Below are 72089 nucleotides of genomic sequence, written 5' to 3'. Positions count from 1 at the left end.
CTTAGTGAACCAGCATTAATGTATTCAATGTTAGAGATTTAAGCACTTATGTACGTTGCTCTGGATAAGGGCGTCTGCCAAATGCTGTAAATGTAAATGTAAATGTCAATTTCTAGCACTTGATGAAACAACATTAACTTTGTCACTCCGCATCAAGCAACACAATACATTCATAGTGTATAACCGAAATAGATGTCTGTTTTATTCAAAATCTAAGCAAGTAATTACATATTAATACATTGAGGATTAGGATTTCAAGGAGAAAGACTGGAAAAAGGCTATGATTTTTGTTATTGATCTACATTCATAAAGCTAATTAAAGATGCAAAATCTTGTTTGTGGTTAAACAGGCTTAATTTAGTCTTTATAATTGATATTTTTTTGTTGTAGTTTAATCCTGTGGCAGCCATAACTAAAGACAATCCAAAATACAAAAAGGAGCCAACTTTGAGTGATGAAGTTCACTGTCTGGTCTGTATTCTGCCTGCGGACTCCGTTTCAAGATTGGAAGATGACATCTTTACAAAAATGAAGGATGTCAGAGAACATGCTAGTGATCTGGGTAAAATAAATGGTTTTATATTTGTTTGGGATTTTCCAGATTAATCTTTGCCCTGAACGTGTTATTGTTTATTTAAACCTGTCTGTGTAATTTTTTTATCTGTGCTGGAAACTAGAGACAGTGCAGACCAGTAAAGCCAGATGGAAACTGATTTAGAGCAGTAATCAACAGATATTTTTAGCAGTGCTTTCTTCCCCAGATACAATTCAACATAATAATAATTAGACATCATACATCAGTTTAACATATTTCGCATATTCTTGCACATATGAAAGCTCAATACACAAGAGACCCAAGTGCAGAACAGATAGGGGGCGTAAACTTGTTAAACTCTTAGAACAGTAGGAGGAGAAACATCACCATATCAAACATTGCACACATCTAGTAATCCATTTACAAAATGATGTGACAAATCCAATTATAATATTTTGTAGTCTTTATGCATTTATTGTTACACTTACTATTGTGAAGCCTCTATAAACAAAGTTCTTGTTGTAAATGATATAGAAGTTAAAATCAGTTGTTTTCTAACCAATGTTCAGCTTTCTCATCAAGTTTTTAGAGTTTAGTTTTTGCAGAAAATACAAGAAACCAAGCTTGATCATTATTTATTAAAGAATTAAATTTTGATTTTGTAGAAATCCCTCAGGTTATTGTCATGACAAAGGTGGATAAAGCGTGTGAGCTGGTTAAAGAGGATTTAAAGGAAATCTACTACAGCAAGAAGATCAAAGAGAAGGTAATATGTGTGTGTGTGTGTGTGTGTGTGTGTGTGTGTGTGTGTGTGTGTGTGTGTGTGTGTGTGTGTGTGTGTGTGTGTGTGTGTGTGTTTTACCACAACAGTGCTCCTTTTCCACCAAGGCAGTTTGAGTGCTGGTTCAGAGCCTATCTTTGATCAAGAAAAAGTGGTTCTTAAGTAGCACCAAAACGTTGCTCGTCTAGACTTAAGAACTGCTTGTGTGAGGAGCTGGGGGTGGGGGTGGGGTTATTGTTAGTGCCTTTGATAATGTACCTTAAGTGTACCAATGTTAATACACTTTTACTTTACCGCAATATTATCAATTACCAGCACACATGACAGCAGGTAGCTTCATGCTCAGGCTAATTTTTTTTCTGTATTAATGATAAAATATTGTCATGTACTTTTTGTTATTCTTGATTACAACCTCCGTTTATACAAATTGCATGAAGTTGCACATACATGTTGGATTCGCCACGTTTGGATGACAATGTGGGTTCACAAAGCCATGAGCATTAACAGTAACCGCAACATCCACCATTGTTGATGTTGTGTTTGTGTTTGCCGCTGCTGCGCTAAGGTTGCTGGGAAAGATGACACGTATACAGTGACGTCTGACTTGGCTCTACGATGGCTCTCTAGCCCATGGAAATGCAAACCGATTCTTAGAAAGATCGCCAGTTGAACCAACTTTGAACCAGCAATAGCGCTGAACCAGCACCCGGTTCTTTCTGGTGGAAAAGGGTCACAATAGCCCCACATGCATATAGCAGTATTTGATACTTGACCATTTGTCGGGTCTCCACAAAGTTCAGTTTAGTGTTAAGTGACCACATTTTAATGATCTCATTACCAACACAGACTCAAGTTGAGTCTCCAGAAGTCTTCTGTATTCCACCATATAACACATGCTGATCCGTATTTCCTCAGGTAGTGGAGTGCAGTAATAATGTGGGCATCCCACTAAATGCCATCTACCCTGTAAAGAACTACGCTGAATCCATCACCCAAGATCCAGACACTGACGTGCTCATCCTCACGGCACTGAGAGATATTCTAAATTTTGCAGAGGACTATGTGGAACGAGAGATGGAGAAAGAAAAGCCATGAGAGATACAGAATGTGTTTGCTGTATTTTTTTAAAGGGTCTTAAGCTACAAATGAATGTTTATGCGTAACATGTAATATTCCATGATAATATTCCATCTGATAATGATTTTTTTTTACCACTAATTAATCTATACCTAAAGAGGGTGATGCGGCAGCACTTTAGCCTTTTTGTTTATCCAGCTCTCTCACCTACTGTAAACAATGCTCCAACAAATCAGCTTCCAAAAGCTTCACCTTTCAAAGTCACTGTTTATCTCCTAATATATGCAGGAAATATGATATTATGAAGTAAAATATATCAGCTAATGAACTCAATCAGCTGTTAATAGCCTTAAAAGACCAATTTAACAGTGGATTGGAAGTGGACGAATTCTTTTGAGGACAGAATACATCCAGCTCTAATTCATTATCAGAAGCTATTACACAAAGACTTACACGTATTACAAAAAAGCCTGGTGTGTGTACGAGGAAATTTATAGCAAAACACTGAGACATGATCACCATGCTACTTTGTGGTGAAGGAATTGTCTACAACTGAAGCTTTGGCAACATAAAAACAAGTTTTTATCATTTTCACTTGGTTTATGTTTTTTGGTTTATGATGGTCTTAAATAATCTTGTATCTCAAAGCAATTGTAGTTAAACCATAAATAATTATCAAATAATTAATTTGAGTCATTTTTCATATTTCAATACTTGTATTGGCTTCTTAAGAAAATGTTTCACTTAGTTTCACTTTTAGTTTACATAGAAGTGTATCTTTAAAGGACTCTATAGACATAATAGACAAAATACTAATGGATCTGGTTGGGTAATGAATTTAAATTTTCTTTGACCATGCTGTGAATTACACTGTTAACACTTAATTTAAATTAATAACACATTTAATGAAAATGGAAGAGCATCAGCTTACTTATTATTTATTATATAATTATTATTTTACAGTTTTTTTATTCTACCCAGACCTGTCATGATAAGTTTTTCGACATATCAATAATTTTTGCTTGCAAATTTATAAGAATGAATTTCACCAAAATTTTGCTTAAAGCATTCTGTAGATATAAAACAATGCAGTAAAGATGCTTTATGAAGGAAATAATCTAGAAAGAATTGTTCTACCGTCTCAAATAATCCAGATTGGATTATTATCGCCGCTTGCTTAAGTAGACCGGAGTTCGTGGATGATCTGCACTAGGAGGGAGTGAGTTGAATTGTGTTTCAGAGTTGAGAGAGCTAAGGTAAGCTAAAGTTACCACTGCCGTGTTTGTTAATTACCTCAGGAGAGCCAAGGACTGAGCTGAGAAAGCAAAGCTAAGCTAAGATAAAGTTAACACTGCCAAGTATGTGTTAATTACCTCAGGAGAGCCAAGGACAGAGCTGAGAGAGCTGAGCTAAGATAAAGTTAACACGGCCGAGTCTGTGTTAATTGCCTCAGGAGACACGAGGATGGAGCTGAGAGAGCTTAGCTAAGCTAAAGTTAGCACTGCTGTGTCTGCGGTAATTACCTCAGGAGAGCTGAGGACTGAGCTGAGAGAGCTAAGCTAAGCTATAGTTAGCACTGCCTAGTCTTACCTCAGGAGAGCCGAGGACGGAGCTGACAGAGCTAAGCTATGCTAAATTTAACACTGCTGAGTCTGTGTTAATTACCTTAGGAAAGCCCAGGACACAGCTGAGAGAGCTAAGCTAAGCTACAATAAATCGTGAGGTCAGAGGCCATTTGGTGTGATTATGTGTCCCATGTAGGTCACAGTGTGGACTTTGAACTGAATCTTATCGCCATTAAATCTCATATTGGCCGCTTTTGCTCTCTCCATCACCTTATCAAGGATTTCATCATGCTCCTGCTTTGTTGATGCAGTGATGATCATGCCATCAGTGATGATGTGTACTTGTTGTATGTCACCAAAAGTTTCGCAGTTCTTCTGTTGGAACATCTCACTTGCCGAATGGGAGTCTAAGAAAACAATATCTGCCCCATGGTGAGTTAAAAGTGCATAGTTCTGAGGAAGGTTCATCCAACTTGATCTGCCAGTAACCATCTTTTTCATCAAGAATAGTGAAAACGGACTTTCCCGCCAGGTTACTGCACACATCTTCTGGAGTGGGAATGGAATAGTGCAGGCACAGGTGTAACTGTCGGGTCAACATGTATATGATGGACTCCTGGGAACTCACCCAACCCTGTGAAGACTGATGGATGCATCTTGATCAGCTCTTCTTTGGTTGACGCTGACGTTTTTGCAAGCAGCTCAATCCTCTTAACAAGTTGCAGCTCCTCACATGCTGCTCTACCCAGAATCGGCATGTCAGATTGATCGGACACATAAAACGAGACTAATTATGAAAAAAGCTGCAGCAGTTTTTCAGAACAAGATAACAGTAGAAATGTTGTATATTTAGAGTGTAATTGTTAGAAACATATCAATAGAAAAGTTGAAAAAGGGCTTAAGATTCGTTTCTGATTAGTTTGTGGAAGAGATGTTGTTATTTCATTCTTTATTTCAAAGAACTCAGTGTTTTTGGTTTCCTGCTGATGGTATATCATATATATGAACAGTGTGTGATGGTGTCACAGAGTGACTTTTTCCTGGAGTGAATTCAGCACCCTAAACATATTTTCATTCCTTAGATACAGATAAGAGTATACAATACACTGGAAAGGTTGAGCAAAACAAAATTTAAAACTACCCAGGGAGCAGATATTTTCCCCTTTCAGTCAGAAGAGTAAATTATTTCTCCTTTTCTTCTATTCTTTTCTTTCTGTGGAATGAAACAGACTTGGAAGGACACAACAACAAAAAAGCGGAATAATGACTTTTTCCTGAACTATGGTTAAGGAAAATATTGTTTATTCATACCAAACAGGCCTGATTGTATTGTATCTATATTCCATTGATTGTATGTTTGAAATTTGATCTCATTTACTGACATTATGAACGCATGGTGTAGTAGCATGATTGCTGTCTCGAATCCTCCTTCCTAGTCTAGATGTTCAAAAATCATAATTTGATAATTAAACTTCTTCAGCTGACGAAGGAAGTACAACCTCTGCTGAGCCTTTTTCACAATGGAGTCAATGTGAATGTCCCACTTCAGGTCCTGAGAGATTGTGGTTCCCAGGAATCTGAATGACTCCACTACTGTGACAATGCTGTCCATGATGGTTAGTGGGGGAAGAGCAGGGGGGTTTCTCCTGAAGTCCACTATCAACTCCACTGTCTTGAGCGTGTTCAGCCTGCACCAGACAGCCAGCCGCTCAACCTCCAGTCTGTAAGCAGACTCGTTACCGTCCTGGATGAGGCCGATCAGTGTGGTGTCGTCTGCAAACTTCAGGACTTTGACAGATGGGTCATTACAGGTGCAGTCATTCGTGTACAGGGAGAAGAGTAGTGGGGAGAGAACACAGCCCTGGGGGGCGCCAGTGCTGACGGTGCGGGTGCTTGATTTGAGTTTCGCACTAGCTGCTGCCTGCCTGTCAGAAAGCTGGTGATCCACTGGCAGACAGAGGAGGGCATGGAGAGCTGGGTTAATTTGGGCTGTAGGAGTGATGGGATGATGGTGTTAAAGGCACAAACAGGATCCTCACATAAGTCCCTGGTCTGTCTACATGCTGCAGAACATAATGCAGTCCCATATTGACTGCATCATTCACAGACCTGTTTGCTCTGTAGGCAAACTGTAGAGGGTCCAGTAAGGGTCCCGTGATGTCCTTCAGATAGGCCAGAACCAGTCTTTCAAATGATTTCATGACCACAGATGTTAGAGCCACAGGTCTGTAGTCATTAAGTCCGGTGATTTTGGGTTTCTTTGGGACGGGGATGATGGTGGAGCTTTTGAAGCATGAGGGTACTTCACACAGCTCCAGTGACGTGTTGAATATCCGCGTGAAAATGGGGGCCAGCTGATCAGCACAGGCTTTCAGACAGGCTGGTGAAACGCTGTCTGGGCCTGGAGCCTTTCTTCTCTTGGTCTTCCTGAAGACCTGACACACATCATCTTCACTGAACTGAATTGAAGGTGTGACTGATTCGGGGGTTACAGAAGGTGAGAATTGGGCTTTTTCAAACCTACAGTAGAACTCATTCAGGTCATCTGCCAGTTGTTGATTCACCACAGTGCTGGGGGTTGGTGTCATGTAGTTGGTGATGGCTTTCAGACCTTTCCACACTGAAGCTGAGTCATTGGAGGAAAATTGAATCCGTAATTTTTCGGAATAATTACCCTAACCCAATTGTATTTTATTCTAACAACATTTTAATCATTTTGATAATAAATAATTATTAGAATTATGTTAACTGGCAGAAATAATTTTGTTTAATGTGTGGGTGTAGGTGTACTGTTGCACCCAGTGTAACCCGTTGTTTTATTTTGAGATTCACTAGCTAAACTCTCTCTTGGAACAGGCAGTATTTAAAAAAAGTATTTAATGACTAAAAATAAAAGTGAATATGAAATAAATCATATTAGTGTGCTGTAACACAAATTATCATCCATAAACACATTCTAACTTACTTCAATAATCAGGTATATCATGTCTAATATTACTATTAAACAGAAAATTACTCATATTGCCACTCAAAAGGGCTTCAAACTATAGGATGACTTTAGAGGGAGAGAGAAACACCCCACCATCTGCTTGTTGCTGTTCAAAAGCACTTATTCTTCTCTAGCCACATAGTAGCTAAACTACTACTATAACTATAGAACTAACGCCCTATAGAGGACTGGAAAAACAACAATATATAAATAGCTCCACTACAGTAGGAGTGCATGATGCTCACTAATATTTATGTACCAATCCCTATGGTTTAGTTTGTTGTACTTTGAAAGGTTGTACCTCAAAGCTCCTATTACTTCTTGCACTTGCCTCTGCTCGACCGCTCTCACCATCTCTCAGAATACAAGGTATGTATCATTGAGACTCTTCTGTTCTGACAAATAAGGTATGTGGCAGAATGAACTTCAACTGGGTGTCAGACATCACTGTCTTTAAATTTTGGGAGAAAACCTAATTGTACCTAATATTTAAACTAGCCATTATTTTTTGTCTTGGAGATCAGAAGAGTGTAGAGAAGACTTAATAAATTATGCTGACTGGTGGTTTTAAAAATATAAAGCACACAGTCTGTGTATATGTATATATTTTAAGACTTACACACACACACACACACACACACACATACATACATATATATATATATATATATATATATATATATATATATATATATATATATATATATATATATATATATATATATATATATATATATATATAAAACACTGTATGGCAAAAATGCCTCCAGAATGTAACATATCAACATTAAATAATACTTTGATGGAACAGCCATTTGCTTTCATTCTGTTACACTTCTCTCGTGTTTAGGGGTAGGGAGTAAAAAAAAACATCCAGAAACCATCATAAAAAAACAAAAAAGAATGAGACAGTCTATGCTAAGTATATAATATTAAGCACAGCTTAGAAGAACAGACAAAACTGGTTTCACAGGATACAGTTTCCTAGAAAACAGTTTACTTACTTACTTGAACCGCACAAACAATATTTAATATTTAAACTAGCCATAATTTTTGTTTAAAGGAAATGTGTGCTATATTTCCTCCCAGCTTTTATACTCATTATGTCCTGAATCTGTGAACTATTCATTGATAGAGACTTCAAAGCACTTTTGTATGTCTCTCTGGATAAGGGCATCTGCCAAATGTCACAAATGTAAATATAGAAAGTGAAACTATTAAACAATAGATATTTGTGCGTCATCTGCCCAAATAAAATACCATGTAGTTAACACCAGTACATACACACCTCAGTCCAGCACAGCATTAAGGCAAGTCTATTTATTTTTGTTTTATTTATTTATTTTTATTACTTGTAGACTTTACAGTAGATAACTCATATTGATCCTGACAACACATGAATATTTAGCCGTGTGAGAATTTGTCAGATGGTTGAAAAAATAAAGGGAAAAACCTGTCACCTGTGTTATGGCATAGGGGACATTTAATTTCCAGGCATAACTGAAGAGATTTTGTTTTGTTGTGTTAAGTAGTGATCTCCAGCACTTTCACTCTCAGCCACCATCACCATTCAATAAGAAAATGGAATTATTTATTTCCGCTCTAACTGCAACTCAAACTCCAGCTCTTCCTCCTTCTACTCCAGGTGAGTTATTTTTTTGTAAAATGTATTTTTGAAAATAAAATTAATCTGAAAGAACAACGAAGTACAATAGTGTAATGCAAACTAAATTGTATTATTACACCATTAAGACAAACAAATTTATTAGTAGCAGCCGTGTTTTTACTTTCACATTTTGTTTTATTATCACACCCTGTAACACAAGCCTTGGCTGTGCAGGTTAGAATGTGGTTATCAGGACAATAAAGCATCTTTGTTCTTGATTAAGGTTCTTTATCCACCGCAGTGTTAATCAAAAGTTACTGCCATTCAGGGGCGGGTCTACCTACACCTTTTTTAGGGTGGCTCCAGCCCCCCTGTCTGAGATCTCAGCCACCCTAAAACCATAAGTATAATTTTTCCTTACAAAAATTAGAAAAAGTAAATTACGTTAAAATGCAGGACATTATGTAGATGGGAAAGAAAATTATTTATCAGTCTGATCCAAGAACGAATTGTTTTACATTGCTTTTACGCGCGTGCGTTGTACTGTAGTCTTTCAAAAGTGCATCATCAGCTGTCTTCTTTATCGAACGGAGAAGCACAGGAACGCACAGCGTGCATGCGCAGTCAGAGCTGAAGGCATTTATCTATGTTAATCGGCGGAAAGCCGCAAAGACGGTTATAGAAAGTATTTTGTAAATGTTTTTACCTTGTTAGCCTGCCATGCAACAGTGCAAAGTCTACCAAAATTAATTTTAGTTAATCATATACAGAAGTTCATAATCAGAATTTTCACAAATCCAAGAAATTTGGCACTCATGAGGTTGTACAATGTTATGCTATTTGTGTTCATATTGTTTGCAAGGTTGTGTTTTGTGTCTGTTACTCCCACAAAAGCATGTTTTTCAAATGAAAACATATTTCTATGAGCCCACCATAGTAGTTTTTATTATTTAATTGGAGACACATACAATAAAATGCATGTATTGTGAGGATGTATTTTATATCATCCCACAAGTAAAAGCTTGTTGGAGGTACAGTTATAAAAAGTTGTACTACTACAGCATGTTTCTGCTATAGTAGTGAACTTAATGTACACAGATTTGTGTGTGGCTGTAGTATACATACACAGTACTGTGTTGACATAAAAACAAGTTATATCATACCAGTAAAATTTCACTATTCTTATTAGCAGAGTTGTAGCACAAACAAAATATTAATGCAAACAATCCATTTAATACTAAATAAAAATAATGTTAATTGATTTGGTCTTTGTATTGTGAATATTTTTTATTAATGACTGCATATTCTCACTGAGGGCTAAGCCATCCTAAAGGTAAAATCCTAGAACCACCCCTGCTGTCAATTAAATGTGAAAAAGAGAAAAAAAAAGAATCAAAACTGACAAATTAGAAAATATTTTTGGTAGAAACTTACAGAGTGAGTATTTTGTTTAAATCTGACATTAATTTTTACTTGCTTTTACTCCTATTTTATTCTTTTTAACATATTTTAAACTGTTTTTATTAAAATCACATTTATTTTCTTTAATTGTTATTTGTTTTTGTTATGATTTTATCGTGTGTTTCTTATTTTTCATATCTTTTTTTTCTTTTATAAACTGTTTTCTAATTTCTATGTAAAGCACTTTGAATGACCTCTGTGTATGAAATGTGCTATACAAATAAACCTGCCTTGCCTTGCCTTGCCTTGCCTAATTTATCTTCTTGCATTTAGAATTCAAGAGGCCATGGAGATCAGGAGTGGAGTGGAAGTAAGACTTAATAAATTATGCTGACTGATGGTTTTAAAAATATAAAGCACAGAGTTTGTGTATATGTATTTATTTTAAGATTTATATATATATATATATATATATATATATATATATATATATATATATATATATATATATATATATATATATATATATATATATATATATGGGATATACATATGACTGTATGGGAAAGATGCCTCCAGAATATAACATATAAACATTAAATAATACCAAACAATAAACATTCATTCATTCATTTTCTACCGCTTATCCGAACTACCTCGGGTCACGGGGATCTCAGGCGTCATCAGGCATCAAGGAAGGATACACCCTGGACAGAGTGCCAACCCATCGCAGGGCACACACACTTTCATTCATAAAAAGAAATAAAATAAACAAAGGTGATATTTGATGGAACAGCCATTTGCTTTCATTCCGTTACAATTCTTTCGCAAATATAGCTCACAGACATTTTGCCATGATTCTTCCTCCAGTTACTGTGTGTGTGTGTGTGTGTGTGTGTGTGTGTGTGTGTGTGTGTGTGTGTGTGTGTGTGTGTGTGTGTGTGTGTGTGTGTGAAATATAGTATGTAATATATTGCTTTCTTTACGAGCATAAAAAAATGTTATTTTGGACTAAAAAAGATGTCTTTTAGACTTGTGAGAATCACGGATTTCACCCAGCTGACTTGTCTCTGGCCTTGAGGTTCATGAGAAAATGCACAGTACTTTTCCATATATCAAGCAAGCATTTCTATAAAAAAAATAAAATTGGTCTGAAGTTATGGAATTTCTATAAAAGCCCCTCTGACAGGCCGTAAGCTCTCCCGTGCCTGTCGTGGCGGCAATCCCCGAACCCGGTGGTGGACCCAGGATGTAAAGGATGCCGTCAAGCTGAAGAAGGAGTCCTATCAAGCTGGTTGGTTCGGGGAACTCTGGAGGCAGCTGATAGGTACCAGTGGGCCAAGCAAGCTTCAGCCTGGGTGGTTGCGGAGGGTCTGGGAGGAGTTCGGTGAGGCCATGGAGAAGGACTCGGTCAGCATCAAAGAAATTCTGGCAAGCCATCAGGCGCCTCAGGAGGGGGAAGCAGTGCCCTGCTAACACTGTTTACAGTGAGAGTGGGAATCTGCTGACTTTGACTGGGGACTTCGAGGTTCTCCTCAACCCCACCGACATGTCTTCCACTGAGGAAGCAGAGGCCGAGGGCTCAGTTGTGGACTCGTCGACCCCCCAAGCTGAGGTCACTGAGGTAGTTGAGAAGCTCCTCTGTGGCAAGTCACCGGGGGTGGATGAGATCCGCCCTGAGTACCTCAAGTCTCTGGATGTTGTGGGGCTGTCTTGGTTGACACGCCTCTGCAACATCGCGTGGCAGTTGGGGACAGTGCCTCTGGACTGGCAGACTGCGGTGGTGGTCCCTCTGTTTAAGAAGGGTGGCTGGAGGGTGTGTTCCAACTACAGGGGGATCACACTCCTAAGCCTCCCCGGAAAAGTCTATGCCGGGGTACTGGAGAGGAGAATTCGGCCGATAGTTGAACCTCAGATGCAGGAGGAACAATGCAGGTTTTCGTTGTGGAACACTGGACCATCTCTTTACCCTTGCCAGGGTGTTGGAGGGTTCATGGGAGCTTGCCCAACCAGTCCACATGTGCTTTATGGATTTGGAGAAGGCATTCGACTGTGTCCCTCATGGTGACCTGTGGGGGGTGCTCTGGGAGTATGGCCCTCTGCTAAAGGCTGTCTGGTCCCTATATGACCGGAGCAGGAGTTTGGATTGCATTGCCAGCAGTAAGTCAGACATTTTCCTGGTACATGTTGGACTCCGGCAGGGCTGCTCTTTGTCACCGGTCCTGTTCATTATTTATATGGACAGGATTTCTAGGCACAGTCGGGGGCCGGAGGGAGTCTAGTTTGGGGACCACAGGATTTTGTCTTTACTTTTTGCACATGATGTCCTGTTAGCTTCCTCAAATCAGGACCTCCAGCGTGCACTGGGACGGTTTGCAGCCAAGTGTGAGGCGGCAGGGATGAGAATCAGCACCTCCAAGTCCGAGGCCATGGTTTTCATCTGGAAAAGGGTGGCTTGTCCTCTTCAGGTTGGTGGAGAGCTCCTTCCTCAAGTGGAGGTGTTTAAGTATCTTGGGGTCTTGCTCACGAGTGAGGGAAGGATGGAGCGGGGGATTGACAGGCGGATCGGTGTATCTTCTTCAGTGATGCGGTCGATATACCGGTCTGTTGTGGTGAAGAAAGAGCTGAGCCGCAAGGCAAAACTCTCTATTTACCAGTCGATCTACGTTCCTACCCTCACCTATGGTCATGAGCTTTGGGTTATGACCAAAAGGACAAGATCCCGGTGGCCGAAATGAGTTTCCTCCGCAGGGTGGCTGTGTGCTCCCTTAGAGATAGGGTGAGGAGCTTGGTCACTCGGGAGGAGCTCAGAGTAGAGCCGCTGCTCCTACACATTGAGAGGAGTCAGCTGAGGTGGCTCGGGCATCTGTTCCGGATGCCTCCTGGACACCTCCCTGAGGAGGTGTTCCTGGCATGTCCAACTGGGAGGAGGGGAAGCCCTAGGACATGATGGAGGGACTATGTCTTTCGGCTGGCCTGGGAACGCCTTGGTATTCCCCCGGAAAAGCTGGAGGAAGTGACTGGGGAGAGGGAAGTCTGGGCATCCCTGCTTAGACTGCTGCCCCCACGACCTGGCCCCGGATAAGCAGTAGAAAATGGATGGATGTATGATTGGATGGATGGAAAAGCTAAGATATAAAGTTTTCTGTGCCCATTGAGTCCAAATAGACATTAGCATGCATAGTGAATCATGTTAATGGCATACAAAAAGACCTGTACCAGAAGAGAAAAGACATGTCAGGGAGGCAGGGACAAAAGCGGACCCAAACACAGGGATAACACATAAAAATAAATGCATTAACAAAGAAACAGACAGGGAAACTAAATACACGATCATTAGAAACAAGAACTGAAACACAAAAGACAAGTACTCTGCGAAGCTAAACACAAAGTGGGGGAAATAAAAAGACATAATAGCCCTAATGTTACGGCATGTCCAAGCAAAAGTTCTGACAGTACCCCCCTTGAGGTGCAGCTCCCCATGCTCCAATGTCGCATCATGCCAGAATGTCCGGGGGAACCATGATTCTGGCAAGATCCAGGATTGGGAAATTGAGGCTCACAGCTGGGCAGGTGGGGGAGAGGGGCACACAGCTGGGCAGGTCGGGGAGCGAGGCACATGGTTGGGCAGGTGGGGAGAGCAAGGCACACGCTGGCATAAGCGGTCAAGAAGCGAGGTGGTGTCCCCTGTGGGAAATCAGGAAGTGGAGCGGTGTCCCCCACAGGAACAAGGTGAGGTCATAGGTGCCAAATAAAAAGGGAAAACAAATAGAGAAGAAAAAAAAAGTTCACTCCCAAAGCCGTCACGTAAGCTTGGAGTGATCCCACTGGGTCTGTAAGTCCTAATGTCAGGGAGGTGGGGATAAAAGCAGACCCAAATGCAGGGATAACAAATAAAAAAAAGCAAAAAGCAAAAGTCCTGACAAAACAATAGAGACATTAGAGACATAAGGGGCAACAGCAGAGAACAACAGTAAAAACTTCACAAAAGATGGTGTTAGGCACCACCAGTCATGTGGCCAGTCAGAGTTTCACTGATCATTTCAATGTGTGGAGAGGAAGAATACAACAATAAAGTGTAGCATTATATTCACTGATGAAAGAATGATTGACTCTTTATAAAACTCTTTCTGCTGATTCCTAGGAGAAAAGATGAACTACTGACTTATGTGAAAGATTTCAATCCCAGCACTGAGGTCCTCAGGATTTTGTTGTATGGACCAGTTGGTGCTGGGAAATCATCCTTCATCAACTCAGTCCAGAGGCTCTTCTTAGGCCGTAATGTCATAAGTGCTCTGGAAAGCTCTGCATTTACAGGAGCAAGTTTCACAAAAAAAGTAAGTAGTAACCGATTGCAAGGTACAGAAATGTACACAAGATACTATTTCAAATAATTGAATTAAGAGTAGTTTGTTAAATCAAAAACATATCTTTACATTGTTACATCTTCTCACATTTTCAAAATGGTGATAAATTATTTAAACTATGCAATATAAATTAACTTCCCCAGAACCTCCCTCAATATTCCTTCTTGTCCAGATATGTCTGGAAACATTTCTAATTTATTCAATTCACATTTATTTGTATAACACTTTTAACATCTTCACAAAACAGCATTATGACTTTATCAGAGTCATAATCAGCATTGTACTGAATCTGTATGCAAGGGCTGAACACAGACACCAGAAACCACTAGTTTTTGGATAAAATGTACAGGTTTATTCACAGCTGCAGTGAGGAATGTCTTTGAGCATTGGAAAAGGCAGTGAAAACTAATATTTTTATCTTTTCAAGTTCAAGTTCGAGTTCTCTTTATTGTCAACTCTTCCACATGTACAGTACATATATAGAGAATTGAAATTGTATTTCTCTCAGTCCCAAGGTGCAAAATATTATCAAAGGAATTTAAATAAAGCAGTGCAAGGCATATGCAGATAAAGTGAAAAATGAGCAGTCCAATGCTGCACAAAGTGACTTGTGCATGTTGTCATATGTTAGTGGGAGGGGGGAGTGGAAGGACCTGGGGATGTGGGATCTGGAGGGGTGTGTTGGGTTCATAGACCTGTGGTGCCTGGGGCAGAAAAGAGAAGTGGAGGCAAGTTCGAGAGCGTGTTCAGCTTCCTGACAGCCTGATGAATGAAGCTGTCCTTCAATCTGTAGGTCCTGTCCCGGAGACTCTGCAGTCTGCTCCCTGATGGCAGCAGACTGAAGAAGCTGTGTTATGGGTGGGTGTGATCGACTGCAATGCAGAGGGCATTGTGGGTGAGACGGGTCTCGTAAATGTCCTGGAGGGAGGGGAGAGAGACACCAATAATCTTCTCAGCTGCTCTCACTATATGCTGTAGCATCTTTCAGCAGGATGTGTTGCAAGCACCGTACTACACAGTGATGCAGCTCGATAGTATGCTCTGTAGTATGGTGCCTCTGAAGAAGGTGTGCATGATGGGTGGCGTGTCTCTGGCTCTTATCAGTTTGCGGAGGAAGTAGAGACACTGCTGTGATTTCTTGGCCAGTGCTGCTCTATTTTCAGTCCAGGAGAGGTCCTCTGTGATGTGCACACCCAAGAACTTGATGCTACTCTCTCTCTCCACAGTCGCACCATTGATGGTCAGAGGAGCATGCTGAGTGTGCGCTCTCCTGAAGTCGACAACAATCTCCTTCATCTTCTCCACGTTCAGAGAGACATTGTTGTCAGTGCACCACCCGGCCAGGTGTCTCACCTTGTTCCTGTAGTTTGTCTAATTTTTGTTGCTAATGAGACCCACTACAGTCGTGTCATCCGCAAACTTGATAAAGAGGTTGGAGTTGTGTGATGGTGTGCAGTCGTGGGTCATCAGGGTGAAGTGAAGGGGTCTCAGCACACATCCTTAGGGGGCCCCAGTGTTCAGAGTGATAGTGCTGGTTGTGTTGCTGCCGACCTATACTGCCTGAGGTCTTCCAGTCAGAAAGTCCAATAGCCAGTTGCACAGTGAAGTGCTGAGCCCTAGCTGAAGTAGTTTGTTACTGAGCTGTTGAGGGATGATAGTGTTGAATGCTGAACTAAAGTCTATGAACAGCATTCTAACTTAGGAGTCCTTTTTGTCCACATGAGTGAGTGCTGAATGGAGGGCAGTTGAGATGGCATCATCAGTCGAGCGGTTGGGCCGATATGCAAACTGGAAGGGGTCCAGAGAGGGGGGTAGGGCAGACTTGATATTGTGCATGACTAGCTGTTTAAAGCACTTCATGATGATAGGAGTAAGAGCAACAGGACGGTAATTATTGAAGCATGATGGAGACCACTTTTTCGGGACTGGGATGATGGTGGAAGCTTTGAAGCATATGGGAACAACAGCTTGACTGATGCCTCTTTTCCACCAGAAAGAACCGGGTGCTGGTTCAGAGCTAGCGCTAGTGCTGGTTTAAAGTTGGTTCCACTGGCGAACCTTCTAAGAACCGGTTTGCCTTTCCACCGGCTAGAGAGCCATCACAGCGCCGAGTGTGACGTCACTGTATACGTGTCACGTGTCCCAGCAACGTTAGAGCAGCAGCAGCAAACACAAACACAACAACAATGGCGGATGTTGCTTTACTGTTAATGCTCATGGCTTTGCGAAACTACATTGGCATCCAAACGCGGCGAATAAAACGTGTACGTGCAGCTCCATGTAATCTGTATAAACGGAGGTTGTAATTGATAAAGTACATAACGTTATTTTATCGTTAACACAGAAAAAAAGTTAGCCTTAGCATGTAGCTACCTACTATAATGTGTGCTGATAATGTATCATATTGCGGTATAGTAAAAGTGTATTAAACATTAGTATACTTAAGGTGCATTATCAAATGTACTAAAAGTAGCCACGCCCACAGCCCCTAACTCAAGTGGTTCTTAAGTCCAGATCAGCAACGTTTTGGTGCTACTTAAGAACCACTTTTCCTGGTTCGGAGCCAGTGCTTTGGCTGTCGAAACAGAAAGAACTGGTTCTAAATTAGGCTCAGGCTCTGAACCAGCACTCAAACTGCCTTGGTGGAAAAGGGGCATTAATGAGATGTTAAAAATGTCTGTGAAGACATCAATGAGTTCCACTGTCTCTCAGTACACGCCCAGGAATGTTGTCAAGACCCGGAGTTTAGCCCCCCTTCTAGATCCTAGCTTACTACTGCCGGATGTTTGGCCCTCATGGTGTGTGATTATAACAAGCCGTCTGCATTTCTGTGTTATGTCTTTGGTCTGTATTGGTTCTGGAACAAGAAGTACTGCAGCAACAAAAATTCACCCTAGCATTAATATCTTTGGCTTTAGATATCCATTGCAGAAGGGCATGGTCAGTCAATAAAGTAAAGGGCCAGCCTTTTAGGTGGTACCTTAGATCCCCTACGGCCTATTTGATCATGAGTGCCTCTCTCCATGGAAGCATAGAGTGTCTCAGTGGGGCTCAGTTTTTGGCTCAGGTATAGGACTGGGTGCTCCTCCCCTTAGGAGACTTGGGAGAGGACAGTGCCATAGAGTGGCAAGTCCTGTGTCCAATGTGTTCGTTTGTACCATGAAGTGGAGATTGAAGACAGGGTTCCAAAGCACTGGTTCACAGATGAGGGCCTCCTTCAGTTGCTGGAACACCCACTCCTTCATGGGCACCACCATGCAGCCCAAATGGGAGAACTCTGTACTGTCACTGGTGACTGATACTGCTGAAGGCTGTCTTCTCTGTGGTATCTGGAGCCAGGATCCCTTAGTGAAGTCTAGGGTGGATATGAAGGTCAACTACTCAGGGAAGATGATAGCTGTCACATCTTTTTAGACCTCTTGAAGTCATTGCACAGGCAAAGGTTCCCATTTAGCTTTGGCACAACCACAATAGGGATCGACCAGGGGGCTGGAGGACTCCTCAGTGATTTCATTCTGCATCATTCAGCTCAATTCTGCCTTAATAGCTTGATGGTGGGCTTTGTGTACCCTATAAGGCTGCTGTTTTACCATCACTAGGACAGGGGTGTATATATCATAGTGGACCACATGGGTGAGGCCCAGGGTCAAAAAGATGATGTCTGCATTTGTAAGATCAGCTCTTCTCTGAACCAAGGCATGCTCCATGCAATCTGGGAGGAAACAGCAAAAGCAGACATCACAGGAGCAGGTTCCCTCCACTTTTCAAGCAGGTTAACATAGTATAGCTGTGTGTCTGCATGGTTACCCGGCTGTTGCAGGTGGTAGTTAACATTGACTGACTCTCTTGAGGATGGTATACGAGCCCTGCCACTGTGCCAGGAGTTTTCAACTGGCTTTGGGAACAAGGACTTTGTCAGTGTGTTCTTGCATTGACTGTACATAGTTGATGAGGGGAGGGGTGCTCCTCCCACCCATTCTTGTGCCATGTATTAAGTACAGCCAGTAGTCACTTGGTTGATGCCAGTTCCTCCCCTCCTTGTCTACCACCGCCAATGCATCCTCTTCAGTGTTTGAATCATTCAGCCAGGCTATCAGTCTGGGGGCAGTTGACAAATGACCTCAGATGACACAGATCAACCATGAGAAAACGAAAGACATACCTTGGTCAGTTAAGTTGTCTTAATGTATTCCCACTCGGCTAAATAGGAGCATCAGCTCTTGAGTGATGTTTCCATAGTGGTGACTTTCCATAGTGGGACCACTTCAAGTTAACAGGTGGTGTAGTTGGTAATGACGAGAATGTACTGTCAACCCCAGGCTGACTTTGACAGAGGCCCGATGAGGTCCATACCAATTCACTCAAAGGGGCTTCTTATGATAGGCAGTGGAATGAGTGTTGAAGGCTTTTGTGGGGATGTTTGCTGGCACTGGAAGCACATCCTGGTAGAATGCATCCATTCCACTCAATAAAAAGTGGTCTTTCAGCTTCACCAGTGTATTGTAGCCCCCCAGATGGCTGCCAAGAGTCCATTTGATGTATCAGTTCAGATGTTGCCAGATTTGGTTTATTAAAGTGCCTGACAAAACCATACAGAATTTTCTTATTGCCATTCATGTTTATAAAGGTTTTCTCTTTATTATATGTTTAAATGTTGATCAGTGTTTTTGGTAGATTAGAATCACACACACTTGCATCCCGGTCATCAATCCTAATTAATACAGCAGTTAAAAGTTAAAGACAATATATAACCAGGTCTACTGTATATGTAATTTAGTTGAACATTCACAAGCTGAAGAAGGGCAGAGGTGAGCGTTATCCTCTGGAGATTGTTGACATCATGGGGATTGAATCATCAGGAGGGATAAAAACTGAAGACATCAAGAAGGCGTTCAAGGGACACATTTTAGATAATTACACAGTAAGTACAAATACATGCTGGACATTTTATAATGCAATAAAGTACTTTTATTAAATATAGTATGTTATTTCTAGCATTTGATGAAACAACATTAAGTTTGTCACTCCGCATCAAGCAACACAATACATTCATAGTGTATAACCGTAAGAGATGTCTGTTTTATACAAAATCTAAGCAAGTAATTACATATTACTACATTGAGGATTAGGATTTCATGGAGAAAGACTAAAAAAAGGCTATGATTTTTGTTATTGATCTACATTCATAAAGCTAATTAAAGATGCAAAATCTTGCTTGTGGTTAAACAGATTTAAATTAGTCTTTATAATTGATTGCTAACCTTTTTTTGTTGTAGTTTAATCCTGTGGCAGCCATAACTAAAGACAATCCAAAATACAAAAAGGAGCCAACTTTGAGTGATAAAGTTCACTGTCTGGTCTGTATTCTGCCTGCGGACTCTGTTTCAAGAATGGAAGATGACATCTTTAAACAAATAAAGGATGTCAGAGACTATGCTAGTGATCTGGGTAAAATAAATGGTTTTATATTTGTTTGGGATTTTCCAGCTTAATCTTTGCCCTGAACTTGTTATTGTTTATTTAAACCTGTCTGTGTTATTATTTTATCTGTGCTGGAAACTGGAAACTTCATCTCAAGTTTCATCTCTGGCAAAGAACTGAAATTGGAGACTTCTTTCATGAATGTTAAATATTTTGAGTTATCTGGATTCTCACACAACAGTGGGTTTAGAACGCATGGCTCAGTATATGAGAGCTTAATATTCAAGTAATCCATTTACAAAATGATGTGACAATTCCAATTATAATAATTTGTAGTCTTTATTCATTATTACACTTACTATTGTGAAGCCTCTATAAACAAAGTTCTTGTTGTAAATTATATAGAAGGTAAAATCAGTTGTTTTTTAACCAATGTTCAGTTTTCTCATCGAGCGTTTGCAGAAAATACAAGAAACCAAGCTTGATAATTATTTCAATGTTAAAGAATTCAATTTTGATTTTGTAGAAATCCCTCAGGTTATTGTCATGACGAAGGTGGATAAAGCATGTGAGCTGGTTAAAGAGGATTTAAAGAAAATCTACTACAGCAAGAAGATCAGAGACAAGGTAATGTGTGTGTGTGTGTGTGTGTGTGTGTGTGTGTGTGTGTGTGTGTGTGTGTGTGTGTGTATGTGTGTGTGTGTGTGTGTGTGTGTGTGTGTGTGTGTGTGTGTGTGTGTGTGTGTGTGCATGTGTGTGTGTGTTTTACCACAACAATAGCCCCACATGCATATAGCAGTATTTGACACTTGACTATTTGTCGGGTCTACACAAAGTTCTAGTTAGTGTTAAGTGACCACATCTTAATGATCTTATTCCCATTCCTAAAGTCGAGTCTCCAGAAGTCTTCTGTATTTCACCATATAACACATGCTGATCCTTTTTTACTCAGGTAGCGGAGTGCAGTAATAATGTGGGCATCCCATTAAATGCCATCTACCCTGTAAAGAACTACGCTGAATCCATCACCCAAGATCCAGACACTGACGTGCTCATCCTCACGGCACTGAGAGATATTCTACATTTTGCAGATGACTGTGTGGGACGAGAGATGGAGAAAGAAAAGTATTGAGAGATATATATGTGTTTGCTGTATTTTTTTAAAGGGTCTTAAGCTACAAATGAATATTTATACGTAACATTTATATACAATTATATATTCATGCCTAAAAAATACATTCACAAAAAGTATTTAATGACTAAAAATCAGTCAATATAAAATAAATCATATTACTGTGCTGTAACACATTAACACAAATTAGCATCCACATTATTCTAACTTACTTCAATAATCAGGTATATCATGTCTAATATTACTATTAAACACAGAAAATTACTCATATTGCCACTCAAAAGGCCTTGCTGTTCAAAAGCACTTATTATTCTCTTACCATATAGTAGCTAAACTATTACTATAACTATAGAACTAATGCCCTATAGAGGACTGGAAAAACAACAATATATAAATAGCTCCACTACAGTAGGAGCACATGATGCTCACACTTCCGATAAAAAAAACTTCTCGTGCGGCCCCCCTATAATTTTGCACCTTTGTCGCCTTTGCCATGAACAGGCCATGGTGCTGAGAGCCTGGGTTAAAGTTATGTCCATTAAAAATAAATTCACTTTGTTTGGAGCCATTTGTTCAAACAGCATTGTTAGGTTTCTATTCATTCATTGCACCCTCTTGCGGACAACATATTTACTCTAGTTTCCCTGGTATTGTCCCTGTATTTAGAATTTTAGAAATATTCAAATAAATAGAGATCTGTTCTGTGTGTTGAAGTTGAGGATCAGGCAGCTGCTGAAGAGCTCTAGTGTGAGAACATTTTGGTTTTAAGCTTAAAGAGTTAGAGGAGAGCCCACTAACATTTATGTGCCAATTCCTATTGTTTACTTTCTTTTACTTTGAAAGGTTATAGATTTTACAGTAGCTATTCATAATGATCCTGACAACACATGAATATTTAGCAGTGTGAGAATTTGTCAGATGGTTGAAAAAATAAAGGGAAAAACCTGTCACCTGTGTTATGGCATAGGAGCATTTAATTTCCAGGCATAATTTAAGAGATTTTGTTTTGTTGTGTTATGCAGTGATCTCCAGCACTTTCACTCTCATCCACCATCACCATTAAATAATTCCACTCCAACCCCAACTCCAGATCTTCCTCCTTCTACTCCAGGTAAGTTATTTTTTTGCAAAATGTATTTTTGAAAATAAAATTAATCTGAAAGAACAACGAAGTACAATAGTGTAATGCAAACTAAATTGTATTATTATGCCATTAAGAAAAACAAACTTATTAGTAGCAGTTTTACTTTCACATTTTGTTTTATCATCACACCCTGTAACACAAGCCTTGGCTGTGCAGGTTAGATTGTGGTTATCGGGGCAATAAATCATCCTTGTTCTTGATTAAGGTTCTTTATCCACCGCAGTGTTAATCAAAATTTACTGTCATTTAAATGTGAGAAAAAAAAAGAATGTCATATTTAAAACTGACAAATTAGAAAATATTTTTGGTAGAAACTTACAGAGAGAGGATTTTGATTAAATCTGACATTAATTTTTCTGCTTGCATTTAGAATTACAGAAGCCTTGGAGATCAGGAGTGGAGTGGAGGTAAGACTTAATAAATTATGCTGACTGGTTTTTAAAAATATAAAGCACACAGTCTGTGTATATGTATATATTGACTTACATACTGTATATATAAATATGTATATAAATAACACTGTATGGCAAAGATGCCTCCAGAATGTAACATATCAACATCAAATAATACCAAGCAATAAACAGAAATAAAATAAACAAAGACAAAATTTTCATTCTGTTACACTCATGTTTAAGGGTAGGGAGTAAAAGAAAAAAACATCCAAAAACCATCATAAGAAAACAAAAAAGAATGAGACAGTCTATGCTAAATATATAATATTAAGCGCAGCTTAGAAGAACAGACAAAACTGGTTTCACAGGATTCAATTCCCTAGAAAACAGCTTACTTGCTAGAACTGCACAAACAATAGTACAACTAGAAGCCTCTCCTAACTCACATTCCTTCTCAGCTTCATCACCATTCATTTACATTTACGGCATTTGGTCGACGCCCTTATCCAAAGTGAGTGCAGCAGTCTATCATGCTGTTGGGAGGAAATATAGCTCACAGACATTTTGCCATGCTTCTTCCTCCAGTTACCGTGTGTGTGTGTGTGTGTGTGTGTGTGTGTGTGTGTGTGTGTGTGTGTGTATGCGTGCATGTATATTTGCTATGTAATATATTGCTTTCTTTACGGGCATAAAAAAAAGTGTTATTTTGTACCAAAAAAAGGTGTCTTTTAGACTTGAGTGTTATGGATTCCACACAGTTTCACCCAGTTGACTTGTCTCTGGCCTTGAGAAAATGCACAGTACTGTCCCATATATCAAGCAAGCATTTATATACAGTATATAAAAAAAAATTGGTCTGAATCTAAAACTTTTCTAATTAAATTAATAATTTTCTTTAAAAAAGCCACTCTGACAGTAAATCAGAGGTTTATATGAAGTGTTAGTAATAGTGCTCATTCACATGGATTTATGTAGTAGATGCACAATAAAATAAATTTAAAAAAGCATAGATATAAAGTTTTCTGTCAGCATATTCATGCCCAGTGTGTCCAAATAGACATTAGCATGCATAGTGAATCATGTTAATGGCATACAAAAAGACCTGTACCAGAAGAGGAAAGACATATCAGGGAGGAAGGAATAAAAGCAGACCCAAACGCAGGGATAACAAATAAAAATAAATGTATTAAGAAACAGACAGGGAAATTATATACACGATCATTAGAAACAAGAACCGAAACACAAAAGACAAGGACTCCCAACACAGGAGAAATAAATAGACATAATAGACCTAATGTTCCGGCATGTCCAAGCAATAGTTCTGACAGTACTCCCATCGAGGCAAGGCTCCCGATGCTCCAATCTCACATCATGCCAGAATGTCCAGGGGAACCATAATCCTGGGAAGATCTAGGATTGGTAAGGGAGGCTCATGGCGAGGAAGGTGGGGGAGTGAGGCACATGGCTGGGCAGGTCGGGGGGCGAGGCACACGGCTGGGCAGGTGGGGCAATTTGGTGTCCCCAATGGAAAACCAGGAAATGGAGCGGTGTCCCCCACAGGAACAAGGCGAGGTCATAGGCACCAAATAAAAAAGGGGGAAAAAAGAAAAGAAAAGGAAAAAAAAAGTTCCCCTCCCAAAGCCGTCAGGTAAGCTTGGAGTTATCCCGCTGGGTCTTTAAGTCCTAACATCAGGGAGGTGGGGATAAAAGCAGACCCAAACGCAAGGATAACAAATAAAAAAAGTTAAAAGCAAAAGTCCTGACAAGACATTAGAGACATTAGAGACATTAGAGGGGCAACAGCAAAGTGCAACAGTAAAAACTTCACAAGAGATGGTGTTAGGCACCACCAGTCATGTGGCCAGTCAGAGTTTCACTGATCATTTCAACGTGTGGAGAAGAAGAATACAACAATAAAGTGTAGCATTATATTCATTGATGAAAGAATGATTGACTCTTTATAAAACTCTTTCTGCTGATTCCTAGGAGAAAAGATGAACTACTGACTTATGTGAAAGATTTCAATCCCAGCAATAAGGTCCTCAGGATTTTGCTGTATGGACCAATTGGTTCTGGGAAATCATCCTTCATCAACTCGGTCCAGAGGCTCCTCTTAGGCCGTAATGTCATACGTGCTCTGGAAAGCTCTGCACTTACAGGAACAAGCTTCACAAAAAAAGTAAGTAGTAACCAATTGCAAGGTACAGAAATGTTTCAAAACATTGTTACGTCTTCTTTTCAAAATGGGGATAAATTATTTAAACTATGCAATATAAATGAACTTCCCCAGAACCTCCCTCAATATTCCGTCTTGTCCAGATATGTCTGGAAACATTTCTAATTTATTCAATTCACATTTATTTGTATAACACTTTTAACATCTTCACAAAACAGCATCATGACTTTATCAGAGTCATAATCAGCATTGTAGTGAATCTGTCTGCAAGAACACAGACACCAGAAACCAGCAGTTAGTGGATACAATGTGCAGGTTTATTCACAGCATGCAGTGAGAAATGTCTTTGAGTATTGGAAAGGGCAGTGAAAACTTATATTTTTATCTTTTAGCCCCCCTTCCTAGCTCCTAGCTAACTACTAGCAGATGTTGGGCCCACATGGTGTGATATTATAACAAGCCGCATCTTTTGTGTTAGGTCTTTGGGCTTTATTGGACCTGTAACAAGAAGTAATGCAGCAACAAGAAGTCACTCTAGCATTAGTATTAGTATCAATAAGGTAAAGGTCCAGCCTTTCAGGTGGTACCTTAGATCCCCTACGGCCTATTTGATCATGTGGGCCGCTAAGTCCATGGAAGCATAGAGTGTCTCGAGGGGGCTCAGTTTTTGGCTCAGGTATAGGACTGGGTGCTTCTCCTCTTAGGAGACTTGGGTGAGGACAGTGTGAGCGAGTGGCAAGTCCTGTGTCCAATGTGTTCGTTTGTACCATGAAGTGGAGATTGAAGACAGGGTTCCAAATCACTGGTTCACAGGTGAGGGCCTCCTTCTGTTGCTGGAACACCCGCTCCCTCATGGGCACCACCAATGGGAGAACTCTGTACTGTCACTAGTGACTGATACTGCTGAAGGCTGTCTTCTCTGTGGTATCTGGAGCCATTACCACCTGCCAGTATCCCTTTGTGATGTCTAGGGTGGATATGAAGGTCAACTACTCAGGGAAGATGATAGTTGTCACATCTGTTTAAACCTCTTGAAGTCACTGCACAGATGTAGGCTAACATTTAGCTTTGGCACAACCACAATAGGGATAGACGAGGGGGCTGGAGGACTCCTCAATGATTCCATTCTGCATCATTCAGCTCAATTCTACCTTAATAGCTTGATGGTGGGCTTTGTGTACCCTTTAAGGCCGTTGTTTTACCACCACTAGGACAGGGGTCTATATCTCATAGTGAACCACATGGGCGAGCATACAATCTGGGTGGAAATAGCAAAAGCAGACATCACAGGAGCAGCTTCCCTCCACTTTTTCAGCAGGATAACATAGTATAGCTGTGTATCTGTGTGGTTACCCGGCTGTTGCAGGTGGTAGTTAACACTGGCTGACTCTCTTGAGGATGGTACATGAGCCCTGCAACTTGGCCAGAAATTTTCAGCTGGCTTTGGGAACAAGGACTTTGTCAATGTGTTCTTGCATTGACTGCACATAGTTGATGAGGGGAGGGGTGCTCCTCGCGTGATTCTTGGGCCATGTTTAATGGTCCCCGAGGTTACCATCTAAAGAGAAGCTCTAATAAAGTAAAACGAGTAGTTACTTGGTTGATGTCAGTGCATCCCCTCCTCATCTACCACCGCCAAAGCATCCGCCTCTGTGTTTAAATAGTTCAACCAGGCTATCAGTGTTGGGATACTTCACAGATGCCCTCAGATGACAGAGATCAACGATGAGAAAATGGAAGCCATACCTTGGTCAGTTAGTAGGATCATCAGCTCTTGAGTGATGTTTCAATAGGTGAATTTCCATAGTAGGGACCACTTTAAGGTAACAGGTGGTGTAGTCGATAATGACAAGAATGTACTGTTAACCCCAGGCTGACTTTGACAGAGGCCCGATGAGGTCCATGCCAGTTCACTCGAAGGGGATTCTGATAGGCAGTGGAATGAGTGTTGAAGGCTTTTGTGGGGATGTTTGCTGGCACTGGAAGCACATCCTGGTAGAATGCATCCATTCCACTCAATAAAAAGTGGTCTTTCAGCTTCACCAGTGTATTGCAGCCCCCCAGATGGCTGCCAAGAGTCCATTTGATGTATCAGGTCAGAGGTTGCCAGATTTGGTTCATTAAAGTGCCTGACAAAACCATACAGAATTTTCTTATTGCCATTTCAGTTTATAAAGTTTTTCTCTTTATTTTATGTTTAAATGTTGATCACTGTTTGCAGTAGATTAGAATCACACACACTTGCATCCCGGTCATCAATCCTAATTAATACAGCAGTTAAAAGTTAAAGACAATATATAACCAGGTCTTTATGTAATTTAGTTGAACATTCACAAGCTGAAGAAGGGCAAAGGTGAGTGTTATCCTCTGGAGATTGTTGACATCATGGGGATTGAAACATCAGGAGGGATAAAAACTGAAGACATCAAGAAGGCGTTCAAAGGACACATTTTAGATAATTACACAGTAAGTACAACCTGGACATTTTCTAATGCAATAAAGTTTTCTTAAATATAGTATGTTATTTCAAGCTCTTGATGAAACATCATTAACTTTGTCACTCCGCATCAAGCAAAACAATACATTAATTGTGTATAACTGTAAGAGATGTCTGTTTTATTCAAAATCTAAGCAAGTAATTACATATTCCTATTCCTACACATTGAGGATTAGGATTTCTTGGAGAAAGTCTGAAAAAAAAAGATTTTTGTTATTGATCTACATTCATAAAGCTATAATTTAGTCTTTATAATTGATTGCTAACTTTTTTGTTGTAGTTTAATCCTGTCGCAGCCATAACTAAAGACAATCCAAAATACAAAAAGGAGCCAACTTTGAGCGATAAAGTTCACTGTCTGGTCTGTATTCTGCCTGCGGACTCCGTTTCAAGAATGGAAAAAGACATCTTTACAAAACTGAAGGATGTCAGAGAACATGCTAGCGATCTGGGTAAAATAAATGGTTTTATATTTGTTTGGGATTTTCCAGCTTAATCTTTGCCCTGAATCTGTTATTGTTTATTTAAACCTGTCTGTGTTATTATTTTGTCTGTGCTGGAAACTGGAGACAGTGCAGACCAGTAAAGCCAGATGGAAACTGATTTAGAGCAGTAATCAACAGATATTTTTAGCAGTGCTTTCTTCCCCAAGATACAGTTCAACAAAATAATAATTAGACATCATACATCAATTCAACATATTTCACATATTCTTTAAAAAAGACAAAAAATATTTATATTCATTTTCAAAGTGATTTCATTTACAATAGTGATTTTCCAATGTTCATAATATTTCAATCAATGAAAGAGAAAGTAACATTTTAGCTGTTTTCAGAACATTCATTAAAACAAATCAGTTCCTATTTCCACTTACACTTGACAAATGTAAACAATAATTTTTCATGTTACTCAGATAATCTAAAGTTTTTGAGCTTCATCTCAAGCTTCATCTCTGACAAAGAGCTGAAATTTGAGACTCCTTTCATAAATGTTAAATATTTTGAGTTATCTGGATTCTCACACAACAGTGGGTTTAGAACGCATGGCTCAGTATATGAGAGCTTAATATTCAAGTAATCCATTTACAAAATGATGTGACAATTCCAATTATAATAATTTGTAGTCTTTATTCATTATTACACTTACTATTGTGAAGCCTCTATAAACAAAGTTCTTGTTGTAAATTATATAGAAGGTAAAATCAGTTGTTTTTTAACCAATGTTCAGTTTTCTCATCGAGCGTTTGCAGAAAATACAAGAAACCAAGCTTGATAATTATTTCAATGTTAAAGAATTCAATTTTGATTTTGTAGAAATCCCTCAGGTTATTGTCATGACGAAGGTGGATAAAGCATGTGAGCTGGTTAAAGAGGATTTAAAGAAAATCTACTACAGCAAGAATATCAGAGACAAGGTAATGTGTGTGTGTGTGTGTGTGTATGTGTGTGTGTGTGTGTGTGTGTGTGTGTGTGTGTGTGTGTGTGTGTGTGTGTGCGTGTGTGTGTGTGTTTTACCACAACAATAGCCCCACATGCATATAGCAGTATTTGACACTTGACTATTCGTCGGGTCTCCTCAAAGTTCTAGTTAGTGTTAAGTGACCACATCTTAATGATCTTATTCCCATTCCTAAAGTCGAGTCTCCAGAAGTCTTCTGTATTTCACCATATAACACATGCTGATCCTTATTTCCTCAGGTAGCGGAGTGCAGTAATAATGTCGGCATCCCACTAAATGCCATCTACCCTGTAAAGAACTACGCTGAATCCATCAACCAAGATCCAGACACTGACATGCTCATCCTCACGGCACTGAGAGATATTTTACATTTTGCTGATGATTATGTGGAACAAGAGATGGAAACAGAAAAGTGATGAGAGATATATATGTGATTGCTGTATTTTTTTAAAGGGTCTTAAGCAACAAATGAATGTTTATACATAACATTTAATATTTCATGAATTATCTTACAATGATTTTTTTCCCACTAATTAATCTATACCTAAAGAGGGTGATGCGGCAGCACTTTAGCCTTTTTGTTTATCCAGCTCTCTCACCTACTGTAAACACTGCTCCAACAAATCAGCTTCCAAAAGCTTCACCTTTCAAAGTCGTTGTTTAACTGCTAATATATGAGGGGAATATGATACAAGTGAAATATATCAACTAATGAACTCAATCAGCTGTTAATAGCCTTAAAAGACCAATTTAACAGTGGACTGGAAGTGGACAAATTCATTTGAGGACAGAATACATCCAGCTCTAATTCATTATCAGAAGCTGTTACACAAAGACTTACACGTATTACAAAAAAGCCTGGTGTGTGTACGAGGAAATTTATAGCAAAACACTGAGACATGATCACCATGCTACTTTGTGGTAAAGGAATTGTCAGTACAACTGACACTTTGGCAACATAAAAACAAGGATTTATCATTTTCACTTGGTTTATGTTTTTTGGTTTATGATGGTCTTAAATAATCTTGTATCTCAAAGCAATTGTAGTTAAACTATAAATAATTATCAAATAATTAATTTGAGTCATTTGTCATATTTCAATATTTGTACTGGCTTCTTAAGAAAATGTTTCACTTAGTTTCACTTTTAGTTTACATAGAAGTGTATATTTAAAGGACTCTATAGACATAATAGACAAAACACTAATAGATCTGGTTGGGTAATGAATTTAAATTTTCTTTGACCATGCTGTGAATTACACTGTTAACACTTAATTTAAATTAATAAAATATTTAATTAAAATGGAAGAGCATCGGTTGCTTATTATCTATTTTATAATTATTATTATTTTACAGTATTTTTATTCCTTTCAGTCCTGTCATGATAATTGTATCGACACAATAACAATCATTTTTGCTGACCTTGAGATTGCACATTGTGTTTACATGCAAATTTGTAAGAATGGATTTCACCAACATTTTACTTAAAACAATCTGTAGATTAAAAACAAAGATGCTTTATAAAGGAAACAAATCTAGAAAGAATTGTTCTACTGTGTCAAATAATCCAGTCCTAGTCAATAATGTCAGGGATGCTAAACTGTGTGATCTGAAGAGGAGCATTGAATAAACACCAGTAAACTGATGTAGCGATTTTGGCTCGCAAAGCAAGGTAAATATTTATGAGTAAATATAACGCGTTATAGTGACTCTAAATATTTTAACCTAAGTTGAAATTAACAGTAATGGAATTAACGCTACGCTTATTTGGTCTGTTCGTCCTGCAAACAGGCCGTGTAACCTTTATTAATTCTATGAAGGAGGTATCTTCCTGGCCAAGGAATGTTCACTCCCCTTTTACTTTATACCGTAATTTAAATTAAATTAACTCAATAGAGCATGTAGTTCAGACCAGATGTTGCAGGTACCTTAAGTTTGTGAGCGATACTCAGAGACAATCACTTGTGGCACGAAAATATGACATTTAATGAATGAAACAAACACAACATAAAACTAACTACACAAACAAACAAAAGAAATGGGGAAAACGAAGATGAAAATAAAATAACACAAAAGAAATTAAACGTGGGGAAAGGGAGAAAGAGACTGGAAAGAAGAAATTAGAGAAAGGAAGGAAAGGAATGGCAAGCTTAGACTTCAAAATTAATCACACCCTAACTGGGAAATCGTCACAGAAACATAAATTCACCTCAAGACACAATACAAGGTTCATACTTAAAATATGCATCTAAATTGGTTGGTAAAGGAAACGGTTATATGCATTGGCTTACTGCACAAGAGTCCGGATGCAACAGAGAAATCTCTGAAGAGTCAGTTAGGGTGGGGTCAGACGTTCTTCCAAGTGTCATTCTTGGAAGTGAAGCTTGCTGGAACTTCTTTGAAGGAAGATGGAGTCGATTCCAAGCTGTTCCGAAAGTCTGACCACAGATTGGTGGTGTTTGTGACAATGTAAAGGTCACGAACTCCACCCATCTTTGGGGAGATGGCCAATACTACGGCCAAGATTTCGGAGGGAATAACTCCCTTTGTTTCAGGTGTCTGTGGGCGTGGTTTAGCTATCAAACTTTTAGATGACTTTAAAGTTTTATCCAAGTTGTATTAAGACGGTATGGCGCTTTTCGTGCTCAAAAAAAATACACCATTGTTTGAAAAATGAGTAACCGATAATTTTGTGGTCATTTGGATACTAAACATGAAGGGTAATGATGGAATAAAGGCAGCGGTACATTACATACACAGATCAGTAATCGAAGGGTAACTGATGTTAATACGATATTGTGTTCTTATAAAGGCAAAGAAACAAAGATGAAACACAAAACAAAATGCACTTTCATTCGAGAAGTAAAAAGAAAACGATAGCTTCGTATACATTCTGACATCAGACCTTAAAGGGGCATACAGCATTAGAACAGGTATACATTAACATGCCATGATCAGTAATTAGAGTATAACTGATGTTTAATACAATGTTGTTTTCTGACGCCTGTTGTGGAAGTTTTGAGGTTCGAGAGAATTAAAGCATAAAAATATCACACCAACAGGCACGGGCAAGAGTATAAAGGTTTTCACGGTTTATTGTTTTCAGCTTTGCAGAAGGACCCAACACTCTACGTGTAAAATCAGAGAGGAAGGGCCACCATTATTGATAACACCAGCATTTTATAGATAGGAATAAAATAAACAGGACATGTAAAACCAAAACATCATCCACCATTGGCTTAGAAGCATCGCCTGTTCATCTTCTGACCAAGCTAATCCCACGGGAACAGAAAAGGTCTCATGGGAAAGCTCTGATTAAATGCAGTTTTAGAAAGAAACAACTGAAATCTCTAGTCACAATAACTACCAGCCATGGGAAATACAGAAGCCTAGAAGGACAGATTCATGTGTTCTTCTCTAAAGTAAAAATTTCCACTACAATTCCCCCCTTTTGTCCCTGGGACAATACACAAAATTTTACTAATCATTAATCTGTAACAAAATCTAAACTCTAAATGATCGATCGATACCAGTATTGTTAATCAACTACTTAATCTACAACATTGTTAATCAGCTAGAATATAATCACTTAAATCTTAAGCTAATCATGTAAAATCTCACATCAGCGTATCATTACCCCTGTAGGGTTCACATGAATGCTTCATAAAATACATGATCTTTAGTGGATAATATGCTGTTTTTGTGGGGACAGGACCCGTATATATAAGAAATATGCAGTTAAAGGCAAAGCATTAAGCATTAATCAAGTCGTAACTTCACTACAAGTCACAGTCTCTACTGTCCGTATTCACCTTTGTCTGTTTCTGGATCAGTCTGGGCAAATTCAGTGAAATAGTCATCGCTGAACGGAGGACTCCATTCAGGGTCATCGTCAATATCGTCTAGTTTCACAAGTTGTTTGGTCGTTAGATTGGACATTATGATGTAATGAATGCATTTGTATATGCAAGGGCCAAACAAACATAATAAGAGTAATACCACAATCACTGGGATTATCATTGATAGATAGGGAGTCCACTGTCCGAACAGTGTATACCAAAGTCCCCAACTATTATCTCCGTGTTCGTCTCGTTTCATTTGGTTTGCTACTTTGTGCATATCATGCAGTGCATCTGAGATAGACCCTTGGTCGTCATCGTTCGAGGGAATGAAGGTGTTCGTAGACATATGGTGGTACCAGTTAAATCAGTCCTCCCAGGACCTCCAGCTTCACACCACAGGGAGGCCGGTGAATTTATCACCAGACTCAAATGTGTGCCATTCTGGACTCTATAAGCATCCTGCTTCCACATGCAGTAAGAATTTCTACAGTATTGGGCTATGGCTTTCAATTCACTACCATTACTTTTCATGGGGATCATTGTGTGTTTACTCGCAGCTGTGGGGAGAATCATACACACATAATAAGACTCATTTGTGATCATTTTGGCAGTGTAGTTGGCAAATTGCCAATAAGTGTTTTCATGCACGTCTCTGCGACTTCTACCAAAGGTGGAAGTCTTTTCTGCATTCCCTCTAAATAACAGGCAGATCATAAGGATGCCAATGATCCCTAAAACTCTTGGGTGATAGTCAAACAGGCTCCTCATCTTAACAGAAGCTTTTACTCATCAATGTTGATCGATTGTAGAAGTCAGATCTTATATTTGTGTTTGTATGGGAGTCTGGCTGTCGTAAGTGTCTTTCACATTTACCTCTTTCAGTTCATTAATTTCATTTACATTTGTGTTTACATTCATATGTGTGTGTGTGTGTCGATGTTACTCCTTCAGATGATGCTGCTCCTTCTCGGTGTCGGCTGCTGCGTTGTATCAGGGTTTTCTTCTGACTCAGACACTATACGCGTCGTGGAAAGTCAGTTGGAGCTCACGGGAGAGGTTACTAGCACGTCACCGTGTGCCCTGATGCCCCTTCTCATTCCTCTTTGCAGCTGTCGGGTGTTGGTTTTTCCTCTGGCTCAGGAACCCGCTTACAGTGGCTAACGTGAATCCACGTTGCTCTCTCTGCAACCTTCACCGCAGTCTGCGTGGTCAGAAGTACCTGAAATGGTCCCAGCCACCGCCTGGCTCTCCAGCTTTTCCTCCTGAAATCCTTCACCACCACCCAGTCACCTGGTTTGAGACTGTGCAGATCTGTTTGTGTCACCTTAGGCAGTGCTTCCTTCACCTGCTTATGGATTTGAGACAAAACAGAGGACAAGTTTGCACAATAACACAGCATTTCATCTTCACATTGGCTTGTGGTTAATCTGGGTGTGTGTCCAGGCTCAATTCCTGTCTTTGGGGGTCTGCCAAACAGTATCTCAAATGGGCTTAAATTCACTCTCCCTCTAGTTCTCGTTCTCATGTATAATAACACAATGGGAAGGGCCTTTACCCATGATAGACCTGTTTCATCACAGCACTTGGCCAATTTATTCTTTAGCGTACCATTTTCTCGCTCCACCGCCCCTCCGCTGGCAGGGTGGTACGCACAGTGTTGTCTGAGATCTATACCCAAGTACTCTCCCACCCGTCGAAGTGCTTGGTTTACAAATGGAGTCCCATTGTCACTACTGATTTTGTCAGGGATTCCCCAACGAGGAATAATTTCAGACAGGAGTGCTTTAGCTACTGCACTTGCATCCTGTTTGGAAGTGGGGAAAGCTTCCACCCACTTAGAGAACATATCCACTATCACCAAACAGTATTTTTTGCCTTCACTGGGTGTCAGTTCAATAAAGTCCATCTGAAGGTGTTCAAATGGTCGCTGTGGCAGAGGATGGGCGCTCTGGGAGACTTTAACGCCTCGGCCAATGTTGTTTGTTGCACACACTATACATTTCTCACAAAACTTCTGGGAATAGTTTGCAAAGCCCTTAGTGTGCCAGTATCTGGAGACACTGTTATACATCCCCCCTTTTGACGCATGGTCTTGGCCATGCGCCAATTTAGCATAGAATTGAAACAATTTCTTTGGCAAACATGGCTTGTCATCAGGGCCGTACCAAACCCCATCTCTTACCACACCTCCTGCTTTCCTCCATGTGGCTCTTTCTTGGGCTGTAGACTGTGATTGAAGATCTTTGAGATCTGCTGTGGGAGTACATATTTGCAACATACACAAAGTTTCGTCGTTCTCCGACGAAAAAATCAGTTTCTGCGCAGCTGATTTTGCTGCTGCATCTGCTTGCGCATTGCCCTGTGAAATGGGGTCATGTTTCCCAGTGTGTGCTTCACACTTACATATGGCAATAGATTTTGGCAACAGGATTGCATCCAGGAGTTCAGAAATCAGGCCATTGTGCGTGATTGCTTTACCTGAAGAGGTCAGGAAACCTCTGTTTTTCCACAATGTACCAAAATCATGTACTACCCCAAATGCATATCTACTGTCAGTATAAATGGTGACAGTTTTGTCTCTTGCTAACCTGCATGCTGTTGTTAAAGCAACCAATTCGGCTGCCTGCGCAGAGAGATGCTCTGGTGATGATTCTGCTTTAATCGTTTCATGTTGTGTCACTACTGCATACCCCACGCAGTTGCGGCCTGTTTTCTGATCTCTGAAGGCTGATCCATCCACAAAAAACTCAAGATCTGGATTCTGCAACGGCGTTTCCTGCAAATCAGACCTAGGACTGCAAATTTCATTTACAACCGCAACACAATTGTGTGGTTCTCCATCCGCTTCTGTAGGGAGAAGAGTTGCAGGGTTTAACACAGTACAGCGTTTTACTTTCACATTTGGCATGTCAAGCAAAATAGTGTGATATCTCAGCCAACGTGCCGCAGACATATGTGCTGTTTTCCGTTCAAGAAGAAGAAGCGACACTGCATGTGGGACCAAAAGAGTTAGTTCACTGTATCCCACAATATCTCTAGAAGCATTAACCGCTTTCTCAGCTGCTGCTACTGCTCTTAAACACATTGGCAGGCCTGCTGCTACCGGATCCAATTTAGCAGAGAAGTAGGCCACTGGTCTCATTTTCCCACCATGATTTTGTAATAGCACTGATGTCATACAACCACTTTTTTCATCAACTGTTTGTACAAACATTTCATTTGGATCTGGAATCCCTAATGTTGGGGTGGTTTGTAAAGCCTTGTGGAGTATAAATGTGCCTTGTGGAGTATATTTCTTTTCAAGAAAATCAATAGCATTCAAAACCTTAAAATTTAAGTCGGAATCAGAAGTTAGCTGAAGCATTTCCTCATTGCATAGCATCAAAGATTTTGACTCACCCATCCCTTCAGGACTGACCTCCTCGACCTGAGATGTTGATGGTCATGCAGTTTCCTCATCATGTCTCTTAGGGCATTCCCTTGCCCAGTGATCTTGTCCTCCGCAAACAAAACATCCACTCTCTCCCCCTTTTTCTTTTCTGCCTCTGGCTCTTCCTCTTCCTCTCCCCCTTCCTCGATATCGCCCTCTTCCTCGATATGTGGAAGTCCCTCTCCATTGTGTATGAGATCTCGTCATGGCTTGCATCATCGTCAGCTGAACTTTGTGTGTTTGTTCTTCTCTCTTTTTTCCCTGATCTTGCTTGGCCTGTGTGAGCAGCTTTTCCGCATGCAGAGCATGTTGTTCGATAAGGCTCAGCTTTCCAGTGTCCCACGTGATGCATAGGTTTTTCACCTTGTCAGATATTTCCGGAATCAGTCCATTCATGAAACTGTTTCTCAAATGCGCCTCGTATGCGGTCACTACCCCCTCACTCATATTCTCGGGGGCAGTAAGGCCGCTGTGCGCGTTGTGTACTTCCGTGAGGCGATGAAGATATTGCGCAACTGTCTCGCTGTCCTGTTGTTTGCACAGCGCAATCTTTGTCATATCCATCTTCACTGGAAAAGCTTCATAACACGCTTCACGTAATTCCGTTACGAAGTTATAGTACGTCGCATTCCTCCCGCTCTCGTGATCTGGATGTCTCATGCACAGATTTTCATCCGGCCATTCATACTTAATCCGCGTTATGTCAGATGCTAGTTTTCTAGCAGGCGCCTTAGTTCAAGAGAGGTGGGACGAAATTCTTTGCAGAAACGTTCCAACTCCACACCAAACTTTTTCCCCCCCACTTCTCTCGGGTCAGGGAGGTGCTCATGAGCATGCTCAATGTCCTTTAGTGTCCACGGACGGTGTACTAACATAGGGTCTCCATCCGGCCCTGCTACTTCCACCATGGGCATTGTAATCACACTCTGAAGTTTCTCGTTGACCTCTGGAATCGAAGCCTCTTCTCTGACAGGTTCAAGATCCGTAGTCTCCTTTTGCTTGTCTTTCTGGCGTGTACGATCCGCGATCGGTGGAGAGGGTGGGTCAGCCTTAACTGCCTTCGGTGGAGGCAGTGGACTCTCCTTCGGCTCCACACGAGCTGGCTCCGGATCTGCGCACACCTGTCGACATGACGCAGCCGCTGCCAGACGTGGTCGAGGAGGCGGTCCATCCAGGTCGGGATCATCTGAAAAAGACTTAAGACACTGGAGACTTTGTGAGTTACTTATTGTACTTTGTGTATTCTGTACATATTGTATAGATGCTCTCTTTGGAGTACATTGTGCTTTTTGAAACCTTTTTTCAGCCTCTAACTTCCACAAGTGAAAAGCTGTCCAGTTTATTTCTACCCTGCTCTTCTTCTTCTTCTCAACATTATCTCTTTCCATTTGGGTCAGGTTACCTTTCAGCAAATCTAACTGCTTCAAGCTAAAACTGCCGCCATCTGGGAAGCCACACTCCGTCACCCACCGCAGCAATTGTGACACAGAATCAGGACCATAATTATTTCTCATATAATTCACGTTAGGTCCAGTGACACACACTGGGTTTTTATTGAGCATGCTCTTAGAAATACTGTTGCCCATGACTATCTTAGTTTATTGTTGACAGTCTCTGCACCAGAAAGCCTGTGCTATGTGTGTGTGTGTTATCTTTTGTTTTGGCCTTTTCTCTTTTCCCCAAACCTGCTTTGCTCTCCGGAGAGTCTACACCGAGCTCGTCAGCTCTTAGCGGTGGGTTTTCTCAAAACCTCGCAAACAAGACACCTTTAGCACCTAATCCCAGATTAGTGCCGTGCTTTACTTTTGTATTTTAGGCCTTGCACTAGGTGCCTATCCAGGTCACTGACCTGTCGACAGATCCAGGTTTAAATCCTGTCTTTACAGCACTTTCTACACAGAGACAACCAACAATATTCACTATTCAACACTAATGAATTCAACTATGGTTTTCAAAATAAAACCCTTACAACTTTAGCAGATTAATCAGTGTTCTTTAACACAAATAAAAATAGATTCTCTCACCTTCCACACATCCAAGTACTTTTGATTCCAGCGTTGAGGCGGCTCACGGTGAACTCCCGAGTCCTCTCACGCTCATAGCCAATTTTGCGGTCGAGGTGAAGTTAACAGCCTTCAAGGCTCGAGCGCTGCAAGCCTCCCCGGGAATCCCCGAAGTCGACTCTCAAACGCGGAATCCTGCCGACTACGCCAGCCTGTTGTGGAAGTTTTGAGGTTCGAGAGAATTAAAGCATAAAAATATCACACCAACAGGCATGGGCAAGAGTATAAAGGTTTTCACGGTTTATTGTTTTCAGCTTTGCAGAAGGACCCAACACTCTACGTGTAAAATCAGAGAGGAAGGGCCACCATTATTGATAACACCAGCATTTTATAGACAGGAATAAAATAAACAGGACATGTAAAACCAAAACATCATCCACCATTGGCTTAGAAGCATCGCCTGTTCATCTTCTGACCAAGCTAATCCCACGGGAACAGAAAAGGTCTCATGGGAAAGCTCTGATTAAATGCAGTTTTAGAAAGAAACAACTGAAATCTCTAGTCACAATAACTACCAGCCATGGGAAATACAGAAGCCTAGAAGGACAGATTCATGTGTTCTTCTCTAAAGTAAAAATTTCCACTACACACATGAATAAAATACACCCTTGTCAGGAAAGTAAGGAGCAAATCATTTTAAGTCAGGCAAGCCTTAACAGAAGAAACACATTACAAAAGGGTTATAAGAATGAGAACCTTAGAGTATCTTATCTTCGGGTTTTATTAGTAAAAGGAATGTCTCATTGTGTTGTGTGTGTGTGTGTGTGTGTGTGTGTGTGTGTGTGTGTGTGTGTGTGTGTGTGTGTGTGTGTGTTCTGGTTGAGGGCCCCTATGAGTTCAATCAGAGAAGCGGCATGGGGTTATCTGGTCTTTGTGTAGGCTCCAGTCATTCTGGAGCCAGTTGTGTATGTAAAACTGGGTTGCTCATCGGTTGATTGAAGATTAGATGCCGAAGTTTAGGGTGCCTGGGACATGAAATCTAAATGACCTGTACCAGACGCTACACTGAAGTGTTGTACTAACAAGATAATTTATCTCAGCCAAACAAATTCTCTACACAATCAGACATACACAACATAAACCTGATATTATAACTCACATCTGCAAAAAATGACTGAACGAGTAAAGTTCTTACAGAGAACCTAGTGTAATCTGTGTGTAATAGCCTGATTATACAGCAAATCAGGATCTTTTGTGTTTGTCTTTGATTCATGAGTGTGTTTTATTTCATTATATTAATGCATTGTCATTTAATTTATTATATTATTTTATAAATAATTACATAATTTTTTTTCTATAAAGTTAAGATATGCATTTTGCATTGGGTTAAAACTAATTTCTAAATACAAGAGATATTCATGGTTCATTTATAAGATGAAAACACAGGTATATTTCATTTGTTATTATCCTATGATGCTCTGAGTGTACTATGTAAGACCGGAAGAATAGGAAAAGAGATCAAGGACAATCGAAAAAGCGCGAAGGACTGAATATGTGTGCCGATGACCGCAGAAGGCACAAAGAAAATAGTTTTAAAAAAAGTGCCTTGAGACATGTTTCAGAAAGAATGGATAATTGCTGCTTGCTTAAGTGGACCGCAGAGGAGTTCGTGGATGACCTGCGCTGGGATGGAGTGAGTTGAATTGTGTTTCCAAGGACAGAGTTGAGAGAGCTAAGCTAAGCTAAGATAAAATTAGTTTTTCAGTGTCTGTGGTAATTACCTCGGAAGAGCCGAGGACAGACCTGAGAGAGCTAAGCTAAGCTAAAGTTAGCACTGCCATGTCTGTAGTAATTACCTCAGGAGAGCTGAGGATGGAGCTGTGAGAACTAAGCTAAGCTAAAGTTAACATTGCCGTGACTATGGTAATTACCTCAGGAGAGCCAAGGACAGAGCTGAGAGAGCTAAGCTAAGCTAAGCTAAAGTTAGCACTGCTGAGTCTGTGGTAGTTACCTCAGGAGAGGTGAGGACTGAGTTGAAAGAGCTAAGCAAAGCTAAAGTTAGCACTGCCGTGTCTGTGGTAATTACCTCAGGAGAGCTGAGGACGGAGCTGTGAGAGCTAAGCTAAGCTAAAGTTAACATTGCCGTGTCTATGGTAATTACCTCGGGAGAGCCAAGGACAGAGCTGTGAGAGCTAAGCTAAGCTAAAGTTAGCACTGCTGAGTCTGTGGTAGTTACCTCAGGAGAGGTGAGGACTGAGTTGAAAGAGCTAAGCAAAGCTAAAGTTAGCACTGCCGTGTCTGTGGTAATTACCTCAGGGAATCGGAGGATGGAGATGAGAGAGCTAAGCTAAGATAAAATTAGCACTGCCATGTCTGTGGTAATTACCTCAGTAGATTTGAGGATGGAGCTGAGAGAGCTAAGCTAAGCTAAGATAAAGTTAGCACTGACAAGTATGTGTTAATTACCTCAGGAGAGCTGAGGACAGAGCTGAGAGAGCTGGGCTAAGCTAAAGTTCGCACTGCCATGTCTGTGATAAATACCTCAGAGGAGCCGAGGACAGAGCCAAGAGAGTTAAGCTAAGCTAAGCTAAAGTTTGCACTGCCATTTCTGTGGTGATTACCTCAAAAGAGGTGAGGACGGAGCTGAGAGAGCTAAGCTAAAGTTAGCACTGCCGTGTCTGTGGTAATTACCTCAGGAGAGCTGAGGATGGAGCTGAGAGAGCTAAGCTAAGCTAAATTTAGCACTTCCTTGTCTGTGTTAATTACCTCAAGAGAGCCGAGGACAGATCTGAGAGAGCTAAGGTTAGCCAAGATAAAATTAGTTTTTCAGTGTCTGTGGTAATTACCTCGGAAGAGCCGAGGACAGACCTGAGAGAGCTAAGCTAAGCTAAAGTTAGCACTGCCATGTCTGTAGTAATTACCTCAGGAGAGCTGAGGATGGAGCTGTGAGAACTAAGCTAAGCTAAAGTTAACATTGCCGTGACTATGGTAATTACCTCAGGAGAGCCAAGGACAGAGCTGAGAGAGCTAAGCTAAGCTAAGCTAAAGTTAGCACTGCTGAGTCTGTGGTAGTTACCTCAGGAGAGGTGAGGACTGAGTTGAAAGAGCTAAGCAAAGCTAAAGTTAGCACTGCCGTGTCTGTGGTAATTACCTCAGGAGAGCTGAGGACGGAGCTGTGAGAGCTAAGCTAAGCTAAAGTTAACATTGCCGTGTCTATGGTAATTACCTCGGGAGAGCCAAGGACAGAGCTGTGAGAACTAAGCTAAGCTAAAGTTAGCACTGCTGAGTCTGTGGTAGTTACCTCAGGAGAGGTGAGGACTGAGTTGAAAGAGCTAAGCAAAGCTAAAGTTAGCACTGCCGTGTCTGTGGTAATTACCTCAGGGAATCGGAGGATGGAGATGAGAGAGCTAAGCTAAGATAAAATTAGCACTGCCATGTCTGTGGTAATTACCTCAGTAGATTTGAGGATGGAGCTGAGAGAGCTAAGCTAAGCTAAGATAAAGTTAGCACTGACAAGTATGTGTTAATTACCTCAGGAGAGCTGAGGACAGAGCTGAGAGAGCTGGGCTAAGCTAAAGTTCGCACTGCCATGTCTGTGATAAATACCTCAGAGGAGCCGAGGACAGAGCCAAGAGAGTTAAGCTAAGCTAAGCTAAAGTTTGCACTGCCATTTCTGTGGTAATTACCTCAAAAGAGGTGAGGACGGAGCTGAGAGAGCTAAGCTAAAGTTAGCACTGCCGTGTCTGTGGTAATTACCTCAGGAGAGCTGAGGATGGAGCTGAGAGAGCTAAGCTAAGCTAAATTTAGCACTTCCTTGTCTGTGTTAATTACCTCAAGAGAGCCGAGAACAGATCTGAGAGAGCTAAGGTTAGCCAAGATAAAATTAGCACTGCCATGTCTGTGGTAATTACCTCTGGAGAGCTGAGGACGGAGCTGGGAGAGCTAAGCTAAGCTAAAGTTAACACTGCCATGTCTGTGTTAATTACCTCAGGTGAGCTGAGGACAGAGCTGAGAGAGCTAAGCTAAAGTTTGCAATGCCATTTCTGTGGTAATTACCTCAAAAGAGGTGAGGACGGAGCTGAGAGAGCTAAGCTAACGTTAGCACTGCTGTGTCTGTGGTAATTACCTCTGGAGAGCCGAGGATGGAGCTGAGAGAGCTAAGCTAAGCTAAGCTAAAGTTAGCACTGCCGTGTCTGTGGTGATTACCATCAGGATAGCTGAGGACAGAGCTGAGAGAGCTAAGCTAAGCTAAAGTTTGCACTGCCATTTCTGTGGTAATTACCTCAAAAGAGGTGAGGACGGAGCTGAGAGAGCTAAGCTAAAGTTAGCACTGCTGTGTCTGTGGTAATTACCTCAGGAGAGCAGAGGATGGAGCTGAGAGAGCTAAGCTAGGCTAAGCAAAAGTTAGCACTGCCGTGTCTGTGTTAATTACCTCAAGAGAGCCGAGGACAGAGCTGAGAGAGCTAAGCTAAGCTAATATAAAATTAGCACTGCCATGTCTGTGGTAATTACCTCAGGAGACATGAGGGTGGAGCTGGGAGAGCTAAGCTAAACTAAAGTTAGCACTGCCGTGTCTGTGGTAATTACTTCAGGTGAGCTGAGGACGGAGCTGAGAGAGCTAAGCTAAGCTAAGCTCTATATAGCTGAGGATAGAGCTGAGAGAGCTAAGCTAAGCTAAACTAATGTTAGCACTGCCAAGTCTGTGTTAATTACCTCAGGAGAGCATATGTAGAGTCTGTGTATAGTTGCTGTTTTTTTTTTTGGGCAAAATTGCATGCTTCAATCAGAGCCTTAAGTTGTTCTTGTTGGGCTGACAAACCTGGAGGCAATGACCCTGGAGGCAATGAACCTGTGTTTGATGTCATAGCCCACCCAGCTGTTTTTTCTCACAGCTCACAGGTTGAAGATCGATCTGTGAAATAATAAGAATTATGCAGTGGTGATTCTTTGATATGCTGTTCTGTTTACAAAGTGATGGCCATCTCTTCACATTTGTGATTGTCTTCATCAGTGACTGCAGGTGTCATAACGATACACCCCAAACCAGTTTGTCTGAAACGTTCCTCATAATCCTATGTATCATAATATGTAATCATAATATTATGATAATCCATAATCATAATAATTGTTTCAACATTTCCAGTTAGCCTTTTTTGGTCACTGTCCCTCAAATTGATTTTGAGAATCATTGCTCCATCTTGTGGATGTAAAGTTAAATTTTCTGCTGTCGCTGAAGCATCTGGCAAATTTTTCATGGGTGTTTGTATACATCTGGTAGCTCCTTCAACCAATTTTCTGGTGTAGCTGGTTGGTATATTCTGCAAGGGACATATTTCTTGACCATTCTTTTACAATGCGATTTTGTCTCTCACCATATTCTTCATACACCTTCTCATTGTCCATCTCAATTTCAGTTAGTCTGTTTTTTACAATGACGGGAGCGAGCTGAGCATTTGAATTGTCCTTTGTGACATGATCGTATGTGATTGATTCTTGCTCACTGTCATCATGGCTCCCTGTTGAATAATGGTCACTTTTTTCATCAGGTAATGTTGTTGTTGATTCTCTACTTTTCCAGGCTATTTGAATGGATAAAGTGACCCTTGTTTAATCTTGTTGCTAGGAGTTATATGGCGGATATGCATTTCATAACAGTTGTTTGATCCCTGTTGTTTAGAAAGCAAATTCATCAACCTGTTGTTCTCATCCAGCAGTCTCTCTTTATCCTTTATTTCACTTTGTAGTTGTAAGTGAAAATAGTCTCTCAAGTGGCACATTTGAAGCAGGATTTACTAAATTCTGTGCAATGGTAACCAGCTTGTCGTGACTTCTTCTGTGTGCAGACCACCAATGTAGAGGGCATTGTTCAAGGCTTATGTTGGGCTCTGCTCTGTATCTAGCACTGATGTATTCCACTGATGTTTCATCATCTGACTCAATATCAGAGCCCATGAAGAGGAGACCAAATTTCTTCTTCTTTGCCTCTGATCCAGCATCTGAGTAGCATGCAGGTAGGGTTTCTCCTCTTTTAGCATCTTGTTTAATGTTTCCCAAACTTCACCTCTTTCTGTTTTAGGAATGAATTTCAAGTGCAGGTAACACAACAGAACAGGAAACGTATTTTCCACCCCAAGATGACATATCTTGACATATCTGAATAATAAACACACAAAAAGCCTCATACATTAATTATTTCTGTATTTTAGTTATTCTGATGTGTATCATACTGTCATAATATTACGACATATTTCTCTAAATATCCTCCTTTATTCTTGTATAAATGTTACAAACTTGGAACAATGACGATAGACACCACAGCTCTATCTAATGATCAGTAGCATGAGCCGCTGCTGGAGCGCAACTTGAGTACTATTTTTCATTATTGAGGTAAGTTTTTTATCTTTACCCACAGTTTCATTTGCTGTTTGGAATGGAAAATGAAAATGTTTTAAGAAATGCTGTACATTTAGTTTTAAGAGGATACAGCTGACTAGTTGCTAACTAGCAGTTAATTTTAAAATTAAATTCACCAACAATTAAATTAGATGTACATAATAGCTGTACTTCTTTGGGTAAAAATTGATTTTTTTAAAAATTGCTAAATTTGGCACTCAGTTCAATGTTAATATAATATATATATATATATATATATATATATATATATATATATATATATATATATATATATATATATATATATATATATATATATATTTTACACATTTTACCTGCTATAATATGTGAGCTATCTATCTAATATGTTGCTAAAGAGATTAGCTTAGCACAATCCAAATTCATCTATTTTATCATTTTTGTGACAGTTTGTTGGCTTTAAATCACTTGTCAAATCATTTGGATTTGCAACTTGTCAAAAGTTGTAAGTAACTGAGCTCTTTTTGTAGGTTTTTGGACAGGACCCACGAACATACTAAAAAATTCTTTCGAGAAGTTGCACAAGATAGCGCAGTGCAACTGATTGATAAGTCAGACAGGGTCAGCAGTTTGAAGTTAGAAATTAAAGAGATTCTGGAGTGAGTTAGATGATTTGATGGAGAGTATTCCCAGATGGGAGAGACTAGTGATTGGAGCAGACTTCAAGTGGCATGTTGGTGAGGGAAACAGAGGTGATGAGGAGGTGATGGGCAGGTTTGGTGTTAAGGAAAGGAACCTAGAAGGACAGATAATGGTGGACTTTGCTAAGCGGATGGAAATGGCTGTAGTTAACACTTATCTCAAGAAGAAAGAGGAACTATATTCACTAGCACATTAGACACTGTTGCCCCCAGAAGATTAAAGAAAGTTAGAGACAAAACACCTGCACCATGGTATAATAGTCATATTCACACCCTCAAGAGAGAAACCCATTACCTAGAGCGAAAGTGGAGAAAAACAAATTTAGAGGTTTTTTGAATTGCATATAAAGACAACTTGTCCAGCTATAGACTGGCTCTAAAAGCTGCTAGGGCTGAGCACCTAAACAAACTCATACAAAATAACCAGAACAATCCCAGGTTTTTATTTAGCAGGTTTTTATTTATGACCAGGTTTTTATTTATTTTATTTAGTTTCAGTCAGGTTTCAGGCCCCATCATAGCACATAAACTGCACTTGTTACAGTTACAAATGACTTGTTCTTAGCTTCGGACCAAGACTGTATGTCATTATTAGTTCTACTTGACCTTAGTGCTGCATTCGACACGATAGATCACAACATTCTTCTAGATCACTTAAAAATTACGCAGGTATTCAGGGACAGGCTTTAAGTTGGTTTAGATCCTACCTGTCTGATCGATACCATTTTGTAGATTTAAATGGTGAATCCCCCAGTTTATTGGCAGTTAATTATGGGGTCCCTCAAGGATCAGTTCTAGGACCTCTGCTTTTCTCAATATACATTCTTCCCTTAGGGAACATCATTAGAAGGCATGGGATTAGTTTCCATTGTTATACTGACGATACAGACATATATCTCATCAAAACCAGATGAAATAGTTAAAGTTTCTAAAATAACAGTGCTAACGAGATAAAGAGATAAAAGATTGGATGAGCTGTAACTTTCTGTTGTTAAACTCTGATAAGAAAGAACTACTATCTATCTTAGAATTGATTACAAACTGCTGCTACTTACGTACAAGGCTCTTAATGGTTTAGCTCCCATGTATCTAACTAGTGTTCTAACACGTTACAGTCTTTCACGCTCTCTGAAATCACAAAACTCAGGACTTCTGGTAGTTCACAGAATAACTGTCTACTAAAGGTGGTAGAACATTTTCATATTTAGCTCCCATACTTTGGAATAGTCTTCCTGATGGTGCTCGGGCTTCAGGCACACTTTCCCAGTTTAAATGTAGATTAAAAACTCATCACTTTAGTCAGGTGTACACATAATACATTCCATAATATTGTGCACTATTACATCTGACCAAATGCACATTATCATCTAGTGCTTGTTAATATTATGAACAGCATCTATGCTAATTCCTCTCCACTGTTTCTCTCTATCTATCCATCCCGAGGCATCCAGAAATTGTTCCATCTCCGAATGTCTTCCGTGACTTGGAGATTTTGGACCTTCACTGAGATGAGGCCAACCATGTGAGGATCCTGAGGCATCTAGAGATTTACCAGCTCCAGTTGTACTCTTCTTCATGAAATATTCAGACGTTCTAAGAGGAGATGCCAATTGAATTGATTGCTCATCCTGCTCTTGTCCTGAGGATCTTGTTTGTACGTTGCTTTCTGCCCACTGTTTGCAAAGACTGTTAGTCTCTTCTGGCATCCTGCAAATGGGTCCCTTCTTGTCTGTCACTTTAAATGTATATAAATACTAGATCGATAAATACAGCCACATTATAGTACTTCTGGGTCATTACACTGTACGTCACACACACACACACACACACACACACACACACACACACACACACACACACACACACACACACACACACACACACACACACACACACACAAACACACACACAGATGTTTGAATAATATTTTTTGAAAGAGAACAATTTATTGTAAAAGTAAGTCAATGTATTTTAGACCATCATCAGCATTTCAGTCATTATCTTTGCTCTATTAAATTTTTAAACATGAACTTACTCTTTAAATGAAACTCTTTGCTCTTTACATCAGATGGTCAATTTGTTGAGTAGGTGTGTTGTAATAATGTAGGGAGTTTTGACACCTCAGGGTTTATTTATATAATATAGAAGTACAATTATGTAGATATTTAATTGATGATGTGTTTTGTGGATTATGCATTAGATGCATTAGAAATCTGTTAAATTGTGTAAAAATTGACAACAATGTACAAAACACAAGGCAAACCAAAGACAGATACAAACCTTAATGCTTATTTATGTGAATTTCAAATCTGATTATCCAATGACTGAACTGATCTTCTGGTAATAGTCTTGACTTTTACAACAACACTTTCTTATAGTTGACCAATTCCAGTGTTGTGGATGTGACATTTGCAGTCAAAACCTGAAATGTAAATGATCAGAGAATGTATTTATTATCATTGAATCGATTGTTAATAGTTTGTTATACCGTCTGATGATAGAATCCACACAACTGATATCAGTCTGTTCTTTAATTTTAGATCTCTGTTTAAAATCATGGCTGGGTGACAGTTTCATATTAGTGTTGGTGCACAACTCATATGTGGGGAATAACCGTGTCAGTTTCCGTAAAACTTCTATTGCAGCCCATAAATGCAGTAAAATACAGACCTCAGTAGAAAACTGGGTTTTGTTCTTAATTTAAGAGCTTTATTTTTTATTCATAAGATTAACATTTACATAGAATTCCTCACTTATATTTTGGGATTTATTTAATCAGTAACTGTAACTAAAGTAAAATAATCTAATGTGCTCCATAAATATAGAAAACAGTGTTACACGTATTATTAAGCAATACATACTTGGTTCTCTTCTCCAATCAGTAGTAATGTCTCCTACTGTGTATTTTTGGGTTACATTAATACACAGAGGCATTGTGATCTGAGTCCTTACTCAGTTTCTTCACCAGATTTTAATGACTTTTCCTTCAAACAGTCAGCAGCGATGTGCACAATCTGATCAAGTGCCTTGAGAATCAGAAGATCCATGTCATCATCTGTGTCTATCTCCTCATGGTAGTTCTTCACAGGGAAAATGTGATTCATAGGAATCCCCAGTGTATAACTACACTCTTCCATCTGTAAAAATTCAAACACAGGTAGAGGTAAGATTGATAATGTAAGGGTGAACAGAGTAAGATAGATGTTCAGTTTCTCACTAATTATGCCAGACATGGACATAGTCATAGTTGAGGTATGTGCACTAAGGGAGGAACTAATTCTGAGGAATCAGAACTGATATTAAACTATGGACTTGCATGCATAACGGAGTTTGCTGAAGTGTCAGATGTCAGATGTGTGCAGTTCTGAGCAGGAAATGTAAAATCCAGGTTTTATTACAGGACATTAGCTTCCCAGACCACATATGAAGGGGTGAAGACTAGACTATTCACATGTACAAAGATGGTAAGGACATGTGTCACTAAGGACTGTAATTGTCTGTAATTACAGACAGTGTTAGTTCTTCTCAGGCAGGTTAATACTTAGTTATTTTTTAGCTTTTTTAGGTGGTGAAGAATTCAGAAAACTGCTAAAAGTATTTATTTTAAGTTATTAAAAAAAACCCAAAATGAATATAATTACAGTTTGCACCACCCATATAACTGAATGATTACCTTCTCCTTGATCTTCTTGCTGGTGTAGATCTTCCTTAAATCCTGTTGAACTAGTGGACATGCTAAATCTGGTCTTGTCATGATGATTACTTGAGGCATATCTGGATGATATGCAAAATCATTTAAAAACAATCCCTACAGTATGAACAACATTCTATACAAACTAATTAGTCAGTAATGTAAAAGTTAATTAAAGGTAGATTTAACTTGCTTTTAATTGATGGAGCATTATTACTATTACTGTGTTAAAGGTCTGTATTTCTTCCCTGAGATTTTCAAAGGAAAGATTATCGTCTGTAATAATCATTCTTACCCCGTTCAGTAGCAGCCTGACGGATTTTTTTCAGCTTATCAATGACCCCATTCTTCATAATTGATATTTTGTCTGCAGCAACAATGTTGACCAGGCATGTGGTTTGATCCTCCACACTTGGGTTGCTTCTGTGGTGAACATCAGTCACAGGTGTATCCTCAAGCTGAATGTGAACAGGAAAGAATATATATATATATATATATATATATATATATATATATATATATATATATATATATATATATATATATATATATATATATATATATATATATATATATATATATATATATTCTTTCCTGTTCATATGTGGTATATATATATATATATATATATATATATATATATATATATATATATATATATATATATATATATATATATATATATATATAATTCACATGTTAACATGTCATTCTTTGTTTGCATGAACACTTTACTTACATTGTGTCCTTCCTGAAGTAACCCGTATATGGCTCTGATGATGTCATCTGTATTTGCACCAGACTCTCTGTCCTCAAGTCCCATGATATCATTAAAGACAAAAGGCAAACTGGAGCCATCCTCTGCTTCAATATAATGAGTTTTGAACTGTAAAACAAATTCAGATGTATCATTTACTTTGTGTTCCTTTAATTTCCTATTGTCTGTTTTTTTTTTTTTTTTTTTTTTGCTGCTGGTCTCTCAATAAAAATCTAATTGTACCTGAAGTAGTATTTAAACTTTAGAAAATGCTTACGTTCTTTGTGAATTTGGTACCTCCTGCCCCGTCAACAAGAGCCTCAGAGGTGATTCGTCCTTGTAAAGCATTATTGACTGAGTTTATAAAACTGGACTTTCCTGCTCTGACTTCACCAACAACCAGAATACTGACGAACCGAGCACTTGTTCTCTTGAGCCTGAATGTCCTCAGTTTCTGTTCAATTTTGTCCTTTTCTCTATTAAAATCATAAAGTTACAAACATTCCCTTAAATAAATGATATAAAACATGACACTGAGCATGCAGAGAAGTTTCTGTACTAATGTAAAGTGTAATATGAACTACAGAGGCTGTTCATTCATTACATAACCCAAGGAGAGTAAAGCTAATTATTGTGTTTATTTCTTATTCATCTGTCTACAGGATAAAGTAAGTAAGAAACATTGTTTAATAAACGGTATCAAATAAAGAAAATCAATCCTTTAGGTTTCAGAGCAAATGTATGTTGTAACAGGTTCTGTTCAGAAGTGAGGATACATATTAATTACAGTTTTGGGGTAGAATTAACACTATGGGAACATGAAAGAAGGAAAACAGTCAGAGAACAGTCTCGCTCAAGGCAATTAAAGAAACTTACCCCCAAGGCATTTCCCTCCATGGTTGATCAAATTCTGAAGAAAAGACAACCAAATTCAGCGTTTACACAAACAGTGCAGTCGAACGTATGTGTTCAGTATTCAGAATGTCTACAGTCTTCTGGTTCTGCAGTAAACCTAATGTGATTCTTCTGTCTCAATCACTTCAATCAGTCACAATGAAATATTCAATTGTAGTGAATTTAAAACACAAAACATGAATTTTAATGTAACATTTTGTGATTACAGGTTTACTAAAAAAAGTGAAGTGATGTACAGCTAAGTACGGTGACCCATACACAGAATTCGACCCCTACTTAGAATTCAGGGTTCGGTGCCTTGCTCAGGGGCACCTCAGTCATGGTATTGCCGGCCCGAGATTCAAACCCACAACCTTAGGGTTAGGAGTCAAACTCTCTAACCGTTATGCCATGAATTAAATGGTCAGAAAAAAATTGAAGAAAAAAAAAAGTTTACCTGAAAATATTATGTTTCTCAACAAAACATGATTTATTTTATTTTATTATATTATTAAATTAATTGCTTACTAAATTAAAGAAGTTTATTAAATGATGCAGAATGTGATCAACTCACATATTAATGTAAACTGAGTACGGTGTGAAATCTCAGATGGATGTTGGTGCTGATGGGAATTATAACTATTGTATAAAACAATCATGTTAGAAAAGTGCAGCAGTAATTCAGTAAGTTTTATTTCAGTTTGTCAGTCTGATAACCCCCTCGTCAGCTCCCCACCGGAACACCAACCTCCGGTGTCGTGAGGTTACTTTCAGTTTCGACTTCCGGTTACACCACCATAAAGAGCATAAAGCCGCGACGTATCGTCCAGATTGTTGCATACCGAGTTGTGCTTTTATTTCTACAGTTTTTTCACACTGTGACCTGTTATTCTGTGTTTTTGGATTAATGTCGCTGTTCAGTCTTAAGGCTCGCTCACACAGGGACGATTACAGCAGACGTTTAACGCCTAGTGACTAAACAATGGGCACCAACGTGAGCGCGCACACCGACGTGTAGAAACTGGCCGATTAATGAGATTGGAGCTTTAGTTCACGTGTCTGGAGCTGCTGAAGTTACAGTAAATCACGACTTGGTGGCGCTCAAACACAAAACGGTCTTGTTGAGCACACTTTGATACCATGACGAAGATGCATCGAGGCAAGATGGATGTAGAGCTGTTAGTTTCATTGCTTTCTGAAAACTAAGAGCTTTATAACAAACACGACAGCGAATTGTCACAGGGAGTGAATTTGCAGGATCACTCGGCTCATCGCCAGTGAAATCCGCATGGGTGTCATGTTAAAAAACTCGACAATCGTCCCGGTGTGCACGAGCCTTTGGCACTTGTCTGTTTTGATTGCTCCGTTGCTAGTTATTCTGGTTACCGAACGTTCTGCTTGTTTTTTTTTTTTTTGTCCTCTCTGTTTGCCTGTCGGTTTGGATTTGTTTTGCTGTGGACTTTATTAAACTGTGTTTAGTTTCTGCAAACTGATCCCGCCGACTTCTCATTACAGTCAGACTGCTGCTGGACTCGTATTGCAGTATTGCACAATGAAATGGGCCAGAATCACATCTAACTGAGACCTACACCTGTAGACACTGAAAAAACCTGAAAACATTGTATTAAAAACTACAGAATATAGAAACCGTGAACACATTGTACATCTAGTTACATCTGAGTTCTGAGCAAATTCTGTCTTACCTTCTTGTTACGTCTGTAAAACTCGTCAGTGTAATTTGATAAATGATCTACTGCATGCACACGATTAGAAAAGCTGCTTTAAACTGAAATTTCTGCTTTAAATTGAATTCTCAAAGCTTAAAAGTAGGAACGTATTTCCCATTCTGTATATTGTTTCCACTTAGTCACTGTGAATCACACTGGCTCCAATTATGCCAAGAAACTTCTGTACGAATGTCTGAAAATAATTTTTAAATTTGTCTTACCGAGTTTGGGAGGTGGAGGTGAAGCTGATTGTTCTTTTCCCATTTTATCCAATTAATTCTGTTAAAAGTCATGATGGAAAAATTAAAAATGAAATTGAAATTCTGGATTATTAACAACAAAATAAACAGAAGAGCAGTGTATGTTTTATATTTCCTTCTTCTGCACAGGTTTCTCTACTTAAATAATAAATCTGAGATCTCCCATTGTTATAGAATTCATTATTAGACTGTAAATGTAATTTTAAAAAAATGGCCTGCTTCAGACAAAAGCACGGAGCGGCAGAAGGAAGAAAGTGACAGAGAATCTGAGAGTTCTGAATTAATTCTAATTATATTAGATTAGATTAGATTCCATTCCATTAAATTAATTAGATTCCACTTTATTGCTATTGTCTAAAGACAATGTACAAATCAATGAAATGCAGTTAGAATCTAACCATAAGTTCATAAGTGTTACATTTTCTAATGGTATAAATGGTAAGTTGTATAAATTCTAAGAGTTAATATCACTATATTTCTTTCCAAGTTGCAAAATCATGATAGATACAAACACATACACACTTAAAGACTAGTTGACATAATTAAAGATCAAAATGTTCATGTAAAGATCAGATAACAGTAAAACAAGAACCCTAATATACTCACGGTTTATGGCTACTCAGATCTACTGCAGCTCTCCGCAGTGCCTGTTACAGTATATACTATAGCATCAGTTGGGGCAGCCTCCTCCTCCTCCTCCTCCTCCTCCTGGGCTATTCTCATTCTAGATTCTTTCAAATGGAGGCATTTCTGGGAAATGGAAAGTGAAAATAAATTCACATGCTGATCAAAGAAAATCAGTGGAAGTTTGGTGAAATTATTAAGTTACAATTAATTTACTATTATTAACACTATTATGATGTTTCAGTATCTCCAGACACCTGGAGATACACCTGACTGAAGTGATTAAATCCTTAGAACGCACTGTCACTTCTATATATATGAAATAATCATCTCCTTACAGAAAACATCACCATAGGAACAATTCTACACGTTCATTACAAATTCAGTTGAACTCCAGTGTGGGTTTTGTGAATATTCTAGTTAATAACATATTATAACAGGTGTTTTGATGTGAACCTGGGTTGTGGCTTGTAGTAGGACCTACAGGTACAGAAAATGTAACATCACTTACACGTGTTGACATTATCTTTGCTCTGTTAAAACATGAATTTATTCTTTACATGAAACTCTTTATGCTTTACATCAGTTGTGCAGTTTCTTTACTAGTTGTATTATATTAATGTAGAGAGTTGTAACACCTCAGATCGTTTATTGTTGTAATATAGGATTTAATATTAAGTTGTTATAGAATGTGAAATCAGTGAAGACTGGCCACCAGGCAGCACATATAAATGCACAAAACCTCCAACACTATTTTGGCAAGTGTTTCAATTCCTAGCTTGTCCAGACTCATTCTTACTTTTATGAGTATATAAAATTTCAAGCGACACTGTATATTGTGACGCAGCAAAAATACCGCTCCTCACCCCCGAAAAGCTAAAGACGGAGAGAAAAATCGGCGGGCCAGCACCACGGACAGTGCTGCTGACAGTTAAGCTTCAGCACCAGATGCAGCAAGGCGGTGCAGCTGAATTCCTGACGACAGCAGGAACGCTGCTGTGGCACTCACCCTCTGGCTAGGAGACACAGTGGAGAGCCAGGCTCAGCAGTTACAGGAGGTAAGACAGATTAGAATTAGGTTATTAATGTGCTGTCTTTGCCTCTCTCTTTTACACACACACACACACACACACACACACACACACACACACACACACACACACACACACACACACACACACACATTCATGTGTGAGAATGTAGATCTACATGTTTAAGTAGAGCTAGGGTAGTAGAGTAGTAGAGTAGGATTGCTGTTTCACCAAATATTTTTTTTGTGAAAAAAGTTTAAGGCAGAACTGAACAGAAGAAATGCTCTGACTGCTGTGACTGCAGCTGGTGATGAATGGAACAGACACCTTTTTTCCCACTAGGATACTTGAAGGGCCGGAACAAATTACCTTGTGGGACAGAACCATCCCGTTGGCCGCCAAGCTTCTTTGATTGTTTTGGGTTGTTAGCTTACTGGGCTGCATTTTGGTCTTGAATTCTCCAGCCTTAGGGTCAAGCCCAGTCTGGCATAACCCTTTTATCTCTTCTTATCAGTGGCCAATAAATTTAGTCCAATGTACAAAACAAATAACTACAGTATAAACACAAGCAAGGTATGATTAAAGTCGAGGAAGTGAGCTTAAATAAAATAAAAAAAAAATATCTACATTACACAGATTATAGGTAAGATTATTTATGTCTCTCTGTTATTGCTCTTTATCCATAGATGCTGTGATCTTTGATGTATTGTACAAACAATTTTTTGCCGTTTCATTTTTTTTTCACTATGTTGACCCTTCTCATGAGTGTAGAAGTAAAAACTCTAGGTTTTTATAGATTTCAAGCTCATCATCGGCAAGATTCACAATGTCAAAACATCTATGTCATCATTCGTGTCGGTCTCCTCGTGGTAATTCTTCACTTGGAAGATGTGGCCCTTTGAAATACCCAGCATAAAATACCCAAAGGTATAAAAACCCCAAAAGTATCAAAACATTTATCTAAAAGAAATTAATAAATAAGAAAAAAATAGTACATGGGTTGGCACTCCGTCCAGGGTGTATCCTGCCCTGATGCCCTATGACGCCTGAGATAGGCACAGGCTCCCCGTGACCCGAGGTAGTTCGGATAAGCGGTAGTGAGTGAGAACAACTACATGAGAAAAAAACTAACCAGACACCATGTCAAATTATTTTGACAGAAGTTATCTGATAGTATTTTACTGGAAATATTATTACTTGTAAATATTATTATTACTTTATATTCATATTTGCAAAAAGTTAACTGAACTTGGAATCTCCAATATAGCTAAGAGGCAGTGCTGCTGTGAGTTAATCAGCTGTCCACAAGGCGCACCAATCCAGCACGACTTCCGTAATTTCCCTCCCTTTCCCAGCGCTGCCTCCCCGCCACGTCTATGCATGCGCACGGACAGGCGCGTGGGAAAATTCTCCCAGAACAGAACCATTCCGCCAACACTAACTGTATGCTCGCTAACCTTCATTTACGAAGTGGTCCTGACTGAAATTACGTCCTGTGTGGATTTTGTCTGTGTATGACACACACACACACAAACACACACATACACACACACACACACACACACACACACACACACACACACACACACACACACACACACACACACACACACACACACACACACACACACACACACAGACACAAACACAGGCTTAATTTATATAATATAGACATTTATAATCATGTACATGTTTAAATCAGACATGTCTAATATTACATCTGTGTTTTTAGATGTTGTGTTTTGTGGAGTGAAAAGGATATTAAACATTAGAAATCTGTTAAATTGTGTAAATAATGACAACAATGTACAAAACACAAGGTAAACCAAAGACAGATACAAACCTTAATGCTTATTTATCTGATTTTCAAATCTGATTATCCAGTGACTGAACTGATCTGTCTGCATGACTGAGACTGACATGACTCTTTCTTCCCTTCCTGATGCTAAGTCTTTTTCCTCACTACCCTTAGACTCAGCCACAGATACTTTCCTCTCATCTCTTTCCTCAACTATGGACTTCCTCTGCCCTATGTTCACTAAACCCAAGAAAACTTCTTGTTCTGCTTCTTGGCTTTCAGATGTGCTGCGCAACAATCGAAGAGCGCTAAGATCATCAGAGAGAAAGTGGAAGAAATCATAACTTGATGCAGATCTTGATTTTTACAGAACACTTCTTGTCAAGTTCTCCTCAGATGTGACTTCTGCCAAGACTTCCTTCTACAAGAAAAAGCTTGAAGCTTCCTCACATGACCCTCGGAAATTCCACAACATCATCTATTCTCTGTTCAACCCCCTGACTCCACCTTCTTCATCCTCCCTGACTGCAGAAGACTTTGCTTCTTTCTACCAGGAGAAGATTGAGGAAATCTGCCGGACCTTCACTTCAGCCCCGACTGCACTTACATCTCAGAGTATGCATTCCCCTACACCTTCGTTGTCACATTTTTCAACTGTGGCAGCAGAAGAGATTTTACAACTCATCCAGTCCTGCAATCCTACCACCTGCCCATTGGATCCACTCCCTACCACTATGCTCCAGACCATCTCACAAGACCTCTTGCCCTTCATTTCCACTATCGTCAATAGATCCATAGCATCTGGTCAGGTACCAAATACTTTCAAGAGAGCAAGGGTTATTCCTATCCTAAAGAAACTTGCTCTGGATCCATCAGACATCAGTAACTACAGACCGGTATCACTTCTCTCATTTCTTTCAAAAATTCTTGAATGCATTGTTTATAATCAACTGTCTGTCTATCTCTCACAGAACAACCTCCAAGATCCCAAACAGTCTGGCTTTAAAGCAGCTCACTCTACAGAGACAGCCCTTTTGGATGTCTCTGAGAAGCTACATACTGCTAGATCAGCCAAACTATCATCCGTCCTTATCCTCCTTGACCTTTCAGCAGCGTTTGATACGGTCAACCACAAGACTCTCTTATCCTCCCTCAAGAGTCTTGGGATTTGCGGATCAGCTTGGGAATGGTTTGCCTCCTACCTGGAAGGACGCTCATATCAAGTAACATGGAGGGGAGTGACGTCTGCTCCACGCAGACTCTCCACTGGCATCCCACAGGGCTCAGTACTTGGTCCTCTTCTTTTCTCCTTGTATACTCACTCTCTTGGTGAAGTTATTTCCTCACATGGGTTCTCTTACCACTGCTATGCTGATGATACACAACTTATCTTATCTTTCCCACCCTCAGATGCCACAGCTTCTGACCGGATCTCAGCATGTCTGGCAGAAATTTCATCATGGATGACTGCTCATCAGTTAAAGCTCAATCCTAGCAAAACTGAACTGTTGTTCATCCCAGGTGATTCATCCCCATGTCACGATCTTGCTATATCCTTGCACAACGATCTGATCTCCCCTTCAGCCACAGCTCGCAACCTTGGGGTAACCATGGACAATCAACTGTCCTTTTCCTCTCATGTTGCAAATGTGATTCGCTCATGTCGGTTTCTTCTCTACAACATTAGAAGGATTCGGCCATTTTTGTCCACACAGGCTGCCCAGGTACTTGTTCAGTCTCTTGTCATTTCTAGACTGGATTACTGCAATGCACTGCTGGCAGGTCTACCTATGAACGCAATCCGTCCTCTGCAAATGATCCAAAATGCAGCTGCCCGGCTTGTTTTCAACCTGCCAAAGTTCTCGCATACCACCCCGCTGCTGCGATCCCTCCACTGGCTTCCGGTAGCTGCACGCATCCGGTTCAAAACACTGATGCTGGCCTACAAAGCCAAAAATGGACCAGCTCCCTCTTACCTCAAAGCCCTCATCATTCCTCGCACTGCACCCCGTAACCTCCGATCTACCAGCACTGCTCGACTGGTTCCACCATCTCTCAGGGTAAGAGGCAAGTATACTACAAGACTCTTCTCTGTACTGGCACCAAGGTGGTGGAATGAACTTCCCATAGAGGTCCGGACAGCCGAGTCACTGGCTATTTTCAAGCGGCAGTTGAAGACCTACTTATTCAGGAAGCACTTCAACTAGCACTTCTTTCCTTATCCTTTGCATTTAAAAAAAAAAAAAAAAAAAAAAAAAAACTTTGACACTTTTTCATTGTAACTTTGAACAAATGTTTTAAACTCATGGTATCTTAAGTATGTAACCTAGTGAACCAGCATTAATGTATTCAGTGTTGAGATTTAAGCACTTATGTACGTCGCTCTGGATAAGGGCGTCTGCCAAATGCTGTAAATGTAAATGTAAATGTCAGATGTTCTGGTAATAGTCTTAACTTCACAACAAAACTTTCTCCAATTCCAGTGTTGTGGATGTGACATATGCAAAAAAACCTGAAATGTAAATGATCAGAGAATTTATTTATTTATATTGACCTGTTTGTTAATAATTTGCTAAACCCTCTGATGATAGAATCCACACATCTGATATCAGTCTGTTCTTTAATTTTAGATCTCTGTTTAAAATCATGACATTATGGCTGGTTAACTGTTTCATATTAGTGTTGGTGCACAACTCATATGTGGTGAATAACCGTGTCAGTTTCCTTAAAACTTCTATTGAAGCACATAAATGCAGTAAAATACAGACCTCAGTAAACAACTTAGAAAGGGTTTTGTTCTTTAGGTAAGCTTTATTTTTTATTAATAAGATTAACATTTACATAGAATTCCTCACTTACATTTTAGGGTTTATTTAATCAGTAACTGTAACTAAAGTAAAATAATCTAATGTGCTCCATAAATACAGAAAACAATGTTACACTTATTTTAGAAACACACACTTGTTTCTCTTCTCCATGTCAGATGTTCTGGTAATTTTAGCAATACAGTACATATTTGTTTCTCTTCTCCAATCAGCATTAATCATGTATCCTACTCTGTATTTTAAATGTTGTGTAAATCACTTTGGGTTACATTTATACACAGAGGCTTTGTGATCCGAGTCCCTACTCAGTTTCTTCACCACATTTAGGTGATTTTTCCTTCAACAAGTCAGCAGCATTTTGCACAATCTGATCAAGTGCCTTGAGAATCAGAAGATCCATGTCATCATCTGTGTCTATCTCCTCATGGTAGTTCTTCACAGGGAAAATGTAATTCATAGGAATCCCCAGCGTATTACTACACACTTCCATCTGTAAAAATTCAAACACAGGTAGAGGTAAGATTGATAATGTAAGAGTGAACAGAGTAAGATAGATGTTCAGTTTCTCACTAATTATGCCAGACATGGACATAGTCATAGAAACTAATTCTGAGGAATCAGACCTGATATTAAACTATGGACTTACATGCATGGTGGAGTTTGCTGTCAGACGTCAGATGTGTGCAGTTCTGAGCATGAAATTGAATCCAGGTTTTATTACAGGATGTTAGCTTTTCAGACCACATATGAAGATGTGAAGACTAGACTATTCACATGTACAAAGATGGTAAGGACACGTGTCCCTAAGGACGGTAATTGTCTGTAATTACTGTCAGTGTGTAATTATTAAAAAAATACAAGATATTCAGGAATCAACGGGGAAATCGCATGGCGGCGGGACGTGTTTTTACATCAGTGAAAGGTGGAGTTCATCTGATACCGACCTACAGGCAGAAGCTAAAAACAGCTAAACCTGTATTAAGGACTGTAAGAAGATGGACTAAGGAAGCAGAGCAGGATCTACAAGCCTGTTTCGATCTCACGGATTGGACTGTTTTTGAAGCTGCTGCCTCCGACCTGGACGAGCTCACAGAGACTGTAACATCATACATCAGTTTTTGTGAGGATTTGTGTATTCCTACCAGAACTCACTTAACCTACAACAATAACAAGCCATGGTTCACTGCGAAACTCAGCAGCTCCGTCAGGCCAAAGTGGATGCTCACAGAACTGGGGATAGAGTCTTGTACAAACAGGCCAAATACACACTGGAAAAGGAGATCAGAGTGGCAAAGAGGAATTATTCCGAAAAATTACGGATTCAGTTTTCCTCCAATGACTCAGCTTCAGTGTGGAAAGGTCTGAAAGCCATCACCAACTACACGACACCACCCCCCAGCACTGTGGTGAATCAACAACTGGCAGATGACCTGAATGAGTTCTACTGTAGGTTTGAAAAAGCCCAATTCTCACCTTCTGTAACCCCCGAATCAGTCACACCTTCAATCCAGTTCAGTGAAGATGATGTGTGTCAGGTCTTCAGGAAGACCAAGAGAAGAAAGGCTCCAGGCCCAGACAGCGTTTCACCAGCCTGTCTGAAAGCCTGTGCTGATCAGCTGGCCCCCATTTTCAACACGTCACCGGAGCTGTGTGAAGTACCCTCATGCTTAAAAAGCTCCACCATCATCCCCGTCCCAAAGAAACCCAAAATCACCGGACTTAATGACTACAGACCTGTGGCTCTAACATCTGTGGTCATGAAATCATTTGAAAGACTGGTCCTGGCTTATCTGAAGGATCCTTACTGAACCCCCTGCAGTTTGCCTACAGATCAAACAGGTCTGTGAATGATGCAGTCAATATGGGACTGCATTATGTTCTGCAGCATCTAGACAGACCAGGGACTTATGTAAGGATCCTGTTTGTGGACTTCAGCTCTGCCTTTAACACCATCATCCCATCACTCCTACAACCCAAATTAACCCAGCTCTCCATGCCCTCCTCTGTCTGTCAGTGGATCACCAGCTTTCTGACAGACAGGCAGCAGCTAGTGCGACTGGGTAAACTCAAATCTAGCACCCGCACCGTCAGCACTGGCGCCCCCCAGGGCTGTGTTCTCTCCCCACTACTCTTCTCCCTGTACACGAATGACTGCACCTGTAATGACCCATCTGTCAAGATCCTGAAGTTTGCAGATGACACCACACAGATCGGCCTCATCCGGGACGGTGACGAGTCTGCTTACAGACTGGAGGTTGAGCGGCTGGCTGTCTGGTGCAGCCGTAACAACCTGGAGCTGAACACGCTCAAGACAGCGGAGTTGATAGTGGACTTCAGGAGAAACCCCCCTGCTCTTCCCCCACTCACCATCATGGACAGCATTGTCACAGCAGTGGAGTAACTCAGATTCCTGGGAACCACAATCTCCCAGGACCCGAAGTGGGACATTCACATTGACTCCATTGTGAAAAAGGCTCAGCAGAGGTTGTACTTCCTTCGTCAGCTGAAGAAGTTCAACCTGCCACAGGATCTGCTGAAACAGTTTTACACTGCCATGATCGAATCCATCCTCTGCACCTCAGTAACTGTTTGGTTCAGCTCAGCCACCAAATTCAATCTCAGAAGACTACAGACGGTAGTCCGGACTGCTGAGCGAATCATTGGCACAACTCTCCCCACTCTCCAAGACCTGTACTCCTCCAGAGTGAGCAAAAGAGCACTCTGGACCCCTCACATCCAGCACACTCACTCTTTGAACTGTTGCCATCTGGTCGGCGCTACAGAGCCCTGAGCTCCAGAACGACCAGACATAGGAACAGTTTCTTCCCTCAAGCAATCCATCTGATGAACAATTAACACCATGGAACACACAACACATAATATTTGCACTATGTATACCTCAATTGCACATTTCATACTTGCACTCTGTACATACATGCATACATATTGTCTGTACTGCTTACTCTTCAACTGCACATTTCACAATTGCACATGTGTACATACAAATTGTATATATTGTATACTTATTTGCATATGTATATTTCATATGTTTATTTAAACTGCACATTTCACATCTGTAAATGTGTACATTCAATCTCTTCCATACTGCATATGACATCCTGTTACACTGTGGAGATTATGTCACTAAAACAAATTCCTCGCATGTGTAAACATAGCTGGCAATAAAGCTGATTCTGATTCTGATTCTGATGATTACCTTCTCCTTGATCTTCTTGCTGGTGTAGATCTTCCTTAAGTCCTGTTTAACCAGTGGACATGCTAAATCTGATCTTGTCATGATGATTACTTGAGGTATATCTGGATGATATGATAAATCATTTACAAACAATCCCTACAGTATGAACAACATTCTATACAAACTAATTAGTCAGTATTGTAAAAGTTGATTAAAGGTAGATTTAACTTGCTTTTACTTGATGGAACATGTAGTAATCATTCTTACTCCGTTTGGTAGCAGACTGACGAATTTTTTTCAGCTTATCAATGACCCCATTCTTCATAATTGATATTTTGTCTGCAGCAACAATGTTGACCAGGCATGCGGTTTGATGCTCGACACTTGGGTTGCTTCTGTAGTCAGCGTCTGTCATACATGTATCCTCAAACTGAATGTGAACAGGGAAGAATATATCGAGATAGATAGATAGATAGATAGATAGATAGATAGATAGATAGATAGATAGATAGATAGATAGATAGATAGAATTCACACATTAATATGAAACTGTTTGCATGAACACTTTACTTACATTGTGTCCTTCATGAAGTAACCCATCTATGGCTTTGATGATGTCATCTGCATTTGCACCAGATAATTTGTCCTCAAATCCCATTATATCATTAAAGACAAAAGGCAAATTGGAGCCATCTTCTGCTTCAATATAATGAGTTTTGTACTGTAAGGCAAATTCAGATGTATCATTTACTTTGTGTTCCTTTATTTTTCTATTATCTGTTTTTTTGCTGCTGGTATCTCATTAAAAATTTAATTGAACCTGAAGTAGAATTTAAACTTTAGAAAATGCTTACGTTCTTTGTGAAACTGGTACCTCCAGTCCTGTCAACAAGAGCCCCAGAGGTGATTCGTTTTTGGAATGCATTATTGACTGAGTTTATAAAACTGGACTTTCCTGCTCCGACTTCACCAACAACCAGAATCCTGACAAAGTGAGCACTTGTTCTCTTGAGCCTGAATGTCCTCAGTTTATGTTCAATTTTGTCCTTTTCTCTATTAAAATCAGAAAGTCACAAACTTTCCCTTAAATAAATGATATAAAGCATGACACTGAGCATGCAGAGAAGTTTCTGTACTAATGTAAAGTGTAATATGAACTACAGAGGCTGTTCACTCATTACATAACCCAAGCAGAGTAAAGCTAATAATTTCTTATTCATCTGTCTACAGGATAAAGAAAGAAATAAAAAAATAAGAAACATTGTTTAATAAACTGAATCAAATAAAGAAAATCAATCCTTTAGGTTTCAGAGCAAATGTATGTTGTAACAGGTTCTGTTCAGAAGTGAGGATACATATTAATTACAGTTTTGGGGTAGAATTAACACTATGGGAACATTAAAGAAGGAAAACAGTCATTTCTCGCTCAAGGCAATGAGATTTTCTTCTATAAAATTAAAGAAACTTACCCCCAAGGCATTTTTCTCCATGGTTGATCAAATTCTGAGGAACAGACAACCAAATTCAGCATTAACACAAACAGTGCAGCCAAAAGTATGTGTTCAGTGTTCAGAATGTCTACAGTCTTCTGGTTCGGCAGTAAACCTAATGTGATTTTTCTGTCTCAATCACTTCAATCAGTCACAATGAAATATTCATTTGTAGTGAGTTTAAAACACAAAACATGAATTTTAATGTAACGTTTTGTGATTACAGGTTTACTAAAAAAAGGAATAAGTGGTCATTAAGATTGAAGGAAAAAAACAGTTTACATAAAAATATTATGTTTCTCAAAAAAACATGATTATATGATTACAAGTTAATTGCTTACTAAATTAAAGAGGTTTATTAAATGATGCAGAATGTGATCAACTCACATATTAATGTAAACTGAGTACAGTGTGAAATCTCAGATGGATGTTGGTGCTAATGGGAATTATAACTATTGTATAAAACAATCATGTTAGAACAGTGCAGCAGTAATTCAGTAAGTAATGAGAGTGTGTGTGTGCCCTGTGATGGGTTGGCACTCCGTCCAGGGTGTATCCTGCCTTGATGCCCGATGCCGCCTGACATAGGCACAGGCTCCCCGTGACCCGAGGTAGTTCGGATAAGCGGTAGAAAATGAATGAATGAATGAATGAATGAATGAATGAATGAATGAATGAATGAATGAATAATTCAGTAAGTTTTATTTCAGTTTGTCAGTCTGATAACCCCCTCGTCAGCTCCCCACCGGAACACTAACCTCCGGTGTCGTGAGGTTACTTTCAGTTTCGACTTCCGGTTACACCACCATAAAGAGCATAAAGCCGCGACGTATCGTCCAGATTGTTGCATACCGAGTTGTGCTTTTATTTCTACAGTTTTTTCACACTGTGACCTGTTATTCTGTGTTTTTGGATTAATGTCGCTGTTCAGTCTTAAGGCTCGCTCACACAGGGACGATTACAGCAGACGTTTAACGCCTAGTGACTAAACAATGGGCACCAACGTGAGCGCGCACACCGACGTGTAGAAACTGGCCGATTAATGAGATTGGAGCTTTTGTTCACGTGTCTGGAGTTGCTGAAGTTACAGTAAAACACGACTTGGTGGCGCTCAAACACAAAACGGTCTTGTTGAGCACACTTTGATACCATGACGAAGATGCATCGAGGCAAGATTAATGTAGAGCTGTTAGTTTCATTGCTTTCTGAAAACAAAGAGCTTTATAACAAACACGACAGCGAATTGTCACAGGGAGTGAATTTGCAGCATCACTCGGCTCATCGCCAGTGAAATCCACATGGGTGTGACCGTTAAAAAACTCGACAATCGTCCCGGTGTGTACGAGCCATTAGCCCTTGTCTGTTTTGATTGCTAGTTATTCTTGTTACCGAACTTTCTGCTTGTTTTTGTCCTCTCTGTTTGCCTGTCGGTTTGGATTTGTTTTGCTGTGGACTTTATTAAACTGTGTTTAGTTTCTGCAAACTGATCCCGCCGACTTCTCATTACAGTCAGACTGCTGCTGGACTCGTATTGCAGTATTGCACAATGAAATGGGCCAGAATCACATCTAACTGAGACCTACTCCTGTAGACACTGAAAAAACCTGAAAACATTGTATTAAAAACTACAGAATATAGAAACCGTGAACACATTGTACATCTAGTTACATCTGAGTTCTGAGAACAGATTCTGTATTACCTTCTTATTACGTCTGTAAAACTCAAGGAACATGTTTCCCATTCTGAATATTGTTCCTACTTAGTCACTGTGAATCACACTGGCTCCAATTATGCCAAGAAACACTGATCACAATCACAAATTCTGTACGAATGTCTGAAAAGAATTTTTACATTTGTCTTACCAGGTTTGGGAGGTGGAGGTGGAGGCGGAGCTGATGGAGTTGCTCCCATTTTATCCAATTATTTCTGTTGAAAAATCATGATTGAATGATTCAACTTAAAATACTGGTTTATTTAAAAAAATAAACAGAAGAACAGTGTATGTTTTATATTTGCTTGTTCTATACAGGTATAAATCTTTACTTTAATTGTAAATCTGAGAGCTCCCGTTTTTATAGAATTCATTATTGGACTGAAAATGTAATTTGAAACAAAAAGACCTGCTTCAGAAAAAAGCATGGAGAGGCAGAAGCAAGAAAGTGACTCTTCAGTTTATTTCCGTTGTCTAAAGCCAATGAAATGCAGTTAGAATCTAACCATAAGTTCATAAGTGTTACATTTTCTAATAGTATAAATGGTAAGTAGTATAAATTCTAATGAGTGAATATCACTTTATTTGTTTCCCAGTTGCAAAATCATGATAGATACAAACACATACACACATGTCCATATTTAATTAACTTCTGTTCAACATCCAAGAAAATTCTTAAAGCATAATTGACATAATTAAAGATCAAAATGTTCATGTAAAGATCAGATAACATTAACACAAGAACCCACAAATACTCACGGTTTATGGCTGCACAGATCTAATGCAGCTTTCAGCAGTGCCAGTTATATAGCATCATTTGGGGGCTCCTCCTCCTCCTCCTCCTCCTGGGCTATTCTCATTCTAGATTCTTTCAAATGGAGGCATTTCTGGGAAATGGAAAGTGAAAATAAACTCACATGCTGTTCAAAAAAAAATCAGTAGATGTTTGGTGAAATTATTAAGTTATTATTAATTAAGTTACTATTATTAACACTATTATGATATTTCAGTCACACCAGACTGAAGTGATTAAATCCTTAGAACGCACTGTCACTTCTATAAACATCACCATAAGAACAATTCTACACATTCATTACAAATTCAGTTGAACTCCAGTGTGGGTTTTGTGACTATTCTAGTTAATAACATATTAGAACATGTGTGTTGATGTGAACCTGGGTTGTGGCTTGCAGTAGTACCTACAGGTACATAAACTGTAACATGACTTACACATGTGTTGACATTATCTTTGCTCTGTTAAACTTTTAAACATGAATTTAATCTTTACATGAAATGATTTACTCTTTACATCAGTTGTGCAGTTTCTTTACTACTTGTATTATATTAATGTAGAGATTTGTAACACCTCAGATAGTTTATTATTGTAATATAGAATTTAATAATCAGTTGCTATAGAATGTGAAATCAGTGAATACTGGACAACAGGCAACACATATAAATGCACAAAACCTCCAACACTATTTTGGCAAGTGTTTCAATTCCACCGTATAACCCTTGCGTGTCCAGACTCATTCTTACTTTTATGAGTATATAAACTTTTAAGCGACACTGTATATTGTGACGCAGCCAAAATACCGCTCCTCACCCCCGAAAAGCTAAAGACGGAGAGAAAAGTCGGCGGTTCAGCACCACGGACAGCGCCGCTGTCAGCGCGCCAAAAAGCTTCAGCACCAGACGCAGCAAGGCGGGGCAGCTGAATTCATGACGACAGCGGGGAACCAATCAGGAACGCCGCTCTGGCACTCACCCTCTGGCTATGAGACAAGCTCAACAGTTAGAGGGCGGTAAGACAGATTTTAAATGAATTACTAATGTGCTGTCTTTGCCTCCCTCTTTTTCTAACACACACACACACACACACACACACACACACACACACACACACACACACACACACACACACACACACACACACACACACACACACACATCCCAACTGTGTGGACTGCACTTACTTACACCAAATACACACTCTTCTATTATGCATCCGTGTCTACAGCACCACCATATGAAACTGTTTACATAATGTTTTACACACTGTTTTTGTTCTTTGCACATGTTTTCTTTCACATTACAGTCCCTTGCTGTTTTGCACAATACATTACAATACCTCATGTAATTGCTGCTATAATACTACTGTATATATATAGTGCTGCTTAAAAGTTTGTGAACCCTTTAGAAATGTCTATTCTGCATAAATATGACCCAAATTATGATCAGATTTTAACACAAGTCCTAAAAGTAAACAAAGTAAATGCAATCAAACAAATTAGCCAAAAATATTATACTTCTTCATTTAATAATTGAGAAAAATGATCGAGCATTACATACACTATATTACCGAACATTTTGGGACATCCCTCCAAATTATTGAATTCAGGTGTTCCAATGACTGTCATTGCCACAGGTGTATAAAATGAAACACCTAGGCATGCAAACTGCTTCTTCAAACATTTGTGAAAGAATGGGATATCAAAAAATTAAAGGATGGTCCTGTGATAGGTTGCCACCTCTCAATAAGTCCATTTGTGTCAACTGTTAGTGGTATTGTAACAACTGTGAATTGTAGCAATTGGGAAACAACAGCAACTCAGCCACAAAGTGGTAGGCCAGGTAATATCACAGAACAGGGTCAGCTCTATCCAAGCTGCATCCAAGCCTTACATCACCATGTGCAATAAAAAGCAACGCATGCAGTGGTTTTAAGCACTCTGCTACTGGACTGGACTCACGCTTCTCTGTCTGGCAATCGGGTTGGTGGTTGTTGCCAGGAAAATTCTACTTGCCTGATTGCATTGTGCTAAATCTAAAGTGTGTTGGAGGGCAGCATATGGTATGGGGTTGATTTTCATGGAATGGTCTTGGCGCGTTAGCTCCAGTGAAAGGAATTCTCAATGCTTCAGCAAACCAAGTTTTTGGAAATTTCATGCTCCCAACTTGAGTAATTTTTGAGATGGCCCAAATTGTCGTTTTCTTGGTGTGTGTGACCCATTTTCTCTTGAGATTCAGATCATGGACAGGTGTCCTGCCATTTTAATTGAGTTCACTGGTATTATTCTGAATTCATTGAACAATGAATGATGGCAAGTTGTCCTGGACCAGTTGCAGTAATACAGAGGAAAGGCATGATACAACCACCACTATGTTTCACAGAAGGTATGACTTTCTTATGCTTGAAATCAGTACTTTCCTTTCTTCAGAAATATCGCTTATCATTTAAACTAAAAGGTTTTATTTTGGTCTCATTCATCTTTAAAAAAAAAATAACAGAGTTGTGGATTATCATTTAGACTCGAACACTACATGCTCTCCAGTTTGGTGAATATTGTATTATGCACTTTTTCACATGTGTAGATTATTACGTCCTGTGTGGATTATTGCCCATGTTTGGATCATTGTTTGTGAACTCTTTTATTTCATACTATCCAGAACTCGGTCTTCTTGGATTGTATTGATTGCTCATCCTGCTCTTGTCCTGTGTTTGCAAAGACTGTTAGTAAATCCCCTTAACCTGACTCATCCTGCATCGTCCTGCATATGGGTCTCTTCATCTTGTCTGTCACTTTAAATGTGTATGAAAACTAGATAGATAAATACAACCACAGTTTAGTACTTTTAGGTGAATACCCTGTATGACACACACACACACACACACACACACACACACACACACACACACACACACACACACACACACACACACACACACACACACGCATGCATGCACGCGCACACACACACACACACACACACACACACACACACACACACACACACACACACACACACACACACACACTTAATTTATATAATATAGAAGTTTATAATTATGTAGATGTTTAATTGAAGATGTGTTTTGTGGCACAAAAAATATTAAACATTAGAAATCTGTTAAATTGTGTAAATAATGACAACAATGTACAAAACACAAGGCAAAACAAGGACAGATACAAACCTTAATGCTTATTTATCTGAATTTCACACAACTCATATGTGGTGAATAAAGATGTCAGTTTCCTTAAAACTTCTATTGCAGCCCATAAATGCAGTAAAAAACAGACCTCTTTAAACAACTTAGAAAGGGTTTTGTTCTTTGGGTAAGAACTTTATTTTTTATTAATGATTAATTAATATTTAATTAACATTTACATAGAATTCCTTGCTTACATTTTATATGTAACTACAGTAAAATAATCTAATGTGCTCCATAAATACAGAAAACAGTGTTACACTTATTTTAGCAACACACACTTGTTTCTCTTCTCCAATCAGCATTAATCATGTCTCCTACTATGTTTTTTAAATGCCGTGTAAATCACTTTGGGTTACATTTATACACAGAGGCTTTGTGATCCGAGTCCCTACTCAGTTTGTTCACCACATTTAGATGATTTTTCCTCCAACCAGTCAGCAGCGATGTGCACAATCTGATCAAGTGCCTTGAGAATCAGGAGATCCATGTCATCATCTGTGTCTATCTCCTCATGGTAGTTCTTCACAGGGAAAATGTGATTCTTAGGAATCCCCACTGCATTACTGCACACTTCTATCTGTAAAAATTCAAATACAGGTAGAGGTAAGATTGATAATGTAAGAGTGAACAGAGTAAGATAGACGTTCAGTTTTTCACTAATTATGCCAGACATGGACATAGTCATAGTTGAGGTATGTGCACTTAGGGAGGCACTAATACTGAGGAATCAGACCTGAGATTAAACTATGGACCTGCATGCATGGTGGAGTTTACTGAAGTGTCAGATGTCAGATGTGTGCAGTTCTGAGCAGGAAATTAAATCCAGGTTTTATTACAGGACATTAGCTTCCCAGACCACATATGAAGGGGTGAAGACTAGACTATTCACATAAACAAAGATGGTAAGGACACGTGTCCCTAAGGACTGTAATTGTCTGTAATTGTGTTAGTTCTTCTCAGGCAGGTTAATACTTAGTTGTTTTTAGCTTTTTTAGATGGTGAAGAATTCAGAAAACTGTTGAAAGTGTTAAAGTATGTATTTTAAATTATTTAAAAAAAAGAAGAAGATGTGTATACACTTTGCACCACCCGTATAACCAAATGATTACCTTCTCCTTGATCTTCTTGCTGGTGTAGATCTTCCTTAAGTCCTGTTGAACCAGTGGACATGCTAAATCTGGTCTTGTCATGATGATTACTTGAGGCATATCTGGATGATATGAAAAATAATTTACAAACAGTCCCTACAGTATGAACAACATTCTATACAAACTAATTAGTCAGTAATGTAAAAGTTAATTAAAGGTAGATTTAACTTGCTTTTAACTGATGGAGCATTATTACTATTACTGTGTTAAAGGTCTGTATTTCTTCCCTGAGATTTTCTCCTAACACAGAGAAGACTATCATCTGTAATAATCATTCTTACTCAGTTCAGTAGCGGCCTGACGGATTTTTTTCAGCTTATCAATGACCCCATCCTTCATCATTGATATTTTGTCTGCAGCAACAATGTTGACCAGGCATGTGGTTTGTTCCTCGACACTGGGGTTGCTTCTGTAGTTAACGTCCCTCACATGTGCATCAAACTGAATGTGAACAGGGAAGAATATACATACATACATACATACATACATACATACATACATACATACATATATAGATAGATAGATAGATAGATAGATAGATAGATAGATAGATAGATAGATAGATAGATAGATAGATAGATAGATAGATAGATAGATAGATAAAGATATAGATATAATTCACATGTTAATATGCTACTCTTTACTTACATTGTGTCCTTCCTCAAGTAAACCGTCTATGGCTCTGATGATGTCTTGTGCACTTGCACCAGACTCTCTGTCCTCAAGTCCCATGATATCATTAAAGACAAAAGGCAAATTGGAGCCATCCTCTGCTTTAATATAATGAGTTTTGTACTGTAAAACAAATTCAGATGTATCATTTACTTTGTGTTCCTTTAATTTCCTGTTGTCTGTTTTTTTTTTTGCTGCTGGTATCTCATTAAAAATCTAATTGTACCTGAAGTAGTATTTAAACTTTAGAAAATTCTTACATTCTTTGTGAAACTGGTACTTCCTGTCATGTCAACAAGAGCCCCAGAGGTGATTCGTCCTTGGAAAACATTATTGACTGAGTTTATAAAACTGGACTTTCCTGCTCCGACTTCACCAACAACCAGAATCCTGATGAACCGAGCACTTGTTCCCTTGAGCCTGAATGTCCTCAGTTTACGTTCAATTTTGTCCTTTTCTCTATTAAAATCAGAAAGTAACAAACTAAATTAAATAAATGATATAAAGCATGACACTGAGCATGCAGATAAGTTTCTGTACTAATGTAAAGTGTAATATGAACTACAGAGGCTGTTCATTCATTACATAGCCCAAATTATTGTGTTTATTTCTTATTCATCTGTCTACATTGTTTAATAAACTGAATCAAATAAAGAAAATCAATCCTTTAGGTTTCAGAGCAAATGTATGTCGTAACAGGTTCTGTTCAGAAGTGAGGATACATATTAATTACAGTTTTGGGGTAAAATTAACACCCTGGGAACATTAAAGATGGAAAATAGTAATTTCTCACTCAAGGCAATGAGATTTTCTTCTCTAAAATTAAAGAAACTTACCCCCAAGGCATTTTCCTCCATGGATGATCCAATTCTGAAGGACAGACAAACAAATTCAGCATTAACACAAACAGTGCAGTCGAACGTATGTGTTCAGTATACAGAATGTCTACAGTCTTCTGTTTCTGCAGTAAACCTAATGTGATTTTTCTGTCTCAATCACTTCAATCAGTCACAATGAAATATTCATTTGTAGTGAATTTAAAACACAAAACATAAATTTTAATATAATGTTTTGTGATTCCAGTTTTACTAAAAAAAGGAATAAGTGGTCAGTAAGATTAAAGAAAAAAAATCAGTTAACATTAAAATATTATGTTTCTCAACAAAACATGATTTATTTGAATACAAGTTAATTGCTTACTAAATTAAAGAAGTTTATTAAATGATGCAGAATGTGATCAATTCACATATTAATGTAAACTGAGTACGGTGTGAAATCTCAGACGGATGTTGGTGCTGATGGGAATTATAACTATTGTATAAAACAATCATGTTAGAATAGTGCAGCAGTAATTCAGTAAGTTTTATTTCAGTATGTCAGTCT

General features: G+C 39.3%; 3 protein-coding genes across 9 annotated transcripts; all 3 read right to left on the bottom strand.

Moving 5' to 3' along the window:
• Positions 1 to 46858: 46858 nt before the first annotated feature.
• LOC113661918 (interferon-induced protein 44-like) lies at positions 46859 to 52946 on the bottom strand. The gene is made up of 9 exons (XM_027176462.2): positions 52824 to 52946; positions 52179 to 52236; positions 50213 to 50246; positions 49614 to 49812; positions 49319 to 49465; positions 48875 to 49037; positions 48562 to 48662; positions 47750 to 48025; positions 46859 to 47310 (listed from the first exon to the last, which is right to left on the bottom strand). The coding sequence occupies exons 2-8, from the start codon at positions 52219 to 52221 to the stop codon at positions 47837 to 47839; spliced, it is 876 nt and encodes a 291-aa protein (XP_027032263.2). The 5' UTR covers positions 52222 to 52236; positions 52824 to 52946; the 3' UTR covers positions 46859 to 47310; positions 47750 to 47836.
• A 5515-nt stretch (positions 52947 to 58461) lies between these two features.
• On the bottom strand, positions 58462 to 65125 carry LOC113661917 (interferon-induced protein 44-like). Of its 6 annotated transcripts, XM_047802860.1 has the most exons (8): positions 65044 to 65125; positions 63161 to 63194; positions 62546 to 62744; positions 62266 to 62412; positions 61959 to 62121; positions 61713 to 61813; positions 59142 to 59184; positions 58462 to 58985 (listed from the first exon to the last, which is right to left on the bottom strand). In XM_047802860.1, the coding sequence occupies exons 1-8, from the start codon at positions 65090 to 65092 to the stop codon at positions 58972 to 58974; spliced, it is 750 nt and encodes a 249-aa protein (XP_047658816.1). In that variant the 5' UTR covers positions 65093 to 65125; the 3' UTR covers positions 58462 to 58971. The 6 variants fall into 6 exon arrangements, with proteins under 6 accessions (XP_047658816.1, XP_047658815.1, XP_047658818.1 ...); XM_047802859.1 differs by lacking the exon at positions 59142 to 59184; XM_047802862.1 differs by lacking the exon at positions 59142 to 59184 and having other exon boundaries at positions 62546 to 62573.
• Positions 65126 to 69220: 4095 nt separating this feature from the next.
• Positions 69221 to 71771, bottom strand: LOC113661919 (interferon-induced protein 44-like). Of its 2 annotated transcripts, none has more exons than XM_047802879.1 (6): positions 71543 to 71753; positions 70967 to 71165; positions 70683 to 70829; positions 70316 to 70475; positions 69996 to 70096; positions 69221 to 69463 (listed from the first exon to the last, which is right to left on the bottom strand). In XM_047802879.1, the coding sequence occupies exons 1-6, from the start codon at positions 71602 to 71604 to the stop codon at positions 69275 to 69277; spliced, it is 858 nt and encodes a 285-aa protein (XP_047658835.1). In that variant the 5' UTR covers positions 71605 to 71753; the 3' UTR covers positions 69221 to 69274. The 2 variants fall into 2 exon arrangements, with proteins under 2 accessions (XP_047658835.1, XP_047658836.1); XM_047802880.1 differs by lacking the exon at positions 69221 to 69463 and adding an exon at positions 69494 to 69767 and having other exon boundaries at positions 71543 to 71771.
• Between the last annotated feature and the right edge of the window lie 318 nt (positions 71772 to 72089).

This window comes from Tachysurus fulvidraco, chromosome 18, assembly GCF_022655615.1.
Source record: "Tachysurus fulvidraco isolate hzauxx_2018 chromosome 18, HZAU_PFXX_2.0, whole genome shotgun sequence".
In the NCBI taxonomy this organism is placed as follows: Eukaryota; Metazoa; Chordata; class Actinopteri; order Siluriformes; family Bagridae; genus Tachysurus; species Tachysurus fulvidraco.
The sequence above is the reverse complement of the archived record's forward strand: the minus strand, read 5'-3'. Positions and strand labels throughout refer to the sequence as shown.

Bases quoted from the DNA above. Each gene is read 5' to 3' on its own strand.
- LOC113661918 (XM_027176462.2), bottom strand. From the start codon at position 52,221: ATGGGAAAAGAACAATCAGCTTCACCTCCACCTCCCAAACTCG. The intron at 49,466-49,613 runs GTAAGCATTTTC...TTTGTTTTACAG, and splicing joins GTACCAAATTCACAAAGAAC to TTCAAAACTCATTATATTGA. The intron at 48,663-48,874 runs GTAAGAATGATT...CATATCATCCAG, and splicing joins TCAGGCTGCTACTGAACGGG to ATATGCCTCAAGTAATCATC.
- LOC113661917 (XM_047802859.1), bottom strand. From the start codon at position 65,092: ATGGGAGCAACTCCATCAGCTCCGCCTCCACCTCCACCTCCCAAACCT. The intron at 62,122-62,265 runs GTAAGTAAAGTG...GTTCACATTCAG, and splicing joins TACTTCATGAAGGACACAAT to TTTGAGGATACATGTATGAC. The intron at 58,986-61,712 runs GTAATCATCAGA...GAATTTTTACAG, and splicing joins GCAAGAAGATCAAGGAGAAG to ATGGAAGTGTGTAGTAATAC.
- LOC113661919 (XM_047802879.1), bottom strand. From the start codon at position 71,604: ATGCTGAATTTGTTTGTCTGTCCTTCAGAATTGGATCATCCATGGAGG. The intron at 70,830-70,966 runs GTAAGAATTTTC...TTTGTTTTACAG, and splicing joins GTACCAGTTTCACAAAGAAT to TACAAAACTCATTATATTAA. The intron at 70,097-70,315 runs GTAAGAATGATT...CATATCATCCAG, and splicing joins TCAGGCCGCTACTGAACTGA to ATATGCCTCAAGTAATCATC.